General features: G+C 46.7%; 3 protein-coding genes and 1 pseudogene across 6 annotated transcripts in view; all 4 read left to right on the forward strand.

Annotated features, from left to right (window-relative positions):
- The first annotated feature begins 8646 nt into the window (after positions 1-8646).
- Positions 8647-19983, forward strand: LOC307196031 (hypoxanthine-guanine phosphoribosyltransferase-like; annotated as a pseudogene). The gene is made up of 2 exons: positions 8647-8731; positions 19374-19983. The product of its transcript is annotated as a hypoxanthine-guanine phosphoribosyltransferase-like (transcript).
- Positions 19984-24508: 4525 nt separating this feature from the next.
- Positions 24509-39917, forward strand: CD207 (CD207 molecule; the record flags this gene model as incomplete). The annotated part of the gene is made up of 7 exons (XM_079940765.1): positions 24509-24524; positions 29173-29289; positions 30647-31021; positions 31622-31773; positions 32440-32558; positions 33043-33191; positions 39883-39917. The coding sequence occupies 7 exons, from the start codon at positions 24509-24511 to the stop codon at positions 39915-39917; spliced, it is 963 nt and encodes a 320-aa protein (XP_079796891.1).
- A 1538-nt stretch (positions 39918-41455) lies between these two features.
- Positions 41456-52637, forward strand: CLEC4F (C-type lectin domain family 4 member F; the record flags this gene model as incomplete). Its single annotated transcript, XM_079940766.1, has 7 exons — positions 41456-41531; positions 42359-42475; positions 42798-42893; positions 44837-45955; positions 50675-50826; positions 51720-51838; positions 52493-52637. The coding sequence occupies 7 exons, from the start codon at positions 41456-41458 to the stop codon at positions 52635-52637; spliced, it is 1824 nt and encodes a 607-aa protein (XP_079796892.1).
- Positions 52638-67774: 15137 nt separating this feature from the next.
- The window catches only part of FIGLA (folliculogenesis specific bHLH transcription factor), a gene marked incomplete at both ends in the record, with an annotated part of 15270 nt that continues 11909 nt past the window's right edge, over positions 67775-71135 (forward strand). For all 3 annotated transcript variants that reach the window (XM_079941208.1, XM_079941207.1, XM_079941206.1), the window contains 2 exons: positions 67775-67975; positions 70622-70774. In XM_079941208.1, coding sequence (XP_079797334.1) covers positions 67775-67975; positions 70622-70774 — 354 coding nt within the window. The remainder of the gene's footprint in view (positions 67976-70621; positions 70775-71135) is intronic.

Genomic DNA, 71135 nt, shown 5'->3' on the forward strand with positions numbered 1-71135 from the left:
AAAGATGAACAACCTCAGTTTGAAAGGGTTTAGAGTATCCCTGGAGTAACAGCAGGAGTGTTAAGGAAGAACTCAGTCCTAGATACGTTATAGTGAAATTTAGGAATATAAAGACAGAAAATTCTGAAAGCTTCCACAGAGTAAGTGTAGATGATCTCCAAACAAGTCAGGTTGACATTAGATTTCTCAATAGTAACACCAGATACAAACAACAATCAAGCAGTATTTCTAAAATATTGAAGGGAAAGAATTTTTAAAATTAATTAATTAATTTGGCTGCACTGGGTCTTAGCAGCGGCATGTGGGCACTTCCTCGTGGCATGCATGTGGGATCTAGTTTCCTGACCAGGGATAGAACCTGGGCCCCCTGCATTGGGAGTGCAGAGCTGTAACTACTGGACCACCAGGAAAGTCCAAGGGAAAGAACTTTGAAATTAGAATTTTATATGTAGGCAGATTGTCATTCAAGTATCAGGGCATGGGCTTCCCTGGTGGCACAGTGGTTAAGAATCCGCCTGCCAATGCAGGGGACACGGGTTCAAGCCCTGGTCCGGGAAGATCCCACATGCCACGGAGCAACTAAACCTGTGTGCCACAACTACTGAGCCTGTGCTCTAGAGCCCACGTGCCACAACTACTGACCCCATGTGCTGCAACTACTGAAGCCCGCATGCCTAGAGCCCGTGCTCCACAACAGGAGAAACCAGCACAATGAGAAGCCCGTGCACCTCAAGGAAGAGCAACCCCCGCTCGACACAACTAAAGAAAGCCCGGGCTCAGCAACGAAGAGCTAATGCAGCCAAAAATAAATAAATAAATAAATATTAAAAAAAATATATATCAGGGCATAATAAATATTTTTCTCAGTATATGCTGTAGAATGACCTATACTGAAAACACTTTTGGAGAAACAATTCAAAAAAGGAGAAACAAACCTAACTATATGTTTTTTAAAACAGATACACCTTATAGAGAACAAACTAGTGATTACCAGTCGGGAGAGGGAATGGGAGAGGGGCAAGATATAGATAGGGGATTAAGAGGTACAAACTCTTATGTATAAAATATTTTTATTTTTTACTTTATTTTATTTTATTTTTGGCTACGCTGTGTGGCTTGTGGGATCTTGGTTCCCTGACTGGAATCAAACCCATGCCCCCTGTAGTGGAAATGCAGAGTCCTAACCACTGGACATCTAGGGAATTACCATATTATGTATAAAATAAATAAGCTACAAGGATTGTACCACACAGGGAATATAGCCAGTATTTTGTAGTAACTATTAATGGAATATAACACTTAAAAATTGTGAATCACTATGTTGTATACCTGTAAGTTATGTAATATTGTACATCAACTAGACTTCAACAAAAAAAGAAAAAAACCCCAGACACACCTAAAGCATAAAGACACAGACAAACTGAAAGTAAAGAGATGGAAAATGATATATCAGGCAAACAACAAACAGCTGGTGTGGCCATATTAATATCCTACCAAAGGGACTTTTAGACAACAAGCATCATTAGGGATAGAGAGGGACACTGAAAATGACAAAAACATTCACCAAGAAGATATAACAGTTCTAAACATGTATGCACTTAATAACATAGCTTCTGGTGATAAAGAAAAAAACTGATGGAATTACAGGAAGAAATGTGCAAATTCATCATCCCTATTGGGGGTTTCAGCACACTTCTAAATTACTGATAGTCCAAAAATTAAAAATCATGTCTCTGTGGCAGATCTAAAATTACAGTCAGATCCCAAGCTTTATGCAAATCTGGAAATATAGTTTCTAGCTTTCACTCCCAGCAACATAGGGGAGAACATAGCAGGAATAGAAATGGACATTGAAAACCAGTAAATAACATATGGCACATTAATTAAGTATTTATATTAATATGAATAAGTAAAAATTATTCACAGCTGAGTCACAATGTGTATTTTCCTTCCCTGTACTACTTAAAAATTAATAATTGCTTTCTCTTTTTCGTTTGTTTAGTTCTCTATGTACTTTAAAATATTCAACCTGTCAACTCTCCAAAACCCCTCTTAAAAACTTCAGAGAAATCTATCAGTTTCATCACCTTGAAGATATTGTTCCTGGGCTGGTCAGATTCCCCAGAGAGGGTTCTCCCAGTCTCCTGCTTTGAGGGAAAGCCCAGGTTTGCCAGCAGGCTGGGAGCTAGTAGGAGAAGACATCTGGACATGGAATTGGAGGTCTCAACATTTGGCAAACCAACTCAACTTTCCTTGGTTCCACTCATTACAGCTGAAAGAAGTTCGAATTTTCATAAAAGAAATCTACCAAAGGTTGAAGGAGAATAACAACAACAACAACAACAAAAAGACAAAAAAAAAAAAAAAAAAAAAAAGGAAAGAAAAGAAAAGAAAAGAGAAGAAAAGAAAGACAGGAAGGAGAGACTTCCCTAGTGGTCCAGTGGGTAAGATTCCGTGCTCCCAGTGCCTGGGGCCTGGGTTTGATCCCTGGTCAGGGAACTAGATCCTGCATACATGTCACAACAGTGAGTTTGCATAATGCAACTAGGTCTGCATGCCTCAATTTAAAAAAAAAAAAAAAGATCACTCATGCCCCAATGAAGATCCCTCGTGCCGCAACTAAGACCTGGTGCAGCAAAATAAATAAATAAATATTAAAAGAAAGAAAGAGAGTGAGAGAGGGAGGGAGGGAGGGAGGGAGGAAGGAAGAATGAAAGAGGAAGAAAGAAAGAAAGGAGGAAGGAAAGAAAGAAAGAAAAAGAAAGAAAGAAATGAAGAAAGAAAGAAAAAGGGGTGGAGGGATAATTGGGAGATTGGGACTGACATATACATACTACCATATATAAAATAGATAACTAGTAAGAACCTACTGTATAGCACAGGGAACTCTACTCATTACTCTGTAATGGCCTATATGGGAATAGAATCTAGAAAGGAGTGGATATATGTATATGTATAACTGATTCACTTTGCTGTACACCTGAAACTAACACAACATTGTAAATCAACTATACTCCAATAAAAATTATTTAAAAAATAATAAAGAAGAGATCCTTCCCTTATAAAAATGAAACTAACACAACATTGTAAATCAACTATACTCCAATAAAAATTATTTAAAAAAGAAGAGATCCTTCCCTTATAAAAATAAAAAGTATATATATGTATATATATATATATCAAAAAAAAAAAGAAAATGAAAGAAAGAAAAAAAGAAAGAAGGAAGGAAAAATGCATTCTATAAAAATAGCCAGATTCTAAAGGTCAGGCTTTTGGCCCTAACCAGACCCCTGGGTTCTTTCCTGGTTCACAGCCTCCTTCCCAGGATTACCACACTCCCACCCAGAGAAGGCTGATTTATAATTTTAACTCTGACTGGTTGACTGTGGCTGCCTCGTGTACTGTGCTGGGCACTCTTTTATTTTAGCCTTTTTTTCTGCATTTTTGAGCAAATACAAAAGTAGAGAAAATAGTATAATGTCCTCACCCATGCACCCATTACCCAGCATCAACAATTGACCAATCTTATTTGATCTACACCCCTATGGTTTTTCCTCAAATTGGTTTAAAGCAAATCCCAGATATTATATAATTTCTACTGTAAATACTTCAGTATGTATCTCTAAGAAGTAAGAACTCTTTAGAAAAACCACAATAATTATAACTACAATTAGTACTAATTCTTAACATCATCAAGTATCTAGTCACTGTTCACATCTTTTGTGTTATCTCATATGTGTCTTTCTATAGGTAGCTTGCTTTAATCAGCTTGCAAATGAACTCCACACATTCTGTTTGTTTGATACATGTTTAGGGACCTTGGTGTCTCCATTTTACATTAAACGAATTAACTAATGAAGTCACTAATTAATTATTTCCATAAATATTTGACTATAGCATAATGATTAAGAGTAGACTCTGGAGCGAGACTGCCTGTGTTGGAATACTGGATTTGTCACTTAATAGCTTTTTTTTTAAAGATTTTTTGATGTGGACCTAAAAGAATAAATAAATAAAAATATTAAATTTATTATTTATTTAATTTAAAAAATATTTTATAATTTATTTATATTTATAATTTATTTTTTAAATAGTAAATGTATTATTTTATTATAAATAAAATTTATTTATTTTATTTAAATTTATTTTTGGCTGCATTGGGTCTTCGTTGCTGCACTCAGGCTTTCTCTAGTTGCGGTGAGCGGGGGATACTCTTCCTTGTGGCGCACGGGCTTCTCTTTGCGGTGGCTTCTCTTGTTGCGGAGCACAGGCTCTAAGCGCGCGGGCTTCAGTAGTTGTGGCTCACGGGCTATAGAGCGCAGGATCAGTCGTGGTGCACGGGCTTAGTTGCTCCGCAGCATGTGAGATCTTTCCAGACCAGGGTTCGAACCCGTGTCCCCTGCATTGGCAGGCGGATTCATAACCACTGCCCTGGGAAGCTCTGATGTGGACCATTTTTAAAGTCTTTATTGAATTTGTTACAATATTGCTTCTGTTTTATGTTTTGGTTTTTGGGCCCCGAGGCATGTGGGATCTTAGGTCACCGGCCAGGGATAGAACTCACACCCCCTGCATTGGAAGGCGAAGTCTTAACCACTGGACCACCAGGGAAGTCCCTAGCTTTGTTACTTTGAATAAGTTACCCCCTCTCTCTGCACCTGTTTCCACATCTAAAAATGGGAATAATACTAACCACTTCACAGGGCTGTTATGAAGAGTAAATGAGTTAAAGCAAGTAAAATGCTGAGGACAGCACCTGACATAGGCTGGGCACTCACAATGTGTCATTTGTTGTTGCATCCAGTTCTGAGCCAGGGGCAGAAGCTGCGTGGTGAACATGACCCAGTGCCTGAGGAAACACACGTGGTACAGTAGGACCAGGGCTGTGCTGAGGGTGGCTTGGGGAGCTGGGAGAGCCCCAAGGGGAATCTTCCGTGACTAGGATCAGGAACATGTAAGAGAGGAATTCGCATGCAAACTGAGACTTGGAGGAGCCAGTGAGGTGGTGAAGGCGGGCAGTGAGGTTAGTCTGGAAGGCTAAGAGGCGTTTCAGCCACAGGGAACATCATGTGCAGAGACCTGGGCATGGGCAGCGTGAGCGTGTTTGGTCCAGTTAAGCTTGGAGCCTGAGGAAGAGACGTACAGAGCAGGTGGACAGTTAGTTGTTATAGGCTAAGGCAGAGAGGAAGGCAAAAGCAGTTTACAGAGGGAGTGGGGTCCTGGCTAAGGAGCTTGCGCTTTCTCCCAGGGACTGTGTGTGTGTGTGTGTGTGTGTGTGTGTGTGTGTGTGTGTGTGTGTATTGAAGGATTTGACCTGTTCTGGCTGCTGTGTAGAGAGTGGATAGAAGGCAGGGCTGGAGGCCTGGAGACCTGGACCAGGTGCCATGATCCAGGAAGTGGTGGCCTGACCGTGTGGATGAAGAGAAGTGAGTGGATCCATTGTGTGAAGCAGGTAGAATTGTTAGATTGTCGAGGGAAGTGGAGGAGTTTTAGTGAGTTGAATAATGTCCCCACCAAATTCATGACCACCCAGAACCTCAGCATGTGACCTTTGTTGGAAACAGGGTCTTTGCAGATGTAATTAAGTCAAGGATCAAGACAAGATCATACTGGATTTAGGTTGGGCCCTAAACCCAAGGAGAGTCTTTCTATAAGAGAAAACAACACACAGAGACTCAGAGAAGAAGGCCATGAGAAGACAGAGGCAGAGATTGAAGTGATGTTGCCACGAGATGAGGACCACGTGTAGCCACAAGATGCTGGAATAGGTAAGGAAGGATCCTCCCCCATAGCCTTTGGAGGGAGTGGCCCTGCCAACACCTTGATTTCAGACTTCTGGGCTCCAGAACTGTGAGGGAAAAAGATTCTGTTGTTTTAAGTTAAGCCACCCAGTTTGTGGTACTTTTTCCCAGCAGCCCTAGGAAACTAGGAGCCCTAGGAGTCAAGGGTGATACTCAGGTTTCTGGTTTAGGTGACTTGGGGACATAAAGACAGGGGCAGACTTGGGGGCCAGGGAGGGGATAGGAACTGTGGTGGACAGATGAGGTCTGGTTCAGGTTTTACTGCCTTTGAAGGCTCTGTGTGATAAGCAAGTGAAGGGGAGTCTGGCTGACTGATTTAGGTTGAGAGAGAATTGGGGAGTGAGGAGGGAAGGAAGGTTACCCAGGGAGAATTTGTGTGGAGAGCAGGGAAGGGCATCAAGATTAGACCTACAAGGAAGACCGACACTAGGGGAAAGGTAGAAGAAAAGGAGCTCAGGAAGATTTCTGAGTAGGAGCAGCCAGGGAAATAGGAAAAAACCAGGAGCATGTGGGACCACAAAATCCAAGGGCACTGGGAGTTTGAAGGGGGTGGTTTGGATGAAATGGTGCAAAGAGGTAAGAAAAGACAAAGAGAGGAAAGTGCCTATTGGATTTGGAAAGTGTCTTATTTCAGGCATCTATAACAGAAAACCACAGACTGGGCAGCTTAAACAGCAAACATTTATTTCTCACAGTTTTGAAGTTTGGGAGGCTGAGACCAGGGTACCAGCACAGTCGGGTTCTGCAAAGGCTCTCTTCCTGGTTTACAGACAACTGTTGTTTCTTTGTACCCTCACATGGTGGAGAGGAAAGTCATCTCTCATGTTTCTTCTAATAAGGGCACTAATCCCATTCATGAGGGCTCCACCCTCGTGATCCAATTACCTCCCAAAGCCCCCACCTGCTAATACCATAACACTGGGGTTAGGATTTCAACATATGAATTTTGGGGGACATAAACATTCAGACTATAAGAAAAACAAAATGGTCATTTCACCATGACCTTGGTAAGAACAACTTTGGTGGAGCAAGGATGTGTGCAGTCCCACTGCCGCCTGACTCCTGTTTTTTGGGGCTGCCTCACAACAGGGGACCCTGGTGTTTCTAGACTCTCAGGACCTAACTTGTCAGGGCTTGGTGTATGCAACAGTTTGTGGGAAAGAGGCCACCTCCACTCTATCCCAAAGACCACGACTGATCCTCTGTGTCTGCTCCGTGGGGATAAGGCCCGCAGCTGTCTGTCTTCCATGAAGCCAGCACCTGTCTCTCTGTTCAAAGAATCTGGCAACTTTATCCATTTACTGAAGTCTTTATCCATTTACTGGCCTAGGGAGGAAGGGGTAGGGATAGGATTACTAGTATTACTGGCCACATTTATTGAGGGGGTCTGGAAATCCCTGGAAGCCAGGATTCCATCGTATCTATCACTCCGTCCTACAGAACTGCAAGGAGGACCAGATTCACACCCATAGTAAAAATATTACTCTAAGCAGCACAGTCCTGCTGTGCCCAGCCAAAGGTAATAGTGCCATCTACGGGTCACTGGAGGCGAGAGCATCCGTGTAATTGTAATAACACAAAGGGAATAGCAGTGGCAGGGCCCTCAGGAACAGGATTCCATGTTCTTCCTGTTGACTAATGAGAAGTGAACTCTACAGTGACATGATCTTTGTTTAATGACCAGACGTGTAAAAGAAACACAAGAGATGGATGCACCAATATGTGAGCCTGAGTGTGAATTAGGGAGGGGGAAAGATAAAGCTTGTGGATGTCTGTGTCCTACAAAAGCAGAGCTAAAGGCTTCCTTTCCAGAACATGACCAAAAACAAAAAACAAGAAAACCTGGTGGAAATGGGGTTTGTAGTTGTGTGAGCAGAGGCAGTGGATCACAGCTTAGGGACAAGTTTAGGGCTGGATGCAATCAAATACAGCCTGGGAAGTCAAGTCTGTGTGTCTCAGTTACTTAATAATACCCAACACTTGCTTACCGAGTGCCAGCCTTCCTCAAAACGTGTATTAACTCATTAACTCTCAGAACAATCCTATGAGGTAGATGCTATCTTAGCTCCCATTATATAGAAGGGAACTGAGGCACAGGGAGGTTAGGTAACTTGCCCAAAGATACACAGCATGAGGAAACCAAGATTGCAGCTCCAGCACCGTCCCGTGTTTCTGACATCTGCACCAACACCTGCTGTATGTCCTTCTACATGCACTACGTGTTCCCTGCCTTTCCAAATGCAGCATGAGGATCATAAAGTAAGCATTTATTCGTGGTTTTGATTAAAGTGTCCATCACCACAATAGCACTAATACAGCACCGGGTTCAGAGGCTGCTGAGAGGTGGGCCTCAGCTGCCAGGTTCTTGAGTCTACTTTTTGAAGACTTTACCCAATGAGGGATGGAAAGTTATGGAAGAATTTTAAGCAGGGGAGTGCCATGGTCCGATTTAAGTTTTAGAAACGGATTTAGGTCTTCTCCAAGGGTGATGGACATGGAGACTTAGCAATGACTGTGAATCCGGAGCCCCTCCCTACAGGTGTGGTCTCCTGGCCTGGCTTCTGGGCACAGGTTTGAGGGGGTGGTCTGTGAGTGAGAAGCATGGAGAACCCAGGTGAGTTGTGGTCGGATCTCTTCTCTCTCATTCTCTGCTCTCTGCCCTCAATGCCTCCCAAGGTGACTGTGTCCTGTCAGAGTGCTCCAGAAGACAGCATCACCTGTCTGCCCTTGCCTCTGGCCTTTGCCCTTGCTCCATCTTGTTTCATTGGAAGAAGGACTAGGTGCTCGGTGAGTGGGGCCTGGGGACTCTGGGGACGTTCTGCTCAATGGAGATGCAACATTCGACATGTGCATCGCCCTGGTGCCGCTGACTGGGGGGGCAGGGGGCGGGGGCTGTGCCTGCTGGATGGAGCAGACCCAGCTGGCAATGGGTACCCTAGTGAGTGCCTTACCTCCTAGTCCTGCGGGCACCCCACCCAGCCCTTTCAGAGAGTGCGGAGCCCCAGGCAAATCATCCTGCTGGTTTTTCTAATCTTGGGATGGGAACTAGGTTGGGGGACCCTTCAGAACAGGCCAGTCCAGGGCTCAGCAGACAAGGAGGGAACCACACTCTGGAGGGGAAGTCTGGTCAGGTCTCCCCACTCCTTCCTCAAAGCACTCCCAAGGCATGGTCCTCCCCTGGGGTGCCCTGGGACACAGCTTTTCTTTCTCGGCGCTTCTCTGCTTTGGCGGCTGTCTGCTCCCCTGCAGCTCTGGGGAAGTCCACTGGGGAAGATCTGGCCCTTGTGCTTAAGCATCTTAGCAGCTGCCATTCTCCTGCTGGCTTCATCTGGCGATGTGGAGGAAGAGGAAGGAAGGGGTGCTGAGAAAGGGGAAGATTGTGAGCAGGGAGATGCTGCTGAACTCGAGAAAGACCCGGCAGCAGCTGGGGCTGAATTTGGAGCAAAGGGTCTTTTGTAGGTTTCCTTGAGAGGTTGATTCTTCTCCCCATCCAGAATGTAGAGCCCCAGTTGGGGGTGGGTGGGAACCGTCTGATCTGAGCTCTATAGTCAAGTGCTTGTGCTCTCCTGGGGGATATATACTCCCTACATCTGGGTCCATACTGCCCCCAGCATAGCCACAGCAATACTCTGCTGGCCCCGGCCTGCAGGGGCCCCCAGTGGCAGAGGGCTAGATGAGATGACCCATAGGTCCTTTCTGGAACGATCATCTTCTTTCTTCTTTCTCTTTCTCATTTTGTTTGCAGCATGAATCTGAAACAAATGAGACCTCCAAGAAAGAGGAGGAGGTGTCCTGATTCGGCAGAAACATTTGAGTCACAGATTGGTGAGAAGCTCATAGCAACCTTCAGAGAAATTTCATGCCCTTGAAGGTTTCTGCAAGAACCCTTTTACCCCTTTCTTGTCCTTAACCTCCACTCTGCTAGACCTGCCCCATGGCGAGCATGAAAATGCGCCTGTCAGATCTCCAACTCCAGGGAGTGTAATTGATGGAGGTCCTCAGCTGCCGCGCTCTGAAATCCATCACCTCCTGGGTGTTGAGGCCACACTTCTGACAGTGTTCTCACAGTCAGAGGCAGAGTGCAGTGGGGACACTAAGGCAGGATACCAAGGGGATGCCCGGGGGATGTAAGACTCCTTTGATGGGTCACTGGCTCCAGTACTCCCCATTGGCCTTGCCAAAAACTCCTTGGATGACGGTCACGCTGGGATGATTCCACCCAACCTCCTCTCTTCTCTACTTCACTGGGGTCTGACGGCTCCCTGGCCTCTTCTAGCCCTTCCAGATTCCCCCACAGGCATTTCCCCTAATACATTTATTGCATGTTTCATTCTGTATTGACATTTACTTCTCGGAGGACTCAGACTAACACACTCCCTTTGGTTAAGAATGGGAACCCCCTTTTGGCCTCTTCCTTTCCGGGTGCCAATCCAGATCCCCACCTTCACTGAGCTGTTGGCAGCGAGGGGTGACAGGGATCAGGGGAGGCCTTTGAGGTGCTTGGTACCCCAGAGCAGAGGCCGGCCCTCTTTCACCTCCTTAACCAGGCGGCTGGTCTGTGGTGGCCGTGGCCCTGGATGGCCTCAGCAGTGTATGAAGGATGTGGATGTCTGTGTGCACACACTGTCTGCCTCATTCCCTGCCCTTTGACCTCAGTCATTCTCCCAAACTGCCTCCTTTGGGTGGTAGGTAAATAAGACAGGCAGGAGCTGTCAACGGTGTCTGTACCCCTTCCCCAGGCCTTCCTTCTCCACTGTCAGCCTCCCTTTTGGTGGCCTCACAGGAGAGATGGGACTCAAAATAGCCTCTAAATTTAGGAAAGCAGAGAACTGCAAAGGATAAAACATCTGCCACAAGAGTAAAAGCCAGGATAGGTAACGGGGAGCCTTCACTAGGTTCCTTTATTTACTTATTTTAATTTTTAACACATTTATTGAATGTCTACTGAGGTAGACACTGCTAGTCATTTTTATGAATCTCCACAGTGAAGCCTGACAGGTCGTGCAGGTAGGTAGTATTGATTATTAACCCTGTCCGGCTGGGATGATTTGCTCTGAGGGCATAAAGCTGGGAAAGAGTGGAGCCAAGATCTGAACAAAAGTTGTCTGACTTCAGAGCTGGTTATTCATTTAACATATTTATTGGAATGGCTTATATTGTTCTAAGCACTTGAGATGCAACAGAAAGCGAAACAGGTGAAGATCCTTGACCTCATGGAGCTTATAGTCGAAGCCGTATTATGCTTCCCCAACTGTCTTTGCCAGGAAAATCGTTGATTTCAGACGCAGGCTGGGTTTGAACTCTTGCGCTGTCACATATTGTCTGTTATCCTGGGCAAACCACTGTGACTCTTTTCTCCAGTTTCCTTACCCATTTAAAGGGGGCTAAGCGGGTCCAGCTTAGAGAGGTTGTTTTGGATAGATGAGGCCATGTAATAATTTGTGGTAGGCTCTAGATGCAAAAGAGGACACACCCTAAACAGTACATAGGACTGAAAGGTGACTTTCATGACGAAGTACACCTGGGGCACAGGGCTGGAAGTAGGGGTAGGGCACATGTCAGACTGTCGTGTGGTGGCAGTAGTGGTGAGGGCCTTGGCCACACCAGGGGCCGGGCTGGCCACACGGAATACTTCCTGCCACTGCTGCCTGGTGGTCGCCTAGCTGGTGTGTCTCCATCGATGCTATCATCTCTTTCACTTCTCCCCAAGGCTTCCTCTGCTGTCCTGACAGGCATCTTGGAAGGATCTTCACTTTCTAGCTTGGCTAAGATATATTTAAAACCCTTGATAATACTGACCATGTTAATTTGAGCAGTTTGACTCTGATGTGCCTTTCTTCATGTAGATTTCTTCATGTTTCTTTTGCTTGGGGTTTGTTGAACTTGGATCTGCAGGTTATAATTTTCTTTAAGTTTGGAAAGGTCTCAGCTATTTTCCTTCAGGAAATTTTCTGTCCCTTCTCTCCTCAGGAAATCCAATTGGCTGCTTAAAGTCCGATAGCTACTGATGCCCTTTTCATTTCTTAAAGTCTTTTTTCTCTCTGTACTTCATTTGCGATTCCGTTGCTATGCCTTCAGGTTTACTAATCTTTTCTTCTGCAGTGTCCCATCTTTTGTTAATCCCATCCCATGTCTTTTTTTTTTTTTTTTTTTTAGATCTTAGACATTAGCATTTTCATCTCTAGAAGTTTGATTTGGGTCTTCTTTAAAAACTTCCATGCCTCTACTTCTTTTTTTCTTTTTTCTTTTGGCCATGCTATGTGGCTTGTGGGATCTTAGTTCCCTGACCAGGGATGTAACCTGGGTGTGCCCCCTGCAGTGGAAGCGCAGTGTCCTAACCACTGGACCACCAGGTAATTCTACTTCATTTTTTAAACATATGGAATACAGTTATATGTCTGTTTTAATGTCTTTCTCTGCTAATTCTAAGGGCTATATCAACTCTGGGTTGATTTCAGGGGGCTGGTTATTCTCATTATGGGTCTGGTTTTTCTTCCTCTCTGCACACCTGGTAATTTTGTGTTTTTTTTTGCGGTACGCGGGCCTCTCGCCGTCGCGGCCTCTCCTGCCGCGGAGCCCAGGCTCCGGACGCGCAGGCTCAGCGGCCATGGCCCACGGGCCCAGCCGCTCCGCGGCACGTGGGATCCTCCCGTACTGGGGCACGAACCCGCGTCCCCTGCTTCGGCAGGCGGACTCTCAACCGCTGCGCCACCAGGGAAGCCCCCTGGTAATTTTTGATTAGATTCCGGACATTATGAATTTTTCCTTTTCGGACACTGGATAGTTTTGCATATTTGTGAATCTTCTTTACTTTATTCTGGGGGTGCAGTGAGGTTACTGGGTAACAGGTCCTTTCAGATTTAGCTCTTACGGATTGTGAGGCAGGTCCAGAGAAGTGCCCAGTCTAGGGCTAGGAATCCTCTACAGCTGAGACAAGGCCTTCCTGAGGACTCTACCCCGGGCCCCGTGAATTACAGTTTTTCCATCTGGCTGATGGAAACAGGCAGTATTCCAGGCTTTGTGTGAACGCCCACACTACTCTTTCTAATTCTCTTGCGTGGTCCTCTCCCTGGCCTCGTGTGCTTCTCTCACACACATGCATGATTAGTCCTCTTCTGGAAGCTGCAGGGGGCCCTCTTCAGGTCTCAGTATCTGAGCAGCTCTCTTCTCTTGGGTGCTCTGTCCTATGTACTCTGGCTGCCTCAGTCTCCCCGGACTCTCAGCTCTGTCTCTTCAACCCAGGGAGTCTGCCTGGCTCTGCCTGTTCTTCCTCCCTGTGCTGTGGAAACTCTCAAGAGAGTAAACTGGGGCAATCTTAGGGCTCACTTCACTTGTTTCCTTCATCTCACAGATCACATCCTTCATTGCCTGATGTCCAGTGTTTTAAAGACCATTGTTTCCTGAATGTTCTCCGCCCCTCTCCCCCCCTCCACCAGGCGGGAGAGTAAACATTATCTTTGTTACCCTGTCTTGGCCAGCAGTAGAAGACTTCATTCAACCACTTTAGTTTTGAACTGGGCCAAGCAAAATTCCTGAATGGCTAAAGGCACCATTAGAAGATCCCGGTCCATCTCAGTGGATTTGGGCCCAGCCCCTGTTCCCAGGGTCACACAGTAAAGGCATCGTCCTCTGCAACCAGCTAGGTGTGGTTGGTATCACAGATATGTGATAGGTCTGGTTCATGGTCCCACAATGGAGACCTTAAGGATACACCCAGGGACAACACTGGCAAGAAACCATCTCTCTGCTTAATAATGGGGCATCTTCTTGGTCTTGGTGAGGGGTTCCCAGAACATGGGCTTCTGGATAGAGTTGCTTCCTAGTTTCTATGTCCTCCATCAAGACATGTTTGCCCCAGGGCTCAGGTATCACTGTCAGAAGACAATAAACACTTGGCCCCAGGAACTCTGGAACACTTATTGGCCCAGAAAATTCTTTGGTTCCAGCCGGGAGGGTTCAGGATGTGAGCAGCTTCAGGGCTGTGGAGCCCAGGGGACACCTGGAGGCCAGGCTGGGCCATGACTGGTGTACACATGCTGGGTTCCTGGCTCAGTCACCACTCAACGCCCTGCCCATGAGGGGCTGTCAAGTTGCACTCACAGTTTTTTTAAAAAAAAGAAAACTATAACTTGAATCTAATCATGAGGAAACAATCTGACACACCCAGAATTGGGGGCATTCTATAAGCAACTGGCCTGGACTTCCTACAATGTCAATGGCATGAAAGATAAAAAGAGGTGTGTGTGAGTGACTGTGGAGGTGGTGAGGCTGTTGTAGGTTACAGGAAACTACAGAGCCATGACAGTCAAACACAATGTACCAACCTTAATTGGATCTTAGAGTCGGGAAACCCCCCAGCTACAAGGGACTTTTTTTTAAAGAGGACATTTATGTACAGCTTAGATATTGCAGCCATGTTAAATTCCTTGGGTGTGGCAATGATATTATGATTATGGAGAGAATGTCCTTGTTTTTAGGATATAAATGCCGAAATATTAAATAATACTAGAAAGCTGCAATTTAATTTCAAATGGTTCAGCAAGGAGAAAATATATATACATACATATGTATACATATATACAATTGCAAGTGCAAAAGGCCGGAGGAAGAAACAGGTTTGACATATTTCCAAACATAAAGAGGGCCGGGGGAATGAATGGTGAGAGATGAGAATGCAGAGACAGACAGGTGCCAGATCTTGAAGGGTTTTGTTAAAGATGATTAAGATTTTTTATTTTCTTTTAAGGGTAATGAGAATCAAGGAAGAATCCCTTTGAAGCAAGGGACTTGGTCAGATTTATGGTTTTTTTTGTTGTTTTTTTTGCGGTACGCGGGCCTCTCACTGTTGTGGCCTCTCCCGCTGCGGAGCACAGGCTCCGGACGCGCAGGCTCAGCGGCCCTGGCTCATGGGCCCAGCCGCTCCGCGGCATGTGGGATCCTCCCGGACCAGGGCACGAACCCGTGTCCCCTGCATCGGCAGGCGGACTTTCAACCACTGCGCCACCAGGGAAGCCCCCAGATTTATGTTTTAAAATCCCATGATGCAGCTTATTTCTTCCCATATACCTGGCAAATGTCCCCAGGCCCCTGGAGTTGCCACACCCATGGTAAGGATTTTTATTCCTTGTAGCATGTAGCTGTTCCCCCACCCATCTCTCTGGTGGCCAAACAGGGGGCCTTTGTGGTCCCTGTGGTTCTTGTCCCTGGGAAAGTACCCAGGAACCAGGGGGTTTCCCTGTCAGTCACTGTCTCCTGAGAAGGGGACCATATGTCACACCAAGAAAAGGGAACCCTGCCCACATCAGGCAGTTATGGTTGTGGAGGCAGCCAGGTCTCCTGTGGCCAGGGAAGAGGAATGGTTCGTTCTGGAATTTACAGAGAGAACTTACAACAAGCAATAGCACTTTCTTGGTGGAAATTGGTATAAATGGACAAATAAGTTCTTGGAATAGAGGATCTCCAAGAGGAACAGGGACTCATTTCTACCATTTTATACTGAGTCTTTGCATCTTTTCCCCATTCTGAGTCTCCCTGATGGCATTTGACAGTATCCCTGACATTCTGTCCCAAACCTACATCGGAATCTCCTCCTCTCCTTCCTGGAGAGCAAGCTTGGAAAAAACCACATAATTGGATAGATTGGGACCATAGTTGGAAAATACTACTTGTCCCTTAGTGATGTGCTGGCATTTGGACCTTATTGGCTCTCAAGAGCCTATCGTGTGCATATCTTCCCAACTCTGCATTCAGTGACATCATGATGGTAACTTGAAATTGGCTAATGTAGGGATGTTTACACAACGGTAATTAGCAAATATTACAAAAGAGGGTTTCCCTCTAGACCCAGAGGACCAGCTGTTAAACATCTATGAGCACATCCCTGCATATTCCATTTACTTGAAATTCTCTTCTACCTTTCTTTTCCCCCATACTGAGGTTTCTCAGCACTTTCTTTTTCTCCTGGACTAGTGAACTTAACCTTGAGAATAGGTTTAACCTTGAGCATGGTGCTCATAAAAAAGATCTTGTAAACTTAAGGAGAAAATATTCCCTCCCGTAAAACTAGAGGAAAGCAGACCTATTGAAAGTGAGTTCTGATAAAGAGGTATATTGAGAATATTCACAAAGAGCGTTAGTTTTATTCTCCTGCCAGTGGGAAGACTTGTTGAAAGTGCATAATCCTGCTCTGTTTTCATATAACAAAGGAGTCTTTGAAGACGCCTGGACTTCAGAGATTGTTATGTACTGTGAAGTGTAGCCTTTAACCCTTAAAAGTCCATAATTCTGATTGGTTGTCGCTCAATAGTTTGATGCCCTGATAACAATATTTACACTGATATATATATATTTTTTTTCCGAGTGCATAACTTGCAAGGTTTTAAGTTGGTCCAGAAAAGAGCCTTTGGTATTTCCTTGCCTACCTCCATGCATGCTAAATTCCTTATTCAAAGGGTCTGAGAGCATATGAAATTTACAGGATCACTTTGGATCCTAGGGCTACTACAGTATGTGGTCTCAGGGCTGCCTGTTCATTTCCTTGTCTTTGATGAATTTCCTCTTTCATTCCCCTCTATGCTATTGTAAATACTCGGTCTGCCTTTCAGTTCCCCGTATGCAGTTCCAAGCAGATACTCTTTCTTAGTTCCAGCAAATGATCTTTTCCTCCTACTTCATCAAACAACCATAAAAGAGTGAGAGATAAATGGTCACAGAGAACCTTACAGACGGTTTTCTAGGAGCTGACTAGCTAACCAAACCCACTTCCACCCAACCGAAATGAAAAGAACAAAATGAATAAAAGTAGCCCAAAGTCACACCAGCAGCGCTGAGACAAGGAATGCCAAGAACTTTGAAAAATGGTATCTGGCAACAATCTGGACTCTAAAATTGAATGAGATTATATAACCCAACATGATTCTACTGGAGAATGATGGTAGGGCAAAAGGAAGCCACACAACATTCTGAAAAATTTTATTAATCCTGCCACACTCTATACCAAACCCATTATCCAGTCCTCTTAATTCCGTTCCTAGATATATCTGGAATCCTCTCAATTTCTCTGTATATCCATATTTTTAATATAAAGGAAAGTTACTCATGTGGATTATTTTTGTCCATATGATTATTGAACTCTCTTGTCAATGTAGATAAATCTTCCAGATGCTTCTTTCATATTTCATAGGTAAAAAAAAATGTCATATGCAAATAATAACTTTGTCTTCTCTTTAAAAAATGTTGGGACTTACATTAAAACTGAAAAATGTTGACTGACAGATATAAAGGAAATAGAGAAACTTCATGTGCATCTAGGTGTGAAGACTATTTTTTTTTTTTTTGCGGTACGTGAGCCTCTCACTGTTGTGGCCTCTCCCATTGCGGAGCACAGGCTCCGGACGCGCAGGCTCAGCGGCCATGGCTCACGGGCCCAGCCGCTCCGCGGCATGTGGGATCTTCCCGAACCGGGGCACGAATCCGCGTCCCCTGCATCGGCAGGCGGACTCTCGACCACTGCGCCACCAGGGAAGCCCTGTAGACTATTTTTAAGGACACCAAATCTTCCCCAATTATTTTACAGCTTTACTAAAATTACTGAGTTTACTAAAATTGAGCTTTACTTACACTCTTTTATTTATTTATTTATTTTTGGCTGCATTGAGTCCTTGTTGCTGCACGCGGGCTTTCTCTAGTTGTGGCGAGCGGGGGCTACTCTTCGTTGCGGTGCGCAGGCTTCTCATTGCGGTGGTTTCTCTTGTTGTGGAACACGGGCTCTATGCACACGGGCTTCAGTAGCTGTGGCACGTAGCCTCAGTAGTGGTGGCTCACGGGTTTAGCTGTCCCACAGCATGCAGGATCTTCCCCGACCAGAGATCAAACCTGTGTCCCCTGCACTGGCAGGCGGATTCTTAACCACTGTGCCACCATGGAAGTCTACACTTTTTTTTTTTTTACTTACACTCTTAATAGGACTCTGTTTTTATAACTTGCCAAAAGTTAATTTGAAAGAACAAATTAAGGATGGCTAAGAAAATTTTAATTAATAAAAAGGTTAAAAAAGGGGACCTGTCATATTTTAAGATATTTTGTAAAGCAGTTATTAGTTTGGTAATACTGGCAGAATTCAAAGATGACTGAAACAAAATAGACTCTTAACAGACGCCAGAATAAAACACTTTATAAATGTCAAACAAAGGAAACATCTGAAATTAATGCGGAAGGTACAGATTATTCAACAGAATGGTGCTGAAATTCTCTGCTTAGCATGGACACCTGTGAAGGGGCTGATGAGTCTTTGTGAGATTAAACCGGGAAGGTGGCAAGACTTCAGAGCAAACTAGAACTTGGAAATCTGAGGAAACTGCAGTCTCTCTGAATCTTCCTTTCATGGCTTTAGGCCAGGGTTTCTCAGAGTGAGAAGTGTCATCCATCATGTAAGCATAAAAGAAAAGCAGTAACGGAAACCTCTGATATAAACAATGTTAAACAGCTTTTCTATTTTTTTGTGCTGCACGGCTTGTGGGATACTAGTTCTCCGACCAGGGATCAAACTCAGGCCGTCGGCAGTGAAAGCACGGAGTCCTACCCACTGGACCACCAGGGAATTCCCTAAACAGCTTTTCTTAGCATAAGATGTCTCAGAATCTTTAATATGCTCACAGTTACCATGAATCTCTAAGAAGGCACACAGCATGGAATACTTACCAAACTTATTTAATCTTGGAACCCTTTTTGGGCAGAGCATATTTCTGGACTAGTGTCCCATGCAACACACTTCGGGAAAACGGTGTCAGTCAATAGGAAAGGAGCTATCTTGGTGGATCTGTCACTCAGGGTTCTTGATTGGAATTACAAGCTCATGTCGGCATAGTTTAAGCATAAAAAGAATTTATTGGGAAGGGAACCCCTTGCTCTCAGACTCAATGGGAAGACTTGGAAAATGGGGCAGGATCAGGGAAGGTTGGCCATCAGAGAAGACTCCGGAGATGTCCCTTGGAGAACCTCCGATATCTCTGAGACTGTGCATTACTGTCTCAGTCACGCAGCGGTGGCATCTGATTCACTCTGGTGAGAAGTTCTGGGCGTGTTTTTGATTTTCTGGGCACGTGTTCTGTGTTCCATGTGTGTGACCGACAGGCGGTAGGCCACTCAAGGCCCCGTGCACACACTTGCAACCCTAGGGCACTTAGGCTACAGAGTCTTGAGGTTTGTTTTTTGGCCACAAGGTGGCTCACATCTCTTTTCCATTTCTGGTTCAAGACTCTTAACTCTGGACCAATGCTGCCAGACATTTTCATTCAACAATCAGCCTGCACTCCAGCACGCCAGCCAGCTCCGTTGTGGCGACCCGCAGCCCCAGTGTCTTGGGACTGGACATACCAAGATGACCAATACGTGGTCCTACACAAACAGCCTTAGAGCATCTCTATGAAGGCACCTCATGGGTTGATTATAACAATCTCAGACTTCTAGAAGTTTGGGCTTTTAAGGAATCACTTAGCTTTTTTTGGTGATTTTTTTCCCCTACTGTTAGATGAGAGGAACTATTTGGATTTGAGGTTAGTGATAATGAACCAGGTTATGACCTAGATTCATTTTGTATACCTAATCATTATGCTGAGGATTTGGAAAAGGTGTTTATTCCTCATGGACTAATTATGGACAGGACTGAACGGCTTGCTTGAGATGTGATGAAGGAAATGGGAGGACATCACATCGTGGCCCTCTGTGTGCTCAAGGGGGGCTATAAATTCTTTGTTGACCTGCTGGATTACATCAAAGCCCTGAACAGAAATAGTGATAGATCCATTCCTATGACTGTAGACTTTATCAGACTGAAAAGCTACTGCAATGACCAGCCAACAGGCGACATAAAAGTAATTGGTGGAGATGATCTCTTAACTTTCACTGGAAAAGATGTCTTGATTGTTGAAGATATAATTGACACTGGCAAAACCATGCAAACCTTGCTTTCCTTGGTCAAGCAGCGTAATCCAAAGATGGTCAAGGTTGCAAACTTGCTGGTGAAAAGGACCCCTCGAAGTGTTGGATATAGGCTGACTTTGTTGGATTTGAAATTCCAGACAAGCTTGTTGTAGGATATGCTCTTGACTATAATGAATACTTCAGGGATTTGAATCATGTTTTTGTCATTAGTGAAACTGGAAAAGCAAAATACGAAGCCTAAGATGAGAGTTCAAGTTTGGAAACATCTGGAGTCCCATTGAAATCACCAGTAAAGTTGTCAAATGTTCTAGGTCTGTGGCCAGCTGCTTAGTAGAGCTTATTGCATGTACTTTCTAAGAATTTTATCTGTTTTGTATTTTAGCAATGTCAGTTGCTGCATTCCGGAACTCTTTATTTGCTTTATGAGCCTAGTCTATAGGCTCAGTTCCCTTTGGGTGGATTGTTGTGTGTTTTCTTAGCACATGACAATGGTTTAATATGCTTAATATTTCAAGCATGCTTACAAATGAAGACAATCATAATAATAAACTCCATCCACAAAGGACAATAACACACGTCAGAGAAAACATGTGAAGTCTTCAGTAATCTCACTAGCTATCAAGAAAATGCAATATAAAAATTGGCTATAATATGGGTACAAAAGAAGAAAAGAATTACTCACTCCCACTGTTGATGAGGGTCCAGGAGAAATGATTTGTTCTATTATATACAAACCTTTCTAGAGCATAATTGTCCAAACTTATCACAAAATCTATTTTTTTTTAAAAAAATACATGTTTTAGTCCAGCAATTATGCTTATAGGAATTTATCCTAAGGAAATAATCATGGATACAACACAGAGATATTGCTGAAAGATATTCATTGTGAGGTTGTTTATAGTGATGAGGAACTGAAAGCATCCTAATTGTTTACTAATAAAGAATTGGTTACATAAATTGTCATAGCTATATAATACAATAGAATACTAGGGTTCCATTAGAAGTAATAATATAGACTTTTTTATGGGAAAGAAAATAGTCAACACTAATTTATATAATCAGTATATTTAGCATGGTGAATCACATCAAAACCATATGTATTTTATTTTTTTTTACAGTTGTCATATATTCTTTTTTTATTGATTCACAATGTTGTGTTAGTTTCAGGTGTACAGCAAGGTGATTCAGTTATACATATATAGATATTTTTCAGGTTCTTTTCAATATAGGTTGTTACAAGATACTGAATATAGTTACCTGCACTATAGAGTAGGTCCTTGTAGGCCAAGTTTTGGATGAGCCTGAGAAGAAAGCCTGGGGGCACAGGTGGATGAAAGAAGCTATGATTCTTGCCCCATGTTGGGTCTGTGGTCTCTAGAGCTCTGGGGACTTCTAACGGTTAACTAGCCTTCAGTAAGTGGTTTACTGAATGAGCGGGACTAGTTAGACAGTAACTTTATGATTGCCCTTCAAACTTGCTTTCGTTTCTTGTTCTTTTTCACCCTGGATCGAACCTCAGGCAGGTGTTATAGCTTTTCTAGTCACATTAATATAATCAAAACATCGAGTCAAAAAATCACAAAAGGGAAAATGCCCATCAGATTTGAGTTTCTCCCCTTCCTCAATATGAGATGTTGCGGGGGGGGGGGGGGCTTGGCTTTTATCTTGTTCCCTTCCTTTCTCTCTTCTTCATTCTACCTGCCCCACTCCCAAATTGTAGCTTGCTACAGGTGTCAGAAAGGTCTTCCTTGATGGGAACAGTTGAAATCTGGTATTCATGCCTCTGGACGCAGCATATTGTAAATATCAATTCATTTTCCTGGGCATGTGTTTGGGGGGTTTCAGGAGACCTGCATTGCCCAGGTCTCTCAATGGCTTTCCTTTTGCACAGGCTGTCTGCTTATGGCCTGACCTCAGCGCCTGCTTTCTGTGGTCCTGCCCCACACTCATCCAGGTGGTCCATATTGGCTCAGTCCCTCTCAATCAATTAAGAAGAGTTTCCTGCAGGGAGAGGGTGCAGGGCAGGGGGCGGGGGTGGAAGGGAACGGTGGAGGTAGGTCTGGTCCATTGACACACATTTTTTCCCCATCAAACTCTGGAAGAGATTTCATCTTTATATTTTGCTTTTCTTCCCCACTCTGCTGTCCCAATGCAGTGGTTAGCTAAAGCTTCTTGCCTTAGATTTTCTCCTCTTCTTCTGTTTTTAAAAAAATTTTATTTATTTTTGGTTGCATTGGGTCTTCATTGCTGCACATAGTTTTCTCTAGTTGCAGCAAGCGGGTGCTACTCCTCGTTGCAGTGTTTGGGCTTCTCATTGCTGGTTCTTCTCTTGTTGCAGAGCATGGGCTCTAGGCGCATGGGTTTCAGTAGTTGCAGCATGCAGGCTCAGTAGTTGTGGCACGTGGGCCCTAGAGTGCGCGGGTTTCAGTAGTTGCGGTGTGGGCTCTAGAGCACAGGCTCAGTAGTTATGGCCCACGGGCTTAGTTGCTCCGCGGCATTTGGTATCTTCATGCACCAGGGCTCGAATCCATGTCCCCTGCATTGGCAGATGGATTCTTAACCAGTGTGCCACCAGGGAAGTCCCTCCCCTTCTTTTAAAATAGATTATTTTTTAGAGCAGTTTTAGGTTTACCGCAAAATTGAGCAGAAAGTATGGAGCGTTCTCACATACTCCCTGCCTCTAGAGGGCGCCTCCAGCCTGTTCCACTCTCAACACACCCCACCAGAGCGGTGCATTCGTTACAATCGATGAGCCTGCTCGACACATCGTTATCACTCAAAGTCCATAGTTCACATTAGTGTGAGCTCCTGTTGTCGTACATTTTATGGGTTTTGACAAATGCGTAATGACATGTATCCACTATTACTGTATCACACAGAGTAGTTTCACTGCCCTAAAAATCCTGTGCTTCACCTATTCATCCCTCCCTCCCCCATAACCCCTGGCAACCACTGATCTTTTTACTGTATCCATAGTTTTGTCTTTTCCAGAATACCATAGAATTGGAACCATACAGTATGTAGCCCTTTCAGATTGGCTTCTTTCACTTAATGATATACGTTTAAGTTTCCTCCCTGTCCTTTCATGGCTTGATGGCTCATTTCTTTTTATTTTTTGAATCCAAGGATAAATTGATTTTATTAAAAAAAATTTTATTGAAGTACAGTTGATTTACAATGTGTATTAGTTTCAAGTATACAGCTAAGAGATATACATTCTTTTGCAGATTCTTTTCCATTATAGGTGATTACAAGATATTGAACATAATTCCTTGTACTATATACTAGGTCCTTGTTGTTTGTCTCTTTTATAGTAGTATGTGTCTGTTAATCCCAAGCTCCTAATTTATCCCTCCCCCACCTTTCCCCTTTGGTAACCGTAAATTTGTTTTCTACGTCTGTGAAAATAACAGACAGAAATTTTTTTTTTTTGCAGTACGCAGGCCTCTCACTGTTGTGGCCTCTCCCGTTGCGGAGCACAGGCTCCGGATGCGCAGGCTCAGTGGCCATGGCTCACGGGCCCAGCTGCTCCGCGGCATGTGGGATCTTACTGGACCGGGGCACGAACCCGTGTCCCCTGCATCGGCAGGCGGACTCTCAACCACTGCGCCACCAGGGAAGCCCTCTACCCATTTTTTTAACCAAGTTGATTTTGTTATTGAGTTGTATAAGTTCTCTATATTTTTTGGATATTAACTCTTTATCAGATATATCATTTGCAAATGATTGGTTGTCTTTTCATTTTGTTGATGGTTTCCTTTGCTGTGCAGAAGATTTTTAGTTTGTTGTAGTTGCATTTGCTTATTTTTGCTTTTGTTTCCCTTGCCTGAGGAGACATATCCAGAAAGATATCGTTAAGACTGATGTCAAAAAGAGTGTACTGCCTATGTTTTCTTCTAGGAGTTTTATGGCTTACATTCAAGTCTTTAATCCACTTTGGGTTGATTTTTATGTATAGTGTGAGATAGTGGTCTAGTTTCATTTTTTTTTGCATGTGGCTGTCCAGTTTCCCCAACATCATTTATTGAAGAGACTATTCTTTCTCTTGTATGTTCTTTGCTTGTCTGTATAAATTAATTGTCCATATATGTGTGGGTTTATTTCTGGGCTCTCAATTCTGTTTCACTGACCTATGTATCTGTTTTTCTTTTAGTACCATGATAGCTCATTTCTTTTTAGTGCTGAATTATATTCCATTGTTTAGAAGTAACACAGTTTGTTTATCCTACTATTTATTTATTTTTTAATTTTATAAAAAGACTTTTGGCTGCATTGGGTCTTCGTTGCTGCTTGTAGGCTTTGTCTAGTTGCAGCGAGCGGGGGCCACTCTTCACTGCGGTGCATGGGCTTCTCATTGCGGTGGCCTCTCCTGTTGCAGAACATGGGCTCTAGGCACGTGGGCCTCAGCAGTTGCAGCACACAGGCTCAGCGGCTGCGGCATGTGGGCCCTAGAGCCTGCCAGCTTCAGTAGTTGCAGCATGTGGGCTCAGTAGTTGGGGCGCACGTGCTCAGCAGTTGTGGCTCGCAGGCTTAGTTGTTCTGAGGCATGTAGGATCCTACCAGACCAGGGATTGAACCCATGACCCCTGCATTGGCAGGCGGACTCTCAACTACTGTGCCACCAGGGAAGTCCTATCCTACTATTTATTTATTATCACCTACTGAAGGCCTTAGACCTTTCATTCATGTGTCAAGTACCAGCCTGTTTATCTCTCAAACTTCAGGGATATATACCAAAATTTCTATTAAGGCTACCCTAACTTAATATGGTGAGGAAGTGTGGTAGGTACAATAATGGCCACAAAGATGTCCACATCGTAATCCCAGAACCTGGAAGTACATTAAGTTACATGGCAAAGTGGAATTAAGGCTGCTAGTAAGCTGGCTTTAAGAATTCCCTGATGGTCCAGTGGTTAGGACTTGGTGCTTTCACTGCTGAGGGTGTGGGCTCAGTCCCAGGTCAGAGAACTAAGATCCTGAAAGCCTTGTGACACGGCTAAATAAATAAATAAGCTGGCTTTAAGATACGGAAACTATCCTGGATTATCTGGGTGGGCCCAATGTAAGAGGCCTTAAAAGTGGAAGCAGGAAGCAGAAGACTCAATGTCAGAGTAATGGGTTGTGTTAAAAACTCAACCTGTGGACACTGGCTCTGAGCCAAGCGAAGTGGGGGGTGAGAAGGGGGCGTAGTTTCCCAAAGGAAGGGGACTCTTCGTATCAGAAATGGAGATGGGAATGATGCTGGGGAAAAGATACAGGAGCTGTCCCATTCAATACTTACATAAATATATACACAGTTATAGTTAGGTATAGCTATGGATATAGATGTAAATACTTATATACATACATGTAGATAGGAAGAATGAACTGTGTGGACAGCTTTTTTTTTCTGTATGGTAGATACTTTTTTTTTTCTTTTCACTCACCTGGATTTTTTTCTATCATGAATATCATTAATAAAGAAATAAAAGATACAAAAGGAAAGAAACTATGCATACTTTTCCCAAGAGCCCTGTGTTACTTTCCTGCCATGAATTTGCCCTCTCACTAAGGACACAGGCAAGGGCTCTTTGACCCTGATAGTTCAGAGCAGCCTCCTCTGCCTGGCACACAATGATCTTTCCATGCAGCCAGGCGGCCCCCCATATCCATACCACATTATTTATGATCGCACCAGACGTAACTGCCTGTTCACTGAGGTCTAGCCCATTGTCACTGTGCCAGAGAAACATTGCCCTCACACAATGTTCTAAAAAAGAGGAACTCATTCCCAGGGTCAAGAGAGAGCTGGGGAGGCCCCCTGTAGTCTTGGGAAAGTCTTCCCTTCTCCCTGGGATGATGGATGCCATGTTTTCCCAAGAGAAGCACTGTTTCTGAGGGCAGGGTCCATGGTTTTCTTTCTCTTTGCAGCTGGTGCAGAGCAGGCATTCTAGAGGAAAGGATGGTTGAAGGGCCCCACCTACCATTTCTTTCTTCTTGGTTTCTCTGCCCTATCCCCTGTTCCCAGGGCACACATCCAGAGAGTGACATGGATTCCTTTGGTTATCTGGGACCTGCTGGTCAAATACTGCATCACATTATATACAGGAGTCCCCTATGAATCAGTCTGACCAGCTGTCGTAACTGTCTCCTTTCTCATCTCATTCTCCCCTCCCCTCCCTTCCTCCCAGCCTCCTCCAACCCCTCTCCCTGGTTTGTTGTCTACTTTAGTTTCCTCTGTGCCTTGGATGGAGGGACTCAGATCACCACTCCTTGGAGATGACCCCCAGCACTGCTGGGGCATTTCAAACAGTGGTCTGTTTTCCACTCCCATTGATTATGCCTATGGTCTACCTCCAAGCATAAGGAGAGTCCCAACCAGAGAAGGGGAGAGCGGCCAAACTGTTTCCTTCCTCCATCCTTATCCAGAGGAGGCCTTAGAACCCCAGGAGCATGGTAGTGGGGCAACAGAAACATGAGCACTGACTTCCCTCTCTCTCATCACAGCAGTGATTTTTGGTCACTCTAGATCTGGCCCAAAGTTCCTCCTCTGTTTGGAAGAGCGGGGATCTCCTAAATGTCTGGGAGAATCGCCCTCCTTCCTGGCTGGAAAGTGAGGCTGAGGCACCCACCTCCCACTTGGTCTTTTCCGGGAGACTGCTCAGGAAATACCTGCGGATAAGCATGGCCAGAGGAAAATAGCTCATGACCCTGCAAAGTGGGAAATGAAACTCCTCATGGTCAGGACTTTTACAGAAACCATCTCCGAAACCCCAGAGGGCCCACAGGATTGCGGTTGCTTCTTGCCTATCTCCCTCATGCTGGATCAGCCTTTTGTACAGCTATCAGCAGAACACTCACCTGAAGCCTCCATTTCCATCACTTGGAGTAAATGCCCTCCAAGCCCAGTCCCATCTTACGCAGTGAGTCCCGTCCCAGCTTGGCGAGGCTTCCAGATCCTTTCCTGGGACCACTGGGAGGGCACATGGGCATTCTACCAATCACTCATGCTACATAACAGAAGAGGTTGGGGAAAGTCAACTTTTCAACAGAGAGGGAAGGGGACAGACATTCCAAGGTGTTATGTGGCAGCTGCTCTCCCTCAGATGCCTCAGGAGGAGACCAGGACCCCAGTGGTACTTTCTACCAAGAATCCAAAGTAACTTGGATTCTTCTCCATCCCCAGGCCCTGGGACGTGGATGTGAGGCCAGGAACCAGGAGCAGAAGGGCTGACGTGATCCTGGGATTAGGCTGGGTAACAAGCCTGAGAGCCCAGAAACAGAACATTCTGACTCCTTCTGAGCCCTGGTAGAACCAAGGCTCTTCAACTAGGTGAGTGGCTTGAAGAGAACAGGCGTGGTTATAAATGTTCAGAGACTGGCAGTGAATTAGGAGTGAGGCCTTCAGTTTGTGGGGTTAGCTAACGTCAAAGCTCAGAGCAGACGGCGGGCCTGGACGTTATGTGGGTAGGGAGGAAATGAGACAGGATGAGAGGAACACCACCCTTGTGATCCAGCTTCCTTCCCAACACTTGGAAAGGGTGGTGTGGAGTCTTCTCTGGTTTCCCTCAACCAGTCAGAGAAACAGCTCTAGTCTGAGGCCTATTCAGCCTGGAGAGGGGAGCAGCAATGGGTCTGTAATCACAATGAACTGGTCAGAGAGGGAGCTGGGATCCGCTCCAATATCAAAGGCAGTAGAAGCCTCTGCAAGTAAAGGTAGCGATCTCCTTGGCCCTGACCATTTAGCCTCCAGCCTTGGTCCCTGACACCAACCTGTCATCCAGCTCCATGGCTCAGGGTCAGGGAAGCCCGGTCAGGTTTCTAGTCCTGTGGCCAGAGTTGTTATGCATTTTTGGGTAAGGTTTAAAACCACACTTGCCTCATGCCTTTACTATGGGAATGAATGAGAACTGCTGGAGGCCACAGAAAGATGCAGTAGCTTCCAGAAGACAGATTCCAGTCCGCAGGCTGGAATCTCAGAGTTGAGTCATGACCAGCCATCAGTTATTCTATTCATTTCTCTTTCATCTATTCATCCATCTTCCATCCATCCATCCATCCATTTTCCATCCATCCATTTTCCATCCATCCATCTTCCATCTATCTATCCACTCATCCATCCATCCATCAATCCATCCAATTATCTGGACTGACTTCCTTCTTCTTCTCCTTTTCTCCCTCTCTTCCTCTCTTTCCTACCTTCCAAGAAATATTTGTTTAGAATCTGTTATATACCAGGTTTCTCAGATGTGGCAGATTTCTTCAAAGTGTCAGAAGCTTCCCAGGAGAAAACTTAGTCCCTCATGGAGCCCCAAATCAGCTCCTCTCTGCCCTAAGCATCTCCCATGAATGAAAGAGCAGCTCCTGGTCTGATATTGCTGGGCCTCCCACATTGTCTGAGACCCTCACAAATGCAGGAAGCAGAGAGGAGAAGCCAAATTGTACATTTAGTTTGAATCTCCAAGCCCCATTTTATAGAGGAATATTCTATCATCTAAGATGCCCTAAACAGAAGTAGAATATTTTATTGCAGTGGTCTGCTTACTGGTCTCCCTGCTTCCAGACTCCCCACACCCTGATCTCTGCCCCTCACCACGATCAGACTGATTTTTCTTCAGTGTTCCTGTCCTTGTCTCTCTCCTGCCTAAAGTCCTTCACTGGCTCCACATCACCTATAAGCCAGAGTTCAAGCTCTTTAACACGACCCAAAAGGATCTTTATGATCTGACCCCAGGTGCCTCCTTAGCCCAGGCCCTCCCTGCTCAGGTCATATATTGATACTCTATACTCCAACAGTGCCAAACTACCTATAATTTGCCAGGCACTCCATACTTTCCAATATGTTAATCCCTCTACCCGGAACTTCTTAAAATTACTCCAGTCTCTGTATTTCCCTTGAACTGTGCATATTCTTCTATCGTTATGCTTATCACCCTGTATTGTAATTTATTTGCTCAGGTCTGTCTTTCTTGCCGGATGGTGAGCTCTTTGAGTACAAGGACTGTGAGTTCTTCAGCTTTGTGTCTCAGTCCTAGCACAGTGCCTGGTATCTAGAAGGCATTCAATATGTATTTGTGGGGTGAATGGAAGGCAGGATGAAAGATGGATGAGAGCCGTCTTAGAAAAAGCTTAGCCTGAGGACAAGGTAGTTAAAGTGCCCATGTAATAGACCCCCTGGAGAAGATGACAAATGGCCTCTTCCTGAAAGCTCAGGCTCTTGAGGAGAGGACCGAGCTGTAGCCTAGGTGCTTAAGCCAGGAATGGGGAACTTTGGGATAACACAATGACTTCTGGGGGTCACTTCCCTTTTCCTCTAGATAAAAGGACTTTGGGGAGAGAGCTGGCCGGGAGCACCTGTGCCAGGAGGGTTACGGTGCAGAATCTGCTCAGGGCTCTGTGCCCAAACCCACAGTTTGCTGGTCCAACAAACGCTCTCCTCTTCTTCCTGCAGAGCCTCCTCCCAAGACGCGTCCATCTCTGGTTCTGGGAAGACTTCTCACAGTCCGTGCTGCAGTCATCTTCCTGATGCTGGTCCTGGTCGCCTCCGTCCTGCTGCAGGCCATTCTCTGTAAGTCCTCAGCTTCCACCTGGGCTCCATCCTTCTCCATGGCCAGTCGGCTCCCTCTCTCCCCCGCTCTCTGGTGGTCTCTCCTGCCTCTGGCTTTTTCATTTGTCTTGTTTCCCCTCTTTCCACGTGCAGTCAGAAAGTCCCCTCCCACCTCCACACCCCCGCCGTCCCCCGTAAGATCAGCTGCTGCTCCTTCCTTTACAATTCTGGGGAGATTTTCCTGACGGGGATCAGCATGCTTGTGCTCTAGGACACGCTCTTTAGTCCCCAAGAAATGTTCGCCCATCTTCATCCTGTGTCATTTCCTCCTTCCTCTCTGAGTTTCGTGTCCCTTTGATCGAGAGCCTTGTGGGTAGCCCCCAACAGTGAGCATGATGTTTCCTGACCCCACAAGGGATGGTGTCCCAACTGTATCCTCAGCCCTAACTGACTAGATGGAGAACCTGGCCAACAGGTTAGGGTTAGGGTTAGGGTTAGTGTTAGGGATCACTGCCCCCCCACCACAGGACCCCTTCTCTTCACTCTCCTGCTCCCACAAAGGTCATGTCAAGGGAGACTTCCTACTTCTTCACTGGATGTGTGATGTATCTTTCTCCCTCTTCTGGCTTTGCCAAGCCTCATGGCCTCTGCTTCTTCTTCCTCTCATTAGGTCTCCAGAAAGCAGGTGGAGGGAACATCTGCACTCTCCCTTCAAGGCCTCGGGACATATTTGGTCTTGGACTTGGACTTGGTCTTGGACTTGAGCAGAGTCTCCTCTGCTTTGAGCCCACTTGGCTTATTTTTGGTTTCCTCTGTGGCCTGTGGCCTGAACAGAGTGTGACAGGGGGTGGGACAAGGGAAGAGAAGAAGTGGTTTCGTAATTCTCCCTTTTTGTATTCTCTGGAGAAGAGATCACCTCCAGATTAGAAGTCTGCATAGGCTCTCCCTTCCATAGCCGCGAGGGGCTTATGGGTAGTCATAAGCCGTGCGGCCTAGAGGGACATGGGAAATATGACAAAGTGGTGTTTGAAGGCATCCCTTTACCAAATGCGCCGTGAACATGCAAAGAAAATTTAGAACTGGATTCTAACCCCCTCTTCTGCTTACCCGTGAGAGTCTCTAACAGAGAGCCCGTGTTTTGTCGATCTTTGCATGATCTGCCTCTCCCAGAGTTCCTGGTGCACGGAAGGCGCCCATCGCATGTTTGTTGAATGAATTCATTATGAATGAGTGGAGGGTAGGCAACTGCTCCTTGGGTTGGGTCCTTGGGAAGCTTGAGCCCATCCCTTCCCTCCCCTTCCTTTTATTACCCTGGCAACAGCCCCACTCCAGTCCCTGGGGATCCCCTTGGCTGACCTCTTGACTGTCTCATATCCAGATCCCTGGTTTATGGGCACAGTATCGGATGTCAAGACCAATGCCCAGTTGCTGAAAGGTCGTGTGGACAACATCAGCACCCTGAGCTCTGAAATAAAGAGGAATAGAGGTGGCGTGGCGGCAGCTGGCTTTCAGGTCCAGATGGTGAATGCCAGCCTGGATCGTGTGCGTTCTCAGATCCGGAGGTTGGAAACCAGCGTGAAGGAAGCCAATGCACGGCTGCAGATGCTAACAAGTAGTTGGGAAGAAGTCGATAAGTTCAATGCTCAAATCCCGGAGCTAAAAAGAGATTTGGATAAAGCCAGTGCTTTAAACGCAAAGGTCCGGGGACTCCAGGGAGGTTTGGAGAATATCAGCCAGTTGTTGCAACAGCAAAGTACGTGACTCAGAAAAGAACGTTGCAAGTTGACCAGTGGCCCGTGGGACCTTGCCAGTCTTAGGCATGACATCACTGGGCTGGTGTGTGTGAAGGGAAGGGAGAGAGGAGCAGGGCAGCCATGGCTGGAAAGTTAAGAAGAGAGGGCTCAGCACTGGGTTTGGGGAGGGCTTAGGGGCTGTTCAGGAGAGAAGGCACTAGGGACCAGCCAGGGTTCCCACACCAAGGTATAGACTATGAAGGCATTAGGGAGTCTCTTTGTCCTGATCCAAAGCCAGCCATTTTCCATTAGTCTCTACCTAGAGCCCAGGGGCTCAGACACTTGTGATGGCCAATGGAAAATTACTCCTCCTCACAAGAGAGACAGATTCCTGATTCAGCCTCTCTCGCTCTCCCCTCTCTGAGCCCAGAGACTCTACCAATCTCAGTCAGACTTTCAGGATCTGAGGGAATGTCCCCAAGCTCCTACACAAGGACCCAAAGACCCCCAGAGCCCAGCCCCATTCACTCTGTCTCTGGGATCCCACTCAAGGATCCCTACCTAGCCAGCACCAGAGAAAACAGGAACACCAGAGTACATATTTCACTCGTGTTCTCCAGATGACATCCTACAGATGGTTTCTCAAGGCTGGAAGTACTTCAGGGGGAACTTCTATTACTCTTCTCAAGTCACAAGGACCTGGTACAGTGCCCAGCAGTTCTGCTTGTCCAGGGATTCACACTTGACTTCAGTGACCTCAGAGAGTGAACAGGTGAGTGCTGTCCTGTGGGCTCTAGGAAAGGGGTGTATTGGTAGCTGTATCAGGCAGGATGGGCAAGATTATGCTGCAGTGACAAAAATCCCCAAATATCAGTAATTCTTCAGAATTACTTCTCACTTGTACACTGCATGTCCAATGAGGGTCAGCAAAGGGTTCTGCTCACTGTGGTTACTCAGGGCTTAGGTCAAAGGAGATTTCATCTCAACATATGTTTCCACAATTGCTGAGGTGAGAAAAGGGAACATGGCACATTGTGTGTTGGCTCTTAAAGCTTCTGCTCGAAGCAACGGACATCGCTTCAGCTCACATTTCATTGACCAAATAAATGATGCAGTATTTGTAGCTTCAAAGAGGGCAGGGTAGTACAATCTTTCCATGTGCCCAGAAAATAGAAATATTTGTGAATAGAATTAATGACACTGTCTAACCCAAGAAGTCCCGTACCTGTTGAGGCAGAATATTGAACGAGCTCCTTTCATCTGGAGGTGGGCTAGCAGAGCAGGTGAGATCGTGGGCTCTGGAGTCAGAGTCTAGAGTCCTAACCCTGTGTCTGTGGGTTCAGGGGCTGTCGCTGAGGATGGGTGAAGAACACCCAGAGAGACAGATGCTCCAACTCGGAGTCGTGGCAGCACCTCTGCTCATTCTGTCTCTCTGCAGGAGTTTCTCTACAGGACTGCAGGCGGACTTCTCTATTGGATCGGCCTGAGCAAAGCAGGGAGTGAGGGGTACTGGTACTGGGTGGATGACTCGCTGTTCAACAAGGTCCAGAGTGTGAAGTAAGCCCCAAGAACCCTCCTTCCCAGACTGACTTTCTTGGGCCAGGGCCAGGGCATGAAGAGTGGAGTGATAGTTCCTACTGACCACAGGGTTTGTGATTCTTCCCCATCCTCGGGCGGCAGGAGCATTGAACAGAGATCTAGCTGACCTCTGCCACTAATTGGCCGTGAAACTGGGGACAAATTCATGGCCTCTCAGTGCCCTCTGGGGTTTGGCACCATGGCCGTCCACCCAGACTTGGCAGGGACCTCGTTCTAAGTTTAGGTCTTTGCACTGTGTGTTCCTGTAGGGCCTTGAGAGTTGTGGGCTGGTGTGGCCCTGACTTGGGGGGTGATTGCAGGCTTAGAGGTTGACAGATCACTGGTCCCCTTCCTCTCAGGCATGGGAAAACTTGAGATGCTATCAACCGGCACCAAAGCTGGGGTAGAAATCTCTCAGTTATTCATTGGAAATATGTTTTTCTTTGTTTTTTTCCTTTCATAGGTTCTGGATTCCAGGTGAGCCCAACAACACTGGGAACAATGAACACTGTGCCGATATAAAGATGTCCTCATCGCAGTCATGGAATGATGCCTCCTGTGACAATGAATTTCTTTTTATCTGTGATCGACCCTACACGCCATCAGAACCATGTCAGGACTGGCCCCCAAGCTCGAACTTTAAACTCCAATGCTTGTTGAATTCAAGGAAATGCGGCTCTCTCCTTCATACTCCAGGGTGATTTTGAACTTTAATTTTTCTTGTTTCGAAATTGTCTTGAAGGCATCCGGGAGTCTATCTGCCTTGGCTAGGAGTTCTCTGACCCCACAGAGTCAGCTGAAATGGAAAGGAGATCTTGGGTTGAAATGGGAGCTGAGGGTGGAGAGGATTAGAAGTTCACTAATTCACCCAGTGAGGTGAATCAGAACCTGCAATCTGGGGCAGCACCCTGGGGCGTCCCATCCCTTCAGAGAAGCCTCATCTTCACTGCATGAAAGTCGCTTCGACCACCCAAGCAACTGTCTGGAGACTGAGACTCAGGGCTTTTCTGGTTGACTCCCCAGAATTCCCAGTTGCCTGCTGAGGTGGCTGTGTTCTCAGTGGGAAGAGCTCTGCTCTTGGAGACCCTGTTCATGTCATGTACCCATCGCCCCCTACATCCACATCCTCTGAGATCTGAGACCCTTCCTCCCTGGGACGGGCTTCACTGGTTCAGATCTCGGGCTGACATGGGAATGTATCTCCTTAGAGCTGGACCAGCATCCATGCGCTTCTCCCTCCCCCTCACTCGCTAAACTCTGGGACCCAGTCCGTCTGCCGAGCCCTTCTGCCTCCCCTCCTCTTTCTTCTGCATCTCCTCTCTCCCCAGAGGGCAGGGGAAGGGGCCTTCAGTGAAGAGGGCACCTCTGAGCTTCATTAGAATAAAATGCTGCCTGGGAAAAGGTCAGTCTCTTTTGTTGTTTTCTTCCCGCGGGTACAGGTGAATGTGCGGGGAACAACATCTGCTCTCCCGGACATGAAGTTCTGGGGTGTCCTCAGGAAACAGTTGGGGGTTCAAAATAACAGAGTAGGAATGTTCCAGCCCCAGAAATGCCATGAAGTATGAGTAGTACTGATCTCTGGCTTTTATTGAAATGCAGCAGAGCTAACACTGCAGTGTCTGCAGTGTCACGACCCTCCTGGTGGTCTTTCCTCCCAGATGTTCATGGACCATCTTTTGTTCTCTGCCTTTGCTCCCGATGGGGAGACACATCAGGTTTCCCACTCTTCACAGAGACCGTGATCACAGACATCGGGTCCAAATCCCCCATCCAGGGGCCGAGGCAGGAATCCAGGCCCGCACCAGACAGGAGAGGAGCAGAGAGGAAGCAGAAAGGGTGCGGTGTGAGTGTGGGGTGGGCTCAGCAGAGTGGCCCTCCCCTCCTTGGGGTCCTAGTTAGGTGTCCTCTTTAGGGTCCTGGGGAGGGGACGTTTTCCTTCAGTGACTGTGACCAGCAGCCTGGTGTTCTGGGTGCAAAGGGGTCGGGGCTAAGGTCAGGGGCATTAGGAGGAATCTTGAAGGAACATGGGACAATTGGGGTTTTTAAAATATGGTGATGGACGAGGGATGGGCAGTCAGCAATGACGTCCACGAGGGAGCATTTGTTAGGCCAGCTCCAGGGACATCTGAGGTCTGAGGGGGCAAGGGCGTCAGGGAAGTGAAGACGGGCAAGTTCACAGGGGTGGATGTGTCGGCATGGAAGGCATCTATGTCTTCTCTAAGAAATACTTGGTTGTTTCTACTCTTCATAATTCGAAGTAGCAAGTTACGGGAGGATGTTATTTCTTCCCAGTGTCGGCTATGTGCTCACAGCACAAGCTGATGTAGAAATGAAATACAAGTTGTGGGCTCAGGGTTGCCTCTAGGGAACTATCCCATTGTGGGTCCAAACATGACACTGCTCTCCATCTTGCTGTCACGCCTGGCGTGTTAGTCGCCACGTCTGGGCTGCCACGCTGAGCAGCACGTGACCCTGCCCCACGCTCCAGCTCCTTCCCTGAGGTGGGCACTTGTCACCAGGGCAGCGGTTTCAGAGGCTTGCATTATAAGGCCTAAAATTTCACTTATTGCCGTGATATTTTCTGAGGCTTACAGGGCCTCAAAAGCCTGACTTTGAGTTTCCCAGCTCTCACCAGATATGTCCCCACACCTGGCCAATTCCCCTTAACTGGACCAGCTGCACTCCACCCAGTCTTCAACCTACTGGGTTCCGCTAACCTGCTAGTCCAGAAACTGTTCAAACAAGCCCATCACATCCTCCTGCAGAACCAGGGACACACTATCCTCTTGTTGCTGCAAAGCCGGCCTCTCACGGCTCTTGCTGGTTCCCTCTGCTCCTGGGTGTAACCCCCGTGTGGCCCTTCATGGTACGCAGTGTCCTCCTCCGGACTGTGACAGTATGTGACTAGTAAACTGCCGTGAATATTATCTGCCCAGCGTCAGATGTCATGTGTTTGGCCATCTTGTATTATTTGGGGCAGGAGATGCCTCCCTCACTGACTGAATCATCCCCTCACAATTCATATGTTAAAACCCTAATCCCCACTGGGTTGGTATTAGGAGATGGGGCCCGTAGGAGGTAATTAAGTCACCAGGGTGGAGCCCTCATGATGGGATTCGTGCTCTTATAAGAAGAGACATGAGGGGCTTCCCTGGTGGTCCAGTGGGTAAGACTCCATGCTCCCAATGCAGGGGGCTTGGGTTCCATCCGTGGTCTGAGAACTAGATCCCGCATGCCGCAACGAAGATGCCACGGGCCACAACTAAGACCTGGTGCGGCCAAAGTAAATAACTAAATTTTTTTTTTTTAAAAGAAGAGACATGAGAGCTTGCCTCTCTCCGTCTGCTCTCCATCCTGTGAGTTTACAACGGAAGACAGCCATCCGCAAACCAGGAACAGAGCCCTCACCAGGGACTGAGTCTGCCAGCATCCTGATCTTGGGTTTCCCAGCCTCCAGAACCGTGAGAAAGAAATTTCCCTTGTGTAAGCCTCTTAGACTGTGATGTTTTTGCTATAGCAGCCTGAATTGACTAAGACACTCACCACTGGGGTAAATAGGAAGTGATAAGAACAAGGCTGGCCAGGAATCTCTGGTTGGTCCTGATGTGAAGGGATGAATGGGACTCTCTGAACACTTCTCTGGAAAAGAATTTGAACTTGGAAATACCCAGGGATTGAGGCAGTTAACAGAGAGAAGTTGAGTTGGAAGGGCCCTGAGTTAGAGAAAGGCTGGAGGGGCCACCATGGGGCACCTGCAGAAACTAAGAATACGCGGAAGCTGTGAGGCAGAGAAGCAAAGCACATGAGGAATATATCTGGCAGAGAAAAGAGAATGGTGCAGAGGGGGGAATAGGCGAGACACAGAGGGGAGGGCAGCAGAGTGAAGGCCCAAGAGCCAGGCTGCTGAGGTTCCTGGAATCACCTCAGAAGCAGTCCAGCCCTCCTGACACTCCTGGGTCCTGTGCACGTGTATCCTGCGATACGACCTGCCCCCATGACCCTGCTCATTGCTTTTTCTGCAAACTGAAGGAGCCTGGGTCAGTGAGGATGTATTTTTATTTGGAGGCTGTGCCCCACTCTGTAACCAACCAGTGTAGCATTGCCAGGCCCTCCTCCCTTCAGGAAACTGGGACGGCTGCTGCTTTGCCTTGCCGTGTGACCTTGGCTCACTTACCCCCGCAGGCAGGGCTTACCTCTCCAGGGAGGTCACTACACGGGTACCTGCCCTTCTGCTGGCAGTGGGTCCTTACCCAAGAAGTCCAGCATTGACAGAGCTTTAGTCCTTGTCTCAGGTCATGGACACGATAATATGTCTAATGAAATTCCAGGATTGTTTCCATTATAAGCTGGAAAGTTGGGAGCCAAGGATGGGTGAGAATTTTGTCTCATCCAACTTGGGTATTTATTTTATTATAGTATTATACATTTTTTCTGATTCTGCAGGCTAACAATGATTGACATGCCTTCTCTGAATGTTGCAATGAAATGCTGTTGAAAAAATCTATATTTTTGTATTTGAATACAAAGAAGAGGAGAAAAAATCTTTGACCCACTCTTACTGACTGACTGATCCTAGCTCTTGTGAGCAGGTACATGCTATAATATTTTATTTTTCTGTTTTATGCTTTATTTGTCTATGCATCTATGTATCTATCTATCTTCCTTCTTTCCCCTCGTTCCTCCCTCCCTCTTCCTTCCTTCCTCCCTTCCTTCCCCTCCCCTCCCCTTCCCTCCCTCCCTCCTTCCCTCCCTTCCTTCCTTCCTTCCTTCCTTTCTTCCTTCCTTCCTTCCTTTCTTCCTTCCCTCCCTCCCTCCTTCCCTCCCTCCTTCCTTCCTTCCTTCTTTTTTTCTCTTTCTCACATCATGCCACAAAGCTATCTGTCTCCAGCCCTGCCCTTGGCTGCCTCTGCTTTGGCGCTGATGCCAGGCGGACTCTCCCCAGTGGTGATCTGGGTAGCTCCAAGCTTAGAACCTCACAGCTCTGTAACTTCAGAGGAAAGAATTTCCCCTTTCCAATAGTTTCAGCAAAAGCCCAGCATTGGGTCACATGCCCAGCCCTGAAGCAGTAATGGAGGTCAGGGAGATGGGTTATGTTGATTGAGCCATAGGCTTAATCCTGGGCATTGGGTACGGGCTCAGCCTCACCCCTGCCAGAAGACTGAGCACGAAGGCAGGATGGTTCTCAAGACTAATCCCGGGAGAGATGCCTGAAGGAGCGAGACTGTTAGTTCACAGCTGCCCAGGGCTCTGCTTGCAGCCGTGGGTCTCTTCCTTCCATCGAAACTGTGGGATCAGCCACTCCCAGCTGTTCACCCTGTGTTGTCAGGGGTTGATATGGCTGATCAAAAACTTCTGGGGTGTCTGAAGCTAAGGGTCTGCATCTCTAGGAGGACGGCCCTGTACCATTCAGCAGAGACAGGGACAACCAACCTGTGAGAGGTCCTGACCAATGAGTGGTTCTAAGTGTTAATGTATAAGATGTCCATTTGATTTTTTCTGGCCAGAGAACAGAGAAACCTCTCGCAAGGATTAGAAACCTCCTGGTGCTTCTTTCCTGCTAGCAGATTATGTTCTTGTGGGAGAAGTAAGAGCTGGGAGCCTGGAGTGGGGAGGGGATTGGGCACAGGGAAGGGGGCGAGAGGAGGAGTCCTGCTGATCAAGCCTGGAGGACTGTGCCCCTTCCTGGCCCAGACCTCGCCCTTCTAGCTGAGCAAGGGTTCTCCAAAGTTCTGCTTTTGAGGTTCTCTCAGCTTTTCAGGCCCAGGAGGAAACAGCTCCTGAGAGGGCTGACGTGGGCCCTTCCTGTATGTGGGGAAACAGAAACCAAGGCAGGCCCTTTCTTTTCTGCTGCTCCCCGGGCCTCTTACAAACCTCTTGGAGGGTACCTCTGGCAGCTCCCCTCCCACTTGGACACTCCTGGGGTCTCAGGCAGTGCTGTTATGGACTTCACATTTTCCTGTGTCCTCTCCTATCTGCTCAGCTTTCAACTGGCAGGAGGTAGCAGGCTTGTGGATGGTGGCTCTGTATTCTCCACACACACACACACACACACACACGCACACACACACACACGCACATATACACATACCACGCATGTATACACACATATATACACATATAAACACATACACATATCACACACACACACACCACACATACACACATATACGCACACCACACACCACACATAAACCTACACACATACACATATCCACACACCACACATATACACACACACACACATAAACACATACACACATATCACACACACACCACACCACACATAAACATACACACACACATATATGCACACCACACACCACACATAAACCTACACATATACACACACCACACATATACACACACACACATAAACACACACATACATACCATGCACACACGTATACACACATACATATATGCATACACACATATATCACACACATATACACATAATACACATAACCATATACGTAATATTTGGATACACAATACACAAATATACACATATACAAATATACACATGCACACATATATCACACAATACATATATACACATATACACACACACACACACACACACACACACACTGCCATAGCATCAGGAGCTGGGTGTAGGCAGGCACGCCCCTCCTCGCCCTGCCGACGAGCTGTGCTCCCGGCTGGCTGTGGCTGCGTTGACAGTGGCCGTCCATGACACAGGCTCCTGCTGGACCTAAGCTGCTCTCCTGGACTGGCCGCAGGAGGAGGCAACGTTCAGTGTGGCTTCTCCACCATGGAAGCGGACGGTGGGCTTCTCAGGTGGTGCTCGGGGCCCTATGGGAGGCTGACTCCAGCATTTGGGAAAACACTGTGGGAATAAGATGCAGGGACTGAAGGTGAAAACGGGAAAAATCAACACAATTTGGATGGAACAAGCAACTTTGCAAGGAAACTGACATCTCGTAAATGGGCCGCTGGTGAGATAGGGGACAAAGACATAATTAGATTTTCATGAGATAAAGAAAATGTGATCCATTTCGATAAGATTGTAACTCTGGACTGATGGGGAACCGACGAGCGAGAATCTACCGTCATCCTCAGAACAGACTTCAGGAGGGCTGCCTTGACTAGCCATTGGGGCTACTGATTCTGTCCAGCTGGTCACCCCCATGGGGGTGGGAACTTGGGGCTGCACAGCTCCACTGGGATGGCTCACTCCTAGGTCTTGGTCCAGAAGCAGCAGGAACCCCCTGACGCAGTGTTTGTTCCTCCTGGGAGTTACAGGTCTCATTGTAAAGCAGCACGTTGGCTTACCCTGCAGTTTCTTCTGAGTTAGTCCTGAACCTGATCAACTGAGGGGAGCACGGATGCAGTCAGCTTGAGGTGAGATCTTGGATTACGTTAGGTCCTCTTTGATGTTTTCTGACATCACTTCTGACACTAGATGTGTGGTGTTTTCTGACATCGGCTGAGTGTCCTACAATTCAATTCAATTTTGACACTCACCCCTGGAGTTAGCACAGACCCCACAGGTGAGGGGCTCAGTCCCACAAGACCACCCCAACTTCAGATGCCAGGTGCAAGCAGGCTCTCCAGGCAGCCACACTTCTGCCCAGACGACGGCAAATCTGGGGAACCCCATGACCCGTCTCAGGTCGATAATTCACTAGAATGACTCACAGAACTCAGGAAAACACTGTAATTACTTTTTTTTTTTTTGCGGTACGCGGGCCTCTCACTGCTGTGGCCTCTCCCGTTGCGGAGCACAGGCTCCGGACACGCAGGCTCAGCGGCCATGGCTCACGGGCCCAGCCGCTCCACGGCATGTGAGATCTTCCCGGACTGGGGCACGAACCCATGTCCCCTGCATCGGCAGGCGGACTCTCAACCACTGCGTCACCAGGGAAGCCCTGTAATTACTATTAAAGTTTATGATGAAGGATACAAATGAAGAGTCCCATGCAGGGGTACAGAGGTACAGAAGGGGCCTGGCAGCATGGGAGCCTCTGTCCCCATGGAGGTGGGGTGCAACGCCCTTCTAGTATGTAGGCGTGTTCACCAGCCAGGAAACTTCTTGAAAACTCCTTGAATCTCTCTTGGTGTTTATGAGCTTTTATAACCCAATAAGAGAGGTGAGAGTTTAGTCTTTCTGAGACTATCTCCCATCTAGAAGCTAACTAGGGGTGTATTCTCAGTTCCCTTGTTAGCATAAACTCAAGTGTTGTTGAAAAGGGTTTGTTTTGAATAACAAAAGACACTCCTGTCTCTCAGAAAATTCCAAGCGTTTTAGGAGCTCGGTTCTAGGGACCGGGATTGAGACGAAATAAGTTTTTTATTCCACTAGAATCCCTTTCTTGTCATGCCAGGTGTGAGGTCCTGAGTGGGCAGAGAGTCACCTCAGCCCTTCCTTTGACCTGCAAACACCTGCTTACACTGACCCAGCCTCCTCCCTTACCTGACCTCCTGTTATTTAAGAGCGTCTGGGGCTGGGATTAAGAGTCAGCCATGGGTCACAAGGATGTTTTTTCTGCAAAGCTGAGAAAGAACCCCTGACACCCTCCTAAGTGGCCGGTGAAAAGTGTCTGTGACATTGAGGCAGAGGTTAGTGTTTGGGGCTGCACTGGAGCACGGAGAGGGGGAGGACGGGCCTGAGGGGAGGGCAGAAGCTGGTGCGGAGGGAGCGGGAGAATGGGGGTGCAGACTGGCGCCTGGGAGACTTGAGGGGAAGAGCCCAGATGGGGCGCTTCTGCAAAGTCAGCAGCGGAGGGAGGCAGGCAGAGCTGGTTAGGAATGACTCAGGAGCATATAAATCCGGGTATCGCAGCTTCACTTCCCACCACTGCTGGCCCGCAGCGTGACCTTTAGGAGCCCGGGGCAGGGAGTAGTACTGGAGGATGAAGGAAGCAGAGATGAGGGGTGACGAGGTCCACTTCTGCACAGGCAACCAGAGTGTCTCCCTGTGCTCCCGAGGTGAGAAAACTGGGGCCCCAGCCCGTCCTCGCCAGGGACTGGCCTGCTGGGCCCCAGCCCCCCGCCAGTTTCCTCAGCCCCTGCTTGGCAGGCTCAGTGCTGGCTCAGCTTCCAGAATTAGCAGGCAGGGCAGAAGGTGAGGCAGGTGAGGACAGAGAGCCTGCGGCCCACACCCAGTCTCCATGTGAAATCTCCCCGGCCCCTTTTCCTTGGGGATGGCAACCTGGCGAGAGAAAGAGAGTGAACTTTGAATTTAGGGGGACTGGTTTTGAATCCCATCTCTGCACACTGGGCTGGTCCCATGAGGCCTTAGGGACTCGTCTCTCCCCCTTGTAGTGGGTTTCCCTGTACACTCAGCCCCCAGACTCCCAGGCATAGCCTTTTTAGGACACCCATGGGGGACTTTCTGACCCAGCCAGGGAGGCTCCAGGACTGACCCATGTCAGCCCCCAAGGGCTCTGCGTCTCACCCCAGTCAGGATCGATGGAGAAAGGCTGGCCCTGGGGCGCTGAGGTCAGAGTTCCTGCTGGGTCTCCTGCCCTCCCTTCTTTCTGCTTTCATTCAAACGACACCTTGGTTGTGCCAGGTTCTGTGCCCTGTGCACGCCTTCCAGGCTCCAGGCCGTGGTCTTCTCTTAGCCTTTATGTTGCTACCACAGCCTCCACGAGCCCTGGTGCACGTCTGCGAGCACTCATTGCCCTTCCCCAAGGTTAAGTGTGGCAAGTGTTCTCAGCCCCAGCGGGCAGCCAGGAGAGGGAGTCCAAGAGGCGGAGCCTGTCTGCCCGCACAGCACAGTCTCGTCCTGGACCCTGGCTTCTCCCCTGCAGGGCTGGACCCCGGGGCAGTGGCTCCTGCAGCCCCCAAGATGCCGAGGCGTTTGCAGGCCATCCTGGCCTTTCTGGCCGCGACCGTGGTCTCCTCTCTTGTGGCTCTCTTCGTTGTGGGTAAGCTCCTAGGTGACCCGAACTCAGCTGACTCTCTCTCCTTCCTGCCTCAAGGTCCCAAAGAGCCCCAGATGTACGCCCTCTACTCCCAGGAGGGTCACTCCACCTCTAGTCCCAGGCCCGAACCAGAGCTTTCCTGGGACCTGACCAAGGCCTGTCCAAGGGGAACCTCCCAAGAGATGAGGCCCATGAGGGGAGCTCTGAGGGGTCGTTGGTGCCGTCTTCCCCCATCCCCTCTGGAACCCTGAGTGGAGGTAGGGCAGCCTGTTCCTCCAGGCTCAGTGCTGAGGGATTATGCCGACCTGGGAATGGGGTATCTCAGCTCTACAGCACCGAAGACCTGCACTGGAGACATACGCCTCCCTCCAAGAGTTTCCGGAACACAACAGTACTGGGCAGTTCCTCAAGGCACACGACTGTAAGTAGCCACAGTAGGGGGTGGGTGGGAGGGAGCTGGGACCTTGGATGCCCAGACCCTTCGGACACGCTTCTTCCCTGATACCCTCAGGGCCACGCTCCTCACAGAAAGGCATTATCTTGCTTTTTCTTTAAATGGATTTTTTGAGGTATAATTGGCACATAATACAGTATACATATTTAAAGCCTACAAACTAAGTTTTGACATACGTATAAACACGTGAAACATCATCACCATCAAGATAATGAACATATTCAACACCGTCCCCGCAAAGTTCACTTGTACCCTTTGTCATCCTCCTTTCGTTCCCAGGCAACCACTGACCTGCTTGCTGTAATATAGATTACTCGGCTTTTTCTAGAGTTTTATATAAAAGGATTTATAGTACATACTCTTTTTTTGACCTTTATCGGTCACGTGATTTGCAAATATTTTCTTTTAGTCTGTGGCTTGTCTTTTTATTCTCTTAACAAGATTTAAATTTTGCTGAAGTCTAATTTATCCACTTTTTATTTCTTTTACAGATTGTCCTTTTGGTCTGTATCTAAGAAATCTGCCTATACCAAGGTCACAGAGACATTCTCCTATGTTTCCTTCTGGAAATTTTATAGTTTTTGGGTTTTACATTTAGGTCTATGATTCATTTTGAGTTAATATTTTGAATAATGATGCAAGGTTTGGTTTGAAGTTCATTTTCTCTTTTTGCATATGGGTATACAATTGTAGAAACAATTATCCTTTCTCCTTTGTATCTTTGTTGGAAATCAATTGTCCGTACATGTGTGGGTTCGCTATTCTGTTCCATTGATCTAAGGCCCTTCTGGTCTTACCTCAGTACAGTGGCTGAGGTCTCACACACTTACCTAGGCAGGGCTTTAGAAATAGGGCAGGAATCCTCCAGAAAGGGTCCTTGCCTACTTGGGTTCTTCTCCCTATTCCTGAAAGGAGGCTGGAATGGGAGCCTCACACCATGAATGTCTGAACTTACGTCCTAGCTCATGAGGTTCACAGAGGGTGTTAGAAGAACCAGAGACAGCTGCAGGTGGGTTTGGTGGGAAAAGCCATGCAGATGGAAGGGGCTACAGAGTTTCCTTGAATGACCCCAATGACCAAAGCCTTTCACTCAGGTCTCCCACATCCTCAAATGGTTCTATAGGGACCCTTGCCCTACATAACATTGGGGGTGCCAGCCCTTTAAAAGGCTGTTGCAGCTCAGGGTTCAGTGTCACCTGGAGGACTTCCACCATAGCCTTATGATTGAGCAGAATGCTTCCTCCACGGGTACCTATTTTATTTTGTTTCTGTTTTTTTCACCCCATGGATTTGTGATCAGAAACTTTCTAAAATTTCTATATTTGTGGCCTACATGTTTTTGTGGGGTTTTTTTGCGGTACGCGGGCCTCTCACCATTGTGGGGCATGAACCCACGTCCCCTGCATCGGCAGGTGGACTCTCAACCACTGCGCCACCAGGGAAGCCCTGGCCTGCATGTTTTTTAGGTAGTAAAAATTGTGTATCAAGAGGCTTCACGCTTAGTGTACAAATACAGTGTAGGACTAAATATGGGCTTTATTCTTACCTATTTTCTTTACCATAATGACCCATCTAGTGGTGAAATTTCAGTGGAATTAAACATCAACAGCTGTCAATGATATCATCAGTTATTTTCAAGTTCAATTACAATGGCAAAATAATCCAGTAGGCAAGTATTTCAATCCTTCTGCTCCCCAGTTCACATGGGATAGTTAAGTAGGCCTTTATTTCGTTTTTGGGTTTACATTCTCAGGCGGCCATTCCCAGGGTCTGGGTGGCTACAGGATTCTTGAGGAGAACTCATAGACATTTCCCTTGGAAATCTTAAGAACACTCTGGTTGGCCCATGTAATGAATGGCTTCCCTATGTAATGGGCCTCTTAGCTGCCTTCTCCATTTCCTCCCTCCAGATCCCTACCACTTTGGCAGGGAGGCAGAGCTGCAAGAGGCTATCCAGATGTTTAAAGGGCATGTGGAGAATTCCAGCACCTGGAGCGTGGAGATCCAGATGTTGACGTACAGGGTGGACAATGTCAGTTCTCAGATCCAGATGCTCGGTGGTCATCTGGAAAATGCCAGTGTTGACCTCCAGATGGTAAAAGACATCTTAAAGGATGCCAGCACCTTGAGTTTCCAGACCCAGATGTTAAGAAGTTCGTTGGAGGGGACCACTTCTGAGATGCAGAAGCTAAAGGGAGATCTGGAAGACACACAAGCTTCACATTCCCAGATCCAGAGTTTCTTAAGAAGCGGTTTAGAAAACACTAGCACTGAGCTCCATATGTTAAGCAGAGGCTTAGAAAATGCCAACACGGAGATCCAGGTGTTGAAGGCAGGGTTAGAAACGGCAGATGCTCAGGTCCGATTGGCAAACAGTAGTTTAAAGAATGTTAATGCCCAGATCCATGTTTTGAGAGGCGATCTGGATAGTGTCAATGATTTAAGGGCCCAGCAGAAAGTTTTAAGAAGTAGTTTGGAAGGTGCTACTGCTGAGATGCAGAAGCTAAAGGGAAGTCTGCAAAATACAAATGCTTTAAACTCCCAGACCCAGACCTTTATAAAAGGCAGTTTAGGCAACACCAGTGCTGAGATTCAGGTATTAAGAGGTCATTTGGAAAGGGCTGGTGATGAGATTCGCCTGTTAAAAGGAGATTTGGAAACTGTCACTGCCCAGACCCAAACAGTAAATGGTCGCCTGGAACAGACAGACGCTCAGATGCGAGTATTAAAAACAGAGCTAGAAAGCGCCATTGCCTTAAGTTCCAAGATTCAGGTGTTAGATGGTCTTTTGAGAAACGCCAGCCGAGAGATACAGACCTTAAAACAAGGAATGAAGGATGCTGCGGCCTTAAATTCCAAGACCCAGATGTTAGAGAGAAATCTGCAGGAGGCCAGAGCTGAGGTCCACAGGTTGAAAGAGGATTTGGAGAACACCAAAGCAATGACTACGAAAATCCAGGAGGAGCAGGGTAGCCTGGAGACCCTCCGCGCAGCGTCTGCTTCACAGGAGCAGCTCCAGAGGACCCAAAGTAAGTTAGAGGCGGGGCTGGGGAGGGTAGAGTCTCCTGTCCCTTCAGCCTTTTGATTACTTCTACATGCACCCCCCTGGGAAGAAGTGTGGGTGCTGGAGAGGGTCTGGACCCCACCAAAGGCGGCATAATCCCTGCTTATCATCTGACCAGAGTGACAAAACAAACATCTGGGAAACAAATGAGATCTGGTGGAGGTGTGTAACAGGGACAGAGTGTGCTAGCAGGGCCTTATTTCCGTCTTCCTGCTAGCCCAGATGCTGTGATTTTCCTCAAGTTGTTCACCTTCTCTGACCTTCACTTTTCTCATCTGCAAAGTGGAGACACTAATATCTGCTTCACAGTGAGGATCAAATGAGTTAACACTTATAAAGCATTTAACTAAGTACCCAGCATTCTTGCATTCATCTGACAAAAATGTTTTGAGGCCCTAGGATGTGTCAGGAGCATAAAGATGAACAAGATGTGATGCCTACCCTTGAAGCTTGCAGGCGGGTAGAGCAGCCTTGCACAAAAGGCATAAGAGGTGCTATGTTGGGAGCAGGTCTAAAAACTGGGGTTGAGGAGGAGCAAAAAAGAAGGAAAAGAAGGGATCTTCACCGGGCTGATGTCCTCTGGTGTAGACAAGGATCTTCCAAGGGGAGAAGAAATCTTCCGGGGGAGAAAGGATCAAAAGATGCTTCGATGGTAATTTGGCCCTTGAACTGAGTCCTGAAGGACCAGTAGGTGCTCGCCAAGCAGATAGGATAAGGGAACAGCAGGTCACAGGCATGGAGATGTGAACCATGAGGTTCCAGAAACTTCAGGCAGTTTTGTCTGACAGGACTGTGGCCAAGTGGGTGGTTGATGAGGCACAGGCTGAAAGGACAGTAGGCAGGGGCCAGAGTGGTGGCTTTCAAACTGTTTTGAATGTAACTACAGCATGAAATCCATCTTACATTGTGACCCAGTGTAATTATGTGTCACACACACACACTCACACACACACACACACACACACATTTCAGAAAGCAAAACTTTTACCACACGAATGATAATATTTTATAATCTATTATTTATAATAGATTATAATCTACTTTAATATTTTATAAGATTATTTATTATTATTATAAAATATTATTTTATAATCTATTCTCCAAAAAACCCTACAACCTGAGTACAACCCATTAGTGGGTTGATGACTGTGGCTGGAAAAACACTATGTGAAGAAGGAAGGCAGACCTGGAGAGACACCAGCTAGATGCGGAAGGCCTCTGAGCTTGGATTTCTTTTTTTTTTAATGTATTTTTAAATTTTTAAAAAAATGTTTACTTATTTGGCTTCATTGGATCTTAGTTGCGTCACACGGACTCTTTAGTTGCGGCATGCGAACTCTTCGTTGCGACATGTGGGATCTAGTTCCCTGACCAGGGATTGAACCCAGCCCCTCTGCATTGGGAGTACAGAGTCTTAGCCACTGGACCACCAGGGAAGTCCCTGAGCTGGGGTTTTGTCCTTCAGGAAATGAGGATCTATCGAAGGGCTTCAAGGGGGCTGGCTAGATGGGTCTCCAGGCTGAGACAGGGAATAAAAGAGGAAGACAAGCAGCAAGATTTGGACATGCTGAGTCTGAGATGCTTTGGGGGTATTCAAGTGGCCATCATCTGCAGGCTGTCTGGAGAGTAGGAGAGGGGCCCTGCTGTGCAGAGAGATGCAGGAGCCCTGGGTGTGCTGGTTGTGGTTGTGGCAGTGGGAGTGGGGAGTTTGCATGAGATAAAACGCTTCGTGAGGAGGAGGCTGAGGGTGGAAACAGGAAGTCAACCTTTAGGTGGCAAGAAGGGAAAGAGGTGTTTTTGAAGGATACTGGAGAAGGCAGTCTCAGAGGCAGGAGGAGAACTAGGAGATGTGCAGTTGGGGAAGCCAAGGAAGGAGAGCATTTCAAGAAGGGAGTGGCTAATTCTGGCAAATATCTAAGAGAGGCCAGGTAAAAAAATCAATAAGCAACCGCTAACTTCAGGCAATTAGTAAGTCACTGGAATAAAGTTTCAGTGGAGAGCTGTATGTGGCCTGGAGGCCAGACCATGGTCAGTGGGACGTGAATGAGAGATCAGGTGCCCAAGTCATTCAGGGGCCTTAGCTGAGAAGAGGAGAGAGATGAGGCCAAGGTGAAGGGGATGGAAGGGTAGAAGGGGGGATTAAAAAACAACCTGTATTTCATACTAATATCACAAAACTTACATATTAATTATAGACAATGTGGCAAATATTGAAAAATAGAAAGATGAGACTATGGCAACTTGTATTTCTGTAAAAATGTCCATTTCTACAATAAGAACCCACTGCTAATATTTTGGTGTACTTCCTTGAGAGGGTTTTTCTAAATTAGGATAGGCTTGATCTGCGGGTCAGAAAAAGGCACCAGCGAAGAGGGAGGAGATTGAAGGAGAGAGAGACCCGGGGGGTGGGGTGGGGTTGGGGAGACAGTGGTGGATGGGGGGAGACAGAAAGAGAGAGAGAGGAGAGAATGAAATGCACAGCTGAGTGATTGGCCTTGAAGGGTTGGGATAGTACTTGAACCTCTGAGGCTGGGAGGGGAGGAGGTGTGGAAGTAGATGTTCACCCAGGTTTGCAGATGTGGGTACACGACACTGAGGGAGCTGGATATTTAGTGGTGTCTCTGCAGAGCAGGAGGTCCCTGGTGAGAGAAGAGGGAGGGAATTGTGAGGGAGGGGGCCATTTGGAGCATCTGCTGAAAAGATGGGGCTGACAAATGAGGGGCTTGACAGACAGCGCTGAGGACCAACTCTACTGTTTTGCTCTGCTGCCCTCTGTCAGGAGCCTGGAAGTCTTCTCTTCTTAATGGCTCTCCTATGCTGTCCTCTTAACTCCCTCCTATATCTTGCTACTGCTTTGGTACGGACCAATGCTTCTCCACCTTGGGGACACACTGGAATCACCCAATGAGCTTTTCAAGAATGATGCCTGGAACGAACCTCCAGAACTCTGACTTTTCTTTGGGGAGAGGGGTGGTTCTGGGATGCAGCCTGGGCATCAGAGTTTTTTAAAAGCTCCCTAGGTGGTTCTAATGGGCAGTCGGGCTAAGAACCATTAGTTTAACTTCTTCTTAAAGGGCCACACAGTCGATATTTTGGGCTTTTGGCCGAACAGTCTCTGTTGCAACATCTCTGCTGTTGTAATGATGAAGGAGCCAAAGACAGTCTGTAAACTAAAGGGCATGGCTGTGTTCCAATAAAACTTTATTTATAAAAAGAAGCTGCTGGTGGGCTGTAGTTTACCTAGTCCTTGGTTTAGACTGCTGTTTCTCAGACTTTGGAGTGTATCAGAATCACTTGTTAAAACGCAGATTGTCAAAAAACAATTTTGGATTCAGCGGGTCTGGGGTGAGTCTGAGAATCAGCATTTCTACCAAGTTCCCAGGTGCTGATGCTGCCGGTCCTGGGACGACACTTTGAAAACCCCTGGTTTACACACTCACCATTTATTATTCAGACATTGCAGTTGTGTTGTAATCGGTGTCTCTGGCCCGATTAAGATTGCCTTCTTCCTGTTGAGCGTCCACACCGTCACCAGGCTGACATTTTCACAGTGCAAATCTAAGCATATCATGATCCTTCTTTAAAACCCTTCAGGGCTTCCCACTGCTCACAGGAAAAATCTTCCAAATTCCTTTACATGGGATGTGCGATCTTGTGCTGGTGAACCTGTCCATGTTCATTTCCCATCCCTTGTGCACTGACCGTTCCAGTACTTGAACAGATCAGGCTATGCCAGGCTGTTTCACGCCTTCATGCTTTTGCGACTACTCTGTCCCCTGCCTGGAATGCTCTCCTTGGCACTGCCTATCTGGAACACTCTTCCTCAGTCTTTTAAGACTCAGCTCAAGTGACCTCTCACCTAAGGTGTCCTTCCTGAGCCCCACTTCCAGCCCAGGTGAAATAGACCACACCCTCTTTTGTGCCTCTAACATGCAATGGTTTTCAATCAATGTATCTTCAACACCGTTTTGAGCATCTGTCTCATTTACTAGACAGTGATTTCCTTGAGGGCATGAATCATGTCTTACTGATTTCTCTATAACAGTCCCTGATCCATAGAAGTTGAGGAATGTTGAACAGAAGAATAGATGAATGAATAAGTGAGTCTATTTTGGCACCATTTCAAGCAGCTGTGATAAGGATGATGTTAAAGAAAAGAGAATGTCAGGACAGGAGAGATGAAACAGCTGAACGAATCAGGGCGTGTGCTCACGGGATGAGCTATTAGAGTCTGAAATTGTGAGGTCAGGCAGACCAGGGGATGAAAAGGTCCCAAGTGTGGTCCTGGATGTGGGCAGCTGAAGTGGATGGAGATGAAATCAAGGAAATGAGGGACGCTACAGGTTGGCTGCGAACTCTCCCAGGGAAATGGCAGGAATCGAGGTGCAGAGAACTGTCAGGTGATAGCAATGAGTTGGGAAAGAGGGTAGTATAGCTAGGAAGCAGGAGCCTCGAAAGAGCATTGCTGGGTAGCAGAGCTGTCTGAATATCCCCGGAGTGACGGAGCCAGATGTCCTGAGCCGCTGCTGGGCAGTGGGCTGGGGGTGAACCCTCCCAGGCCGTGCCCCTGTAGCACTGGGCATCAAGCATTGCATGGGCTTGTGACCCTCAGTGCTCAGTCCCTGGACAGATCAGGGTCCACAGCCAACTCCTGGTTCTCTCTCCTCCCCTACCTTTGCTCCAGATCAACTCCTCCAGCTGATCCTGCAAGGCTGGAAGTCCTACAGTGGGAGCTTGTATTACTTTTCTTTTGCCAAGAAGACCTGGCAGGAGGCTGAGCAGTTCTGTGTGTCCCAGGGAGCCCACCTGGCCTCGGTGACCTCTGAGGAGGAGCAGGTCAGAGCTGTGGGCTTGGGTGGTGCTGCAAGGGTTGATGGGATATCAGGGACTTCGGTGCTTTGGCCTTCCCCCTCTTGGAGTGGGCATGGCGGAGATCTTCATGCCTCCTCTGTCAGTCAGGGAGCAAATATTTAGTGAATTGTGACGAGCATCTTGCTCTGGACGTACAAGCACTGACAGCAAACCCCAATGTCCTTAGTGAATGAGGGAGACACCCAGAGGAGTCAGCAGAGAGGAAGGGCAGAGGGAGGTGGCACCCTTAATGTGTTGGGTGCAACCTTCCCTCCCCATTCCCTCATTTTTCTCTCAGTCTTCCTCTCTAGTTGTCAATCTTGATTTTAATGTCAGTTCCTCTAATGGCTATGGAAGGTCCATGAGCAGAAGATGCAGGCTTCTTGGGAAGGCCAGACACACATATGAGTTTGAGGACCACCAAAGGCAATAGAGCCCTAGAGTGGCCCATATGCCGAAGCTTCTTATCAGAAGTTACTAAGGTTATTGACAAGGGCCCACTGTAGGTTTGGTCAAATTTAACTTACAGACCTGTCCAACCCTTGTGATTCTCCTGAGACTGTTCTTGTCTGTCCGCCAAAGGACATGCTATTTTGTAAAACACATCTTCTTAAAAAAACTGTGACCAGATCTGTCTTTGTCCCAGTAAGACCACACTCCTCACCAGGTCAACATGGGAGAGCTGGACTTCCCTGAGGTGACCTGGCTGCTGCCCTAGATCTGGAAAACCATGGAATGCATAGGGAGGGGGCCCAGCTCCTGGAAAGTGGGCTTTATGTCCCTGGGACTAGGGAGGGCGTGGCTTGGATTCCTCTTCCATGCGGCCTGGTGAACAAGCTCCTCACACGAGGTCACACGACCCTGCCTTTCCTCCACAGGCATTTCTGGTACAGTTCACGAGTGCCTCTTACCACTGGATTGGGCTCACTGACAGCGATTTTCAGGGCTTCTGGCGCTGGGCGGATGGCACACCATTCAACAGTGCCGGGAGCAGTGCGTGAGTCCAGCCACTGTCTGGTGCCGTCCCAGGCACTGTCTTGGGCAGGTCTGGCTAGAGACTCTGTCCTGTGTGTGTATCCCTGCCCATGAAGTGTTAGTGTTCTGTGTGATATATGTGTATGATGTGTGTGTGTGATGTGTGTGTATATATGATTGTGTGTGTGATGTGTGTGTATATATGATTGTGTGTGTGATGTGTGTGTGTGTATCATGTGTGTGGTGTGTGTATGATGTGTGTGTACACCAGCATAGCTGTGATCCTCGCCTGGACCCCTAAACGGGGGCATCAGAACAGGACAGGTCCTGGGACTGGTAGGCAGCCTATGAGTGGGTCTTTCTGTTTTGTTGTGTTTTGTTTGTTTTTGCCTATCCTATACCTTACTACTTAGGCCTGGTCCCAGGGAGCTTTGCCCCCATCTGAAGGTATCTGAATATGAATTCTGGGGTGGGGACTTGCAGCTTTAGACACCCTTCTCATCCCTCCATTCTCAGTAACTAAGGACAACCTCAGCAGAGCCATCCTGAGGACACCGCTGGCCCCATCCTGGGGCTACCAGGGTATTAGGGACCTGTGTCACTTCAGCTCCTTATGCCACAGCAGGGCAAAGGGATACTTCTTTCATCTAGCATAATAAAGCCCTCTTGTTTCCAGGTTTTGGGACAGGAATCAGCCGGACAACTGGCTACACAAGAATGGGCATACGGAAGACTGTGTTCACATGCAGCGGAAGTGGAATGACATGTACTGTACCGCCCTCTACCAGTGGGTCTGCAAGAAGCCCATGGGCCGGATGTAGCCTGAAGGCAGGCGGAGCTGAGCCCCTTCTCCAGGATGCCTTGGGAGCCTCTGAACTCAGCTTGCTCTCTGGGGCCTTCCACTTGGCCTTTGTTTCTCCTGCCCTGTCCTTTTGAAAAAATCTTTCCAACATGTTTACCTCATGTGACCCAGCACAAGCAATATCTCCTCAAGGCAAGAGCCTTGTTTTGCCTCTGTATCTCCCTTGGCAACCAGCACAGGCCTGTCAGACAGCAGGTCCTCAATAAATACTCGGATGAACGAAAGTTTAGACTTGTCTCTGTGACAGCTGCCAGGCTTGCTGCTCCCTGCCTTGGTTCTCCTTCCCTTGGGGTACCTTCTGTCTTGAAACAGGCATATCTTGTTTAAGGGCTTTATAGCTAGGAACTTCCAGTTGGTTTGTTGAAAACAGCAGAGGTTTAACGCAAACTACAGGGACTTGGGAGGAGTACGAATTCCCAGAAAGTCATAGACACCCCAGGTGTTCTCTGTACTTTCTTTGTAGAAGGTGGGGCTGGAGCTGGATTTTTCCAGCCCTTTAAATAACTCCAAAAACTCATTTCTCTCGGGTTGCTGGCTTTATCTTGTCTTCGGACTTTTAACTCTCAGAGCCATTTCTCTGACTCTTCCTGTCCCCATTCACCCTTCCAGGGACTCAGCTTTCTGCCAGCTCAGCTTAGAATGAGAATTTCTAGACCAATTTTATTTTGCAGCAAATACTGGAATCGCATCGTAGGCCTGCCCAGGGAATGCTATGCAAAGTTCTGGAGCTCTTTCTCTTCATTACTCTCCTTTCCACTCTGCTCCCCAATTCTGGAATGCTCAGTCTCCCCAAACTCCCATCTTTCTCTCCTCAGCCTAGTGAGACTGCCGCACCCTGTGTGGCACCCTTTCCCCTGCCCTGTGGTCTGGAAAAATCCACCAGGAAGAAATCCAGGGAGGGTCTTGGGATCATCCAGTCAAATCCTGGTTTTGCTCTGCCTGTTATCCGATGTCTGAAAACAATAGTTGCATGTGTTTTGTCCAGTTTTCAGGTTGCTTAGAGCAGAAGGGCTGGTCCAGTGACTCCGTCATGACCAGAATTAGAAACCTGTTCTTTTATGACATATTTGGCTGAAGTGGACTTTAATCCGTTTTTATTCATATTTTTCTTTTGGCTTTTCCTTTGGCTTTTTCTTTTATGGTTTCTTCCCTTTTTTTTTTAACATCTTTATTGGAGTATAATTGCTTTACATTGTTGTGTTAGTTGCTGCTGTATAACAGAGTGAATCAGCTCTACGTATACATATATGCCCGTAACCCCTCCCTCCTGCGTCTCCCTCCCACCCTCCTTATGCCATCCCTCTAGGTGGTCACAAAGCACTGAGCTGATCTCCCTGTGCTATGCAGCTGCTTCCCACTAGCTATCTATTTTACGTTTGGTAGTGTATATATGTCCATGCCACTCTCTCACTTCGTCCCAGCTTACCCTTCCCCCTCCCCGTGTCCTCAAGTCCATTCTCTACATCTGCATCTTTATTCCTGTCCTGCCCCTAGGTTCTTCAGAACCATTGTTTTTTTTTTTTTAGATCCCATATATATGTGTTAGCATATGGTATTTGTTTTTCTCTTTCCGACTTACTTCACTCTGTATGACAGACTCTAGGTCTATCCACCTCACTACAAATAACTCAGTTTTGTTTCTTTTTACGGCTGAGTAATATTCCATTGTATATATGTGCCACATCTTTATCCATTCATCTGGCGATGGACCCTTAGGTTGCTTCCATGTCCTGGCTATTGTAAATAGAGCTGCAATGAACATTGTGGTACATGACTCTTTTTGAATTATGGTTTTCTCAGGGTATACGCCCAGGAATGGAATTGCTGGGTTGTATGGTAGTTCATTTTTAGTTTTTTAAGGAACCTCCATACTGTTCTCCATAGTGGCTGTATCAATTTACATTCCCACCAACAATGCAAGAGGCTTCCCTTTTCTCCACACCCTCTCCAGCATTTATTGTTTGTAGATTTTTTGATGGTGGCCATTCTGACTGGTGTGCAGTGATATCTCATTGTAGTTTTGATTTACATTTCTCTAATGATTAGTGATGTTGAGCATCCTTTCATGTGTTTGTTGGCAATTTGTATATCTTCTCTGGAGAAATGTCTATTTAGGTCTTCTGCCCATTTTTGGATTGGGTTGTTTGTCTTTTTGATGTTGAGAGGCATGAGCTGCTTGTATATTTTGGAGATTAATCCTTTGTCCATTGCTTCATTTGCAAATATTTTCTCCCATTCTGAGGGTTGTCTTTTCGTCTCGTTTATCGTTTCTTTTGCTGTGCAAAAGCTTTTAAGTTTCATTAGGTTCCATTTGTTTATTTTTGTTTTTATTTCCATTTCTCTAGGAGGTGGGTCAAAAAGGATCTTGCTGTGATATATGCCATAGAGTGTTCTGCCTATGTTTTCCTCTAGGAGTTTTATAGTGTCTGGCCTTACATTTAGGTCTTTAATCCATTTTGAGTTTATTTTTGTATATGGTGTTAGGGAGTGTTCTAATTTCATTCTTTTATATGTAGCTGTCCAGTTTTCCCAGCACCACTTATTGAAGAGGCTGTCTTTTCTCCACTGTATATTCTTGCCCCCTTTATCAAAGATAAGGTGACCATATGTACATGGGTTTATCTCTGGGCTTTCTATCCTGTTCTATTGATCTATATTTCTGTTTTTGTGCCAGTACCATACTGTCTTGATTACTGTAGCTTTGTAGTATAGTCTGAAGTCCGGGAGCCTGATTACTCCAGCTCCATTTTTCTTTCTCAAGATTGCTTTGGCTATTCAGGGTCTTTTGTGTTTCCATACAAATTGTGAAATTTTTTGTTCTAGTTCTGTGAAAAATGCCATTGGTAGTTTGATAGGGATTGCATTGAATCTGTAGAATGCTTTGGGTAGTATAGTCATTTTCACAATATTGATTCTTCCAATCCAAGAACATGGTTTATCTCTCCAACTGTTTGTATCATCTTTAATTTCTTTCATCGGGGTTTTATAGTTTTCTGCATGCAGGTCTTTTGTCTCCTTAGGTAGGTTTATTCCTAGATATTTTATTCTTTTTGTTGCAATGGTAAATGGGAGTTTTTCCTTAATTTCTATTTCAGATTTTTCATCATTAGTGTATAGGAAGGCAAGAGATTTCTGTGCATTAATTTTGTATCCTGCAACTTTACCAAATTCATTGATTAGCTCTAGTAGTTTTCTGGTAGCATCTTTAGGATTCTCCATGTATAGTATCATGTCATCTGCAAACAGTGACAGCTTTACTTCTTCTTTTCCGATTTGGATTCCTTTTATGTCTTTTTCTTCTCTGATTGCTGTGGCTAAAACTTCCAAAACTACGTTGAATAATAGTGGTGAGAGTGGACAACCTTGTCTTATTCCTCATCTTAGTGGAAATGGTTTCAGTTTTTCACCATTGAGAACGATGTTGGCTGTGTGTTTATCATATATGGCCTTTATTATGTTGAGGTAAGTTCCCTCTGTGCCTATTTTCTGGAGAGGTTATATCATAAATGGGTATTGAATTTTGTTGAAAGCTTTTTTCTGCATCTATTGAGATGATCATATGGTTTTTCTCCTTCAATTTGTTAATATGGTGTATCACATTGACTGATTTGTGTATATTGAAGAATCCTTACATTCCTGGGATAAACCCCCCTTGATCATGGTGTATGATCCTTTTAATGTGCTGCTGGATTCTGTTTGCTAGTATTTTGTTGAGGATTTTTGCATCTATGTTCATCAGTTATCTTGGCCTGTAGATTTCTTTTCTTGTGACATCTTTGTCTGGTTTTGGTAACAGGGTGATGGTGGCCTCATATAATGAGTTTGGGAGTGTTCCTCCCTCTGCTATATTTTGGAAGACTTTGAGGATAGGTGTTAGCTCTTCTCTAAATGTTTGATAGAATTCGCTTGTGAAGCCATCGGGTCCTGGACTTTTGTTTGTTGGAAGATTTCTAATCACAGTTTCAATTTCAGTGCTTGTGATTGGTCTGTTTGTATTTTCTATTTCTTCCTGGTTCAGTCTTGGAAAGTTGTGCTTTTCTAAGAATTTGTCCATTTCTTCCAGGTTGTCCATTTTATTGTCATAGAGTTGCTTGTAGTAATCTCTCATGATCCTTTGTATTTCTGCAGTGTCAGTTGTTACTTCTCCTTTTTCATTTCTAATTCTGTTGATTTGAGGCTTCTCCCTTTTTTTCTTGATGAGTCTGGCTAATGGTTTGTCAATTTAGTTTATCTTCTCAAAGAACCAGCTTTTAGTTTTATTGATCTTTGCTATTGTTTCCTTCATTTCTTTTTCATTTATTTCTGATCTGATCTTTATGATTTCTTTCCTTCTGCTAACTTTGGGGTGTTTTTTTTTGTTGTTCTTGTTTCTCTAATTGCTTTAGGTGTAAGGTTAGGTTTTTTATTTGAGATGTTTCTTGTTTCTTGAGGTAGGATTGTATTGCTATAAACTTCCCTCTTAGAACTGCTTTTGCTGGATCCATAGGTTTTGGGTCGTTGCGTTTTCATTGTCATTTGTTTCTGGGTATTTTTTGATTTCCTCTTTTATTTCTTCAGTGATCTCTTGGTTATTTAGTAGCATATTGTTTAGCCTCCATGTGTTTGTATTTTTTACAGACTTTTTCCTGTAATTGATATCTAGTCTCATAGTGTTGTGGTCGGAAAAGATACTTGATATGATTTCAATTTCTTAAGTTTACCAAAGCTTGATTTGTGACCCAAGATATGATCTACCCTGGAGAGTGTTCCATGAGCACTTCAGACAAAAGTGTATTCTGTTGTTTTAGGAGGGAATGTCCCATAAATATCAATTAAGTCCATCTTGTTTAATGTATCTTTTTTTTTTTTTTTTTTTTTTTTTTTGCGGTACGCGGGCCTCTCACTGTTGTGGCCTCTCCCGTTGTGGAGCACAGGCTCCGGACGCGCAGGCTCAGCGGCCATGGCTCACGGGCCCAGCCACTCCACGGCATGCGGGATCTTCCCGGACCTGGGCACGAACCCGTGTCCCCTGCATCGGCAGGTGGACTCTCAACCACTGCGCCACCAGGGAAGCCCCTAATGTATCTTTTAAAGCTTGTGTTTCCTTATTTATTTTCACTTTGGATGATCTGTCCATTGGTGAAAGTGGGGTGTTAAAGTCCGCTACTATGACTGTGTTACTGTCGATTTCCCCTTTTATGGCTGTTAGTATTTGCCTTACGTATTGAGGTGCTCCTCTGTTGGGTGCATAAATATTTACAATTGTTATATCTTCCTCTTGGATTGATCCCTTGATCATTACGTAGTGTCCTTCCTTGTCTCTTGTAACATTCTTTATTTTAAAGTCTATTTTATCTGATATGAGAATTGCTGCTCCAGCTTTCTTTTGATTTCCATTTGCATGGAATATCTTTTTCCATCCCCTCACTTTCAGTCTGTATGTGACCCTAGGTCTGAAGTGGGTGTCTTGTAGACAGCATATACACAGTATACCACATCTTCTTAAGCCAATTGTCTATTGATGAGTACTTACAAGTTTCTTGATTGCATCGTTCCCATGAGCTCTCATTTTCTTTTATGAGAACCACATTGCTTTAATTATTGTAGCTTTAGAATACATTTTGTTACCCAGTAGGGTGAGCCCCCCCTTTAACTTTTTCAAAAATTTTTAGATCCGTTTGTGGGCGGGGCTTGGTTATTGGTGGATTTCACTAAAGGGCATAAGGTGGTTAGTTGAATTTTTCACTGGAGCATCCCTGCTGCAGTTAATCCAATGGCCGTGGAGGGCTCTTCAGAAAGGAATTCCCCAAACATTTGGGAAATAGAAGCTCAACTGCCAGCATTTCCGCAGAGGGGAAAGGGGTCTAGGCATCTCACTCTTTGGTACAGAGATGGCCCCTGAGTGCCCCTGCTTTCAGTCTGGCTGTGCAGACCTCTCTGGATATAAACTGCCCTTCTGCAGTGCAGGGGATTGCCTAGTTACAGGAGGTGGAGGAGGGGATGTGTAAGCTCTAAATGGTCTTCATAAAACTTTCAACTGATTCTCCAATTTTTAGTCTGCCCTGCACCCCTGCCTTCAGAGGTAACTGCTACTTCAGGGTTGTGAACTTACTGGGGTTGTCCTCATTTTTATTCACTTTACTCACTAGTTCCAGTTTGAGTTCCATTTTCTCAGTTCTGCTGATTCAGTTACCACTCATCCACCCACTACCAGCTTCCAAGTTTTGTTGAAATTTCTTATCTGCTGTTGATTTTTCTTCCATTCTCTTTGTCATTGTGGGTGTTTCTTATTTTTATTCCTTTACTGTCAGTATAGTAGATTTTCAGAGAAAACAGACATGAATGTGGGCATTGAATCTACCTCTTTCAACAGAAAACTCATTATATTCTCTAATAGGATATTATAGTATTAAGGAAAGCTATTAATTTTGCATATTTATCATATATAAAACATGTTATTGAATACATATGTAATAACTCTAGTTCTTTCTTTTTTCTAGTTAATTGCATTGGGTTTCTGGATAAAAAACATTATTTGCAAGTAATGGTAACTGCAATTGTACTTTTCTGGAATTTATACCTTATTTCTTTTTCTTTTGTTACTGTATTGGTAAGACCTCCAGAAAAATGTTAACTACTAGTAGTGATGGCTGGCATGCTTGTGTTGTTCCTGACATTAATATGACTATTTCCAGTTTTACACTAAGTTGTTTGTTATTGATTTCTGATAATTACCTTTTATAAAGTGAAGGAAATTTCCTTTAATTCCAAATAACCAGAGGTTATCTAAATTAAGGATGGATACTGAATTTTGTCAAATGGGTTTTCAGCATATACCAAAATATTAATTAAAATCTTATCCTTTTGGGAATTCCCTGGCAGTCCAGTGGTTAGGACTCCATGCTTCCACTGCAGGGGGCACGGGTCTGATCCCTGGTCTGGGAACTAAGATCCCACATGCTGTGCAGTGTGGCCAAAATAAATAAGTAAATAAATAAACCATTAAAAAAACTTATCCTTTTATATGTTAGTATAATAAATTACATTAGTAATTTCCTAATGATCAATTATCTTTCCAGTTTTTGAATAGAAACCTATTTGGTTACAGTATTATTTTAATATATTGCTAGATTTGATTTCCTGATAGTTGATTCATTGGTATTTTGCAGCTATATCAATATAGATATATAGAGAGATGGATTTATTGTTTTATTTGTATGCATTTCTTTCTTTTAGGGTTTTCCTAGCTTACACAAAGAAAAGTAGAAGCCGGTATTAAATAATATGTCCCACTTTCTTAGAATTTACTGAGAGTTTCCGTGTGACTTAGTGTATTTCACTTTTTATGAATGTTCCAGAGGCATATTTGTTAGACTAGACTTGTAATTTTCATTATTCAGATAGTCTATATCCTCATTCATGTTCTGTCTACTCAGCCTATAAATTTCTCTGAGAGGATTTTAACTCTCCCATGTTTAACATTTATCTATGGTTATCCACATTTATCTATGCTTTGCCACATTCTCAGATTTCTAATAGCTTTTTTTTAAAAATTAATTAATTTATTTATTTTATGGCTGCATTGGGTCTTCATTGCTACACAGGCTTTCTCTAGTTGCGGCGAGCAGGGGCTACTCTTCGCTGTGGTGTGTGGGCTCCTTCTCGTTGTGGTGACTTCTCTTGTTGCGGAGCACTGGCTCTAGGCGCGCACACAGGCTCAGTAGCTGTGGCACATGGACTTAGTTGCTCCACGGCATGTGGGATCTTCCCGGACCAGGGCTCGAACCCGTATCCCCTGCATTGACAGGCGGATTCTTAACCACTGTGCCACCAGTGAAGCTGCCCTCTAATAGCTTTTGATTTAGGTATTTCAGTGTTACTTTGTTTAATGTCTAAAAAATTCATAACCATTGGGATGTCCCTGGTGGTCCAGTGGTTAAGACTCCACACTCCCAATGCAGGGGGCATGGGTTCGATTACAGGTTGGGGAACAAGGTCCCACATGCCGCATGGCTTGGCCAAAAAAAAAAAAAAAAAAAAATCGCAACCATTACATATACTTGAAGAATTTTACTTTTTATCCATATTCATTTAATCAAGGATTATTTATTGTGCTTCCACTATGTACCAAACACTCTTCTAGGTTTTGGGGATTCAACAGCGAACCAAACAGATAAAAATTCCAGCCTTCATGAAGCCGGCATTCCAGTAGGGAGGAGAGGTGGTTAGGACATCTGCCCCCTTCTCAGAGCCACAGGAAGGAGTCCTGTGGTGCTTGAAACCTGGGGCTGGGGACCTTCTGGAGTAGCAGCTGCTCACCCAGCCCTCCATGGTCTGTGGTCTAGAGCTAACAGAACAGGAACCGGTAAACCTGAAGGACTCTCTCCTGCTCACATTCCAGGGTCAATTCTTATGCCCGGGCTGGCCCTTTCTCTCCTCTAGAGGAGGTTCTGAAAGCTGCAGTCTCCCCAAGAAAGAGAAAGGCAGAGGAATTAAGTTCTCTGTAGATGGAGCAGAGAGAATCTGGGGAGGCAGAGTGAATCCGCAGTTGTCCTGGGGGAAGCAGTCAGCTTGTCACCCTGTCCCACTCTGCCTCCACTCAGATTGCATTGATGGCAACAGCAGGCTGGGACGATTCCCGCCACCTGGTGTGTGCCCACAGCCTTGTCTCCCAGGGCCATGGTTTCCAGTCTCCCTCCGTAGGAGGACCCAAACTGATGGGGCTGGGGTTTGTCTACACATTGTGATGTAGGGGACAGCCGGACTCTGGCATAGGGAGGGGAAGGCATAGACTTTTTGGCTGTCATGAAATGACCTTCGAGGCCTAGTTTTCTAGAATAATTTCTCAGTCGGGAGGGAGAACGCATTCTGGAGGAAGATGGTACAGCATCTTGAGGATGGAGGTCACTAGTTTAGAGGAAAAGGTACCCCTACTTATTATAGTTGTAAACTCCAAGTGTGCTCTACCAACTAATGTCTCAGCCCTCCATGCTCCAGAACTCTTACAACACTTGCTCCCATGGGCAATGCCCAGATTTGGGCCTGGGCCTTGGCCAGGTCTCCCCGTAAGCCTACACCATGCCTACTAGGAAGACCCTCTCTCTTTGTATTTTCTCACTTATAAGGGCCAGTTATAAATGGCTCTACCTCAATCTGCTACTAGCGATTCCTGCAGCTCAAAGCCAAACACCCCCAAGGACCCGCACTGCCAATGAAGGCTCCAGGCCTCAGTCAGAGTCACAGAAGAGTGAGGAGTTATGGGCTGCTTTTTGGGGGTGGTGGTGGTGATTTAGGATAGAACAAGCGGCTGCCAGCTGGGCCTCAAGAAGGCTTCTTCCTGCAGGACAAGTGTCCACGCAGCAGGGTATCCACAGCACAGCTGTGCCCCTCAGATCCCCTTACACTCCCCCAAAGCAGTCTGGATCCCACTTCCTCTCAAACCTCCCAGAGCCCTGCTTTTGTTGCAATCTTACCCTTCTTCAATCTGACAAGAACTTCCCAGTCTCAGTTGTATAGATCCCAGGACCAGGAATCTAGGCCCTCTTCAAGGTGGCTCCACTGAGCCTCTCATGGCATCCTCGCTGCAGGGTCACTGGAACCGAGCCCTGGGCCTCAGTGCCCCTCAACCAGCTCTGACTGCAGTTCCTGCACTGTTGCTCAGAACATCCCTCTGCCTGGGTCACTTAGGATTTGTCTGCGTAATAGCCGAGTTTCTGGACATTCCATCTGGTTCATAAATCATCATTGCTATTCTCACCATCACTTCCAATGGGGTGGGAGTTACACAAGGCAAGAGAGGTTCGTGGTTGTAGACCCAGGCTCTGTGGCCAGACTCTCTGGGTCCAGTCCCAGCTTTGCCCCTTTCTAGCTGCGAAAGCCGGTTACCTGACTTTTGTGTCTCAATTGCTTCTGTGAGTAAATGAGAATCCCTCACTCTTGGGGCTGTTGTGTGAATTTAGAAAATTAACACATATGTTGAGCTTAGAATAGTGCATGGCACCCAGATCCCACTGTATAAGCCTTAGCTGTTATTGTTACACCAATAGCCTGATGGACTCCTCACTACAACTCTGAGGAAGCTCCTGTTATAATCTTTGCTTTATAGATGGCAAGGTGAGGCCTAGAGTTTAGCTGTTATTGTTACACCAATAGCCTGATGGACTCCTCACTACAACTCTGAGGAAGTTCCTATTATAATCTCTGCTTTATAGATGGCAAGGTGAGGTTTGCTCAAAAGTCCTAGGAACCCCTGTGCTGCAGAAGCTCTTCCCCTCTGAGCCACGATGAACCCCTGGGCTCTGCTTAAGTCTCAGCTCTTCCGTGTGACCCCACAGGCCCTAAGCTTGCATCCACCCCTTTGCGAGGCTGCCAGGCACCTTTGGCATCTTGTCAGAGCTCCAGGCTATGGCTGTGGCCTTAGCCCAGCAGCACAAATGAGAAGGGCACGAGTTGAGGGTCCCTGTGGGGAAATGACCTTAAAGAAGCTTCCTGGGGACACAGCCTGTGGGTCTGTTCCTCTTCTCCGCTGTTGGTGGAAAAGCACTTCTGACCCACTGTTACCTCTGCTGAAGATGTGGCCAAGAAGTTAACCCCGGCTCATGCCCAGGGGGTGGAGGAGGAGCTCAAGGGAGGTGAGGTGTGGGGCACAGGGAGCAGGACCTTGGGACAGGAGCAGGGCCCGGGTGCTGGGGTACCAGGCTAACTGGAGGCACAGGGCTGGCCCAGAGCCCTTGGGATGGGGGCCGCTCAGACCTCGAGGAAAAAGGACTGCCATGGAGACGGCAAGCCCGAGCTCTAGGCTCAGCTCTGCCACTGACCAGCAGCATGACCTTCGCTAGGTACTCAACTTCTCTGGCGTTAACTTTCCCACTTGTACATCGGAGTAAAGTCTAAGTCCCAAGAATATGGTGAGGTAGAATAGTATATCGTATGTAATAAATAATATGTAATAATAATAATACACATTATGGGAAAATGAATACTAATATGAAATTGCCAGATTGACTTGGATAGGCATTCTGGGCAGTGCAAACATGTCCCTTTAGAGTTTTTGATCCTTGCAAAATGTCATTCTTTGCCTTCTCTTACTAAAGCTGGTTTTCACCGCTCTCTCATGTCTTGACTGACCTAAGGAGATTAAGGGAACTGTGTCTGAGCCACGATCTGGCTGGTGTGGTAGAGGCTTCCAAGCACCCACGATGGGTGTTTCCATCAGCAGGAGGGGGTGTTCTTCTCAGCTGGGTCCCAGGGTAACGAATAGGCAAAGACTGATGAGGTGAACGTGCTGGGGCAATTTCTCTGTCTCGGGGTGGAAGATAATGTGGACCAGACTGTCCTCACTCCCTTCTCCAGGGTGCCTTTCTGCATCGCAGAGTCAGGAAGGCCGAAGCTCCATTTCCCAGAACCCCTTGTACCCATGGCTCTGGATGCCAGTTAAGATGATTTAGTTAGGGCTTCCCTGGTGGCTCAGTGGTTAAGCATCTGCCTGCCCGCAGGGGACACAGGTTTGAGCCCTGGTCCGGGGAGATCCCACATGCCGCGGAGCAACTAAGCCCGTGCACCACAACTACTGAGCCTGCGCTCCAGAGTCGGCGAGCCACAATACTGAGCCCATGCGCCACAACTACTGAAGCCCGCGGGCCTAGAGCCCGTGCTCCGCAACAAGAGAAGCCACCGCAATGAGAAGCCCGTGCACCACAACAAAGAGTAGCCCCCGCTCGCTGCAACGAGAGAAGAGCCCATGCGCAGCAACGAAGACCCAGCGCAGCCGAAAATAAATAAATAAATATATTAAAAAAAAAGATTTAGTTAGAAACGTGTGTGTGAGATTACCAGCATGGAAGTGAGGCAGAGCGCCCCTCCCTGTCCTACCATCTGTTTCCTGTGGACATGCCAGGGCATGGGAAATTGGGGTTTCTCTGCAGCAGTCTCCCGGGCCCCTCCCCCAGCTTCGGAGGCTTGAGTGGCAGCTGCAGGGGCAGGGGCTCCCTGCTGCCTGGCTGCTGCTTTGGAGGTGTGTCCTTGGACTCAGAGCCCCTCCTGCTTCTCCCGCCCTCCCACTGATTGTGTAAGCACCTTTATAAACCCCTGAATTAAACCCTTTGGCATCTGCTTGAAATACCCAGAAGAGTTTCTGACCCTAGAAGAGTTTTCTGGACCTTGACTGGTGCAAGTGGCCTGAGGACTTTGCTGCTGTGAAGGTGATCCCTGTCGGACACCAGCCACGGCAGAAGCCTCAAATGGGACAGCTCCATTTTGGGAAATGACCCCCAGGGGCGATGATGAAGGAGCAATGATTTGGAAGGAATCTCAATCCCTGAGTGACCATGAGGGGCAGAGATGCACTACTGACCTCCACGTTTCACACTGTTAGAGGCGAGAGAAATAAACTTTTTGTTCATCAGGCCATTGCATTATTGTGTGATGGAAAGGTGTCGGCCCCTCAGCTCAGACTGGTGTATGTAATTGCTCTCCCTCAGAACAGATGGCTCAGTTGAGGAATCAAACAGCCAAGGGGCCAGAAAATGATAGTTGGAGTTGATGGAGGGGAGCAGGTCTGAAAGAGTAAAGTCTGGGTTTCTCACACTGGGTTTCTGATGCACACCAGCTTGCCGACTCGAGCTTTTGGCAATAAAATAATGTCGGTGATGTTCTTTTTGACGCCCAAGGAAAGTTAAGTAAAGGGGTAAACCATCTCCATTTTTAAAAAAAATAAATTTATTTATTTATTTTTGGCTGTGTTGGGTCTTCGTTTCTGTGCGAGGGCTTTCTCTAGTTGCGGCAACCGGGGGCCTCTCTTCATCGCGGTGCGCGGGCCTTTCACTGTCGTGGCCTCTCTTGTTGCGGGGCACAGGCTCCAGACGCACAGGCTCAGTAGTTGTGGCTCACGGGCCTAGTTGCTCCGTGGCATGTGGGATCTTCCCAGACCAGGGCTCGAACCTGTGTCCCCTGCATTGGCAGGTGGATTCTCAACCACTGCGCCACCAGGGAAGCCCACCATCTCCATTTTAAGCTTCATCCCCACACACCTGGCTCTTGCTGCCTTCTCTCTGCCTGGCAGCAGACAGCACCAAATGAACTCAGAGCACATAATTTTCCTTCTTTAAAAAATATATTTTAAAAATTATAAAAGTAATTTCATGCTATGAAAATGCAAGCAACACAGAAGATGGGATTCACAGATCAAAGCTCCCCATTCCCAGGCCCACTGCTCAGGGGAACCCTGGTTAAGCATTTGATGTGTCCTCTTCTTTTCCCCTCACCCTGCCCTTGAAGGCAGTTGCCATGGAGATGGGGCTGAGGAGGTGGCTGATGTGGCTAGGAAATTAGTTCTATGTGGGAACCGAGCAAATAAGTAACCAGAGTGAAGTTTCTCACTGTTGAAGAAGGGAATTAAGGGGGAAAGGGGGAAACTAGAGAGAAACCTGAGGTATTGGATTGGAACTGGAGGTATTAGTGTGAACTCATGCTTTTTAAATATATCTGTCCATCTATATAGAGATAGATACAGCTGTATGTGTGCGTCTGCTTCTGTGCATGCATACATCTATTTCCTGTCTGCAAAAAGAGCCTAGAAGTAATGACATCCCAAAAGGAATGAACATCCAAACTTGGTTTCTAAATCCTATCTTCCACTAAAAGGAGAATTGACCCATTTCAGGGCAGGGGCTAGGAGAATTCGGGATGAGCCTGGAACATGTTGTCTTTTTGGCACAAGTAAGTAAGTGCTCAGACAATGAAGGGGTCATGTCAAAAGGACAGAGGAGCCAGTTTGAAGGGGCTCCCACAGGCCAAATCTGGGACAATATGAGCATTAAAATAAATGATATGAATGAATTACATCTTATTGAATAAAATAGAAATTCATGAGCTCATGCTGACATAACACAAAATGAAACACTTACTGGGGAGAAGGGAGAGCTCTTCCTCAAAGAGGATGCTGACCATTTGTCTGTTATCAGAGTGGCGGTTAATTCAGGCAGGAGTCAGTAATGGATGCTAAGGATATCTCCTCACAAAATATTTATCAATTAAGAGGGAAAAAAATGTCAATTTATGGTGAAGGAACCTGGCAGACACCACCTTGACTGGGTGATCAAAGTTAACATTGCCAGCGGTGGGACAGGTCAACATCACGCCTCCTGATGTGAGGCACTGAGAAAAGCTCAGCATCTTTCCTATCGAGTCCCTGCCAAGAGGGCAGGACCTGGGTCTGGACATGAGGAAACACTGGACAGACCCAGGTTCAGGGATATCCTCCACACTGAAAGGCTTCTACTCTCTGAAACTGTCAAAGCCGTGAAGACAGGACAAGACTAAGGAAAAGCTTTAGAAAATGAAAACGGGAATACACATAGAGAGAAAGGTAGTGGTGGAGCACATGTGAAAAAAGTTAAGTGGGAAATCTAGGTGAAGGGGATATAGGACCTTTTTGTTTCTGCTCTTGCAACTTTTATTTATTTCAAAATGAAATTGAAAAACGTTTTGTGTGTATCCATCAATTTTTTTTTTTTTTTTTTTTTTTTTTTTTTGCGGTACGTGGGCCTCTCACTGTTGTGGCCTCTCCCATCGCGGAGCACAGGCTCCGGACACGCAGGCTCAGCGGCCATGGCTCACGGGCCTAGCTGCTCCGTGGCATGTGGGATCTTCCCGGACCGGGGCACGAACCCGTGTCCCCAGCATCGGCAGACGGACTCTCAACCACTGCACCACCAGCGAAGCCCCTATCCATCAATTTTTTTCTGGTAAACGTATATATGTTCGTATGTATATTTGCCTACACGTGTGTACACATGTCCAGACGCTCAGGTCCCAACTCAGATTGGTTGAGTCAGAATGTGGGGGACTGGTACCCGAGCAGGTGGATTTTTTAAAACTCCCCAGGTGACTCCAGTGTGCAGCCGATTTGCGAGCCAGCGCTGTAATCCAGGATCCACGGAAATCACCTGTGGGGCTTATTGAACCGAGCGTCCCGGAGTGGTTTCCCCAGAGCGGGAGGGGCAGGTACGCAGGCGCGCAGGGGAATGGGGGCAGGTGGCCGGGCCGCCGCCGCCCCCGACCCCGCGTGGCCCAGGTACCCGCGCGGGAAGACCCGGCCTCCCGCCCCCGCGCGCCGCCATGGACGCCGCGCCGGCGCTCCTGAGGGCCCCACCGGCCGAGGTGCTGGAAGACGTGCTGCGGGAGCAGTTCGGGCCGTTGCCCCAGTTGGCCGCCGTCTGCCGGCTCAAGCGGCTGCCGTCGGGCGGCTACTCGTCCACGGAGGACCTGCAGTTGGTGCTGGAGCGGCGGCGCGTGGCCAACGCCAAGGAGCGCGAGCGGGTGAGCGCCGGCCCCGCGAGGTCCCTGTCCCGAGACCCGGCCGCCTTCCTCCCGGCTCCCCCCAGACCCGCCACCCATTTCGGACACCTTCGGGGGCCCAGGGCGCCCACTCCCCGCCCGGGGGCCCGGGGCGACTTCGACCTCCCGAGGGCCGCTCGTGTTCGCCTCCACCCGCGCCGGGATGGCGCCTCACCTGCGACCCACCTGGACCGGTGCGGGAAGCGGGTCTGGGGAAGGCCGAGGGGGCCGCTTACCACTTCAGAAACGTCTCCGCCTGGCAGGCGCTTTGAACCCTCAGAGGCGGCAGTGCGCTTACGTCTCACTACCTCCTGCGCTGGGTGGGTGCTTGGGGTCCCCTTTTCCCAGCGCTCTGCCTCCAAGCACAAATAGGGCGAGGCACAGGGAGCCTAATGGAAGTTACTCTTTTCCTTACTTTAAACAAAGAATTTAAACAAAGCCTGGGTGTGCACCCAGACTCCCACTCAACCCCCTGGCGGGGGACAGAAAGTGGATCTTTTCCACTCTGGCGGGTACGCGGGTTCACCCGCGGGGATGGTCCCTCGGGCGGAGTTGGAGCGCCATCTACTGGTAGCTTTTAGTATTACTAACTAAACTCGGGCCCCAAACTTGTGAGATTCCGTCTCCTTTCCGCCTTTTGCAGTCCTTGGGTCGGGCTGCTGCAGAGGCTACCGAGAGAGGGAAGGGCGAACGCTGGAAGACGGTGCGCGCACATTCCGGCCTGGGACTTGAGGCGGAAGTTCTGCTGGGGGCTGTTCCTGCACACTCCTGGGCCCTTTAGAAACGTAGCCCCAGTCAATCAACTCGGAGCTTTGTTTGGGTACGGGTGTGAGGAGAAAGGACCAAGCAGGTGTAGAAGACTTAAGGGAAAGTTGGGAGCCCTTTATGATAACCCTGTGATCTGATGTGTTGATGTGGCTCTCAAACAAGATTCTGATCCGATATTTTGCATTTTAAGTTGGGCTTTCCCCACCAGGAAGGAATTGCTTTCTGCAGAGAATGGGTCCTGGTGTTACCTACCATTTTAAAACTAATGACCTTAGTTTTCTTTATAATGATGAAATTAGTACACCTGGAAGACAGAGAAATGACTAAATAGGGAATGGAAACACCCACAATGCAAATATAACTACCATGAACTATCATTCTTGTGTATATCCTCCTAGTCTTTTTTCTACTTATATTTGTGCGTATTCATAATCTTACAAAGGTGCTATGATTTAGTACAAATCTTTGTATTTTTTTCTCTTAACGTTATCAAAAGCATTTCCTCATATTCTAAGCAGAGCAGCTTTTGACTGCATAGTCCAACATATAAATGGACTGTTACTTATTCAGTCTCCTAGTGTTGGGCATATATGATTTTTTGCAGCTTTTTACTGGTACATAGATCTATGCCCATGTCTGATAATTGCTTTAGAGCAAAACAGTAGAAGTGGAATTACTGGGATATAAACGATCTTGTGACTTTTGATACAGGTTGCCCAATTGCTTTCTAGAAAAGTTTATTAATTTTTATCCCCTTTTGCAGGCTATAGGACTGTTCCCTTTTTCCATCCCCTATGCTGGGTACGATAATCAAAACAAAAATGTTACCAGCTTGGTACATGAAAAATGGTATCTAATTTCTGTTTTAATTTGTAGTTCTTTGATTATTAAAGTTGAATATTTTCATAAGTTTATTGAAACTTATGACCAATAAACTTATGAAATACATTCTGACCAGTAAACTTATGAAATACATTCACTGTGTTCTGCTGTGAATGGGCTGACTATGTCCTTTGCCCACTTTGATGTGGGGTAGGAGGGAGCTCTCAATATAAGTGAGTGAGTATATTGGCTTCATGGTGTAGTGGGAACCGGTTCTTCGAGGGCCTGTGTCCTCCAGCGGCGGGTTGATCATCAGAATTCTAGGCCTTCAGAGCCAAGGAATTAGACCCTGGAGATGAAGGAAAAAAGGCTCTTCATTCTACTTTTCAAGTCTTGCCAACGCGCAGACTCTCTGGACTCTATATCATCAACTCTGCTGGGAAAGAGGTTGAAGAGTTGCTGGCACAGTACCTGAATAGACGAGTGTTTGTACAGTTTATTCATTATCGTTAGTACAACTTATTGAAGACTTTCTGTGTGCCAGGAGGAAGTGTTTGGTGTGTAATTATGTCACTTAATCACCACAAGAAAAGCTACACCACAACAAGGGGAGTATTTTCCACTTTGCAGGTAAACAGACCAAGGCTTGGCGATATGAAGTATCCTACACAGTTTTGTAAAGCTAAATGGTAGAGTTGGGTTTTAAATCCTGATGTACTGACTCAGAGCTTTTAAGCACTACCCAGCCCGCCTCTACCTTGCAGTGGGGATGCTCCCAGAGGAAGAGAAGGAGGTCTGTGTGGACCTAGACACGCCTCCCAGTCCATCCATCCCTGCTGCCAGGTTCATGCCCCTCCCTCTCCCCTTGCCAGGAAGTGTACTGCCAGTGGAGCGATGGCTCTTCGGCACGTGCCTGCCTAGATTCCCCGCCCAGACAAGAGAGCTGTGGAAACGAGCCCTCACAACCGCCTTCCGTGGTTTGGGGGGATGCCTTACAAGTTAGCTTCCTGTGTGTCACTGTGCCTTTTTGCTTTCCAGATAAAAAATCTCAACCGTGGTTTTGCCAAACTGAAGGCGCTGGTGCCATTTCTCCCCCAAAGCAGGAAGCCTAGCAAAGTTGATATCCTCAAAGGTGCAGCTGAATACATACAAGTTCTCAGTGATGTTTTGGAAGGAGCCGAAGACTCTGAGGTAAAGGTTTAAGAAGTTAGAACAGCGATACCCACCGTTTATTGAGCCCTGTCTAGGTGCCAGACAATTGATGTGTCCGTTCTAGTTAGTTTATACAGTCCTTTGACCTATTTATGATCCTGGTTTTACTGAAGAAGATGCCAAAATACAGGTAAAGTCCACACAGCTAAGAAATGTCAGAACTGGAGTCTGAATCTAGGTCTGTGCAAGCTTTGGAGCCAAGCTCCTGGCCATCTGTATCCCTACCTCCTGTTGCTGTCCAGGGCATCTAGCTCCGAACTGCTTAGCCTTTACTGGGACTTTGACAGCAGGGGCATGAGAGGAGTTTCCTTAAACCCTCTCTACGGCAGCGCTTTCCTTC

The sequence above is a fragment of the Stenella coeruleoalba genome (assembly GCF_951394435.1).
Source record: "Stenella coeruleoalba genome assembly, chromosome: 13".
Lineage (NCBI taxonomy): Eukaryota > Metazoa > Chordata > Mammalia > Artiodactyla > Delphinidae > Stenella > Stenella coeruleoalba.